The 72,089-nt window shown below is 26.3% G+C and overlaps 4 protein-coding genes across 4 annotated transcripts in view; 2 read left to right on the top strand and 2 right to left on the bottom strand.

The window, feature by feature from the left end:
* The first annotated feature begins 7,864 nt into the window (after positions 1-7,864).
* On the top strand, positions 7,865-16,119 carry LOC129961575 (dynein light chain Tctex-type 1-like). The gene is made up of 5 exons (XM_056075073.1): positions 7,865-8,037; positions 11,563-11,604; positions 13,599-13,722; positions 14,631-14,708; positions 15,934-16,119. Exons 1-5 carry the CDS (start codon positions 8,002-8,004, stop codon positions 16,002-16,004), a joined length of 351 nt encoding a protein of 116 aa, XP_055931048.1. The 5' UTR covers positions 7,865-8,001; the 3' UTR covers positions 16,005-16,119.
* A 1,243-nt stretch (positions 16,120-17,362) lies between these two features.
* Positions 17,363-29,322, bottom strand: LOC129962422 (TGF-beta-activated kinase 1 and MAP3K7-binding protein 1-like). The gene is made up of 9 exons (XM_056076183.1): positions 29,172-29,322; positions 23,955-24,032; positions 22,978-23,111; positions 21,995-22,232; positions 20,625-20,763; positions 20,285-20,513; positions 20,050-20,185; positions 18,651-18,818; positions 17,363-17,806 (listed from the first exon to the last, which is right to left on the bottom strand). The coding sequence occupies exons 2-9, from the start codon at positions 24,021-24,023 to the stop codon at positions 17,426-17,428; spliced, it is 1,494 nt and encodes a 497-aa protein (XP_055932158.1). The 5' UTR covers positions 24,024-24,032; positions 29,172-29,322; the 3' UTR covers positions 17,363-17,425.
* Positions 29,323-29,664: 342 nt separating this feature from the next.
* LOC129958933 (protein HID1-like) lies at positions 29,665-60,055 on the top strand. Its single transcript, XM_056071681.1, has 19 exons — positions 29,665-29,861; positions 32,074-32,287; positions 38,322-38,440; positions 39,103-39,147; positions 41,698-41,751; positions 42,798-42,966; positions 43,164-43,218; positions 44,811-45,000; positions 45,957-46,154; positions 46,387-46,477; positions 46,935-47,086; positions 47,182-47,260; positions 47,493-47,554; positions 49,632-49,734; positions 49,816-50,061; positions 54,402-54,634; positions 55,480-55,727; positions 57,831-57,989; positions 58,108-60,055. Exons 1-19 carry the CDS (start codon positions 29,796-29,798, stop codon positions 58,169-58,171), a joined length of 2,547 nt encoding a protein of 848 aa, XP_055927656.1. The 5' UTR covers positions 29,665-29,795; the 3' UTR covers positions 58,172-60,055.
* Positions 60,056-62,597: 2,542 nt separating this feature from the next.
* LOC129961888 (WW domain-binding protein 11-like) overlaps positions 62,598-72,089 on the bottom strand; it is an 18,582-nt gene continuing 9,090 nt past the window's right edge. Inside the window, exons 8-14 of the mRNA XM_056075509.1 lie at positions 69,408-69,502; positions 69,230-69,286; positions 68,565-68,650; positions 68,313-68,451; positions 66,903-67,094; positions 64,638-64,973; positions 62,598-62,874 (exon numbers count right to left, since the gene is read on the bottom strand). Of these exons, the coding sequence (XP_055931484.1) occupies positions 62,756-62,874; positions 64,638-64,973; positions 66,903-67,094; positions 68,313-68,451; positions 68,565-68,650; positions 69,230-69,286; positions 69,408-69,502 (1,024 nt within the window). The 3' untranslated portion in view covers positions 62,598-62,755. The remainder of the gene's footprint in view (positions 62,875-64,637; positions 64,974-66,902; positions 67,095-68,312; positions 68,452-68,564; positions 68,651-69,229; positions 69,287-69,407; positions 69,503-72,089) is intronic.

Raw genomic sequence — 72,089 nt, 5'->3', positions numbered from 1 at the left:
GAACTGTCATCAAGCTCTTTCAGTTTCAATAATTTGAAATAAAATTTTCTAAATTTCTCCAGTGCATTATACTATCAGTAAAATAATGGCAATTTCCTCTGAGGCGATATTTATGCACCAAAAGTTTAAAAGTATAAGGAATAATAACATGAGCCAAGGACTTATTTAATTTTAGCAGTCCTTTGTATCATGCCATGTTTTATTAAAGGACATCTTAATCTAAGTACAACAAAAAAAACTTTAGATATAAGTAACAGAAGTTTTGAAAATATACCTTTTTCCTATGAAAAATATTCAATCTGAACATTTTATAATCACATCTACTATTATGTAAAGTTTTTGCAAGCTTTGTCATTTTAAATTTTAAAGTTTAAAATACTTATTGCAACTATCAAATGCATTTTTCCATTTGTAAAGAAATTCACAATGGCGAACACTCAATGAAATTTGGGGAATTCCTGCACTCAAATCCTATATTTACATAATTTTCTTACAAGTTATTTCATCTGTGTTTACCTTTAAATTTTACAATTATTTTCACATGACTCTCTACCTGCATATAAAATGTTTATTTTTAAATATGTGCAAAATGGGTTTTTTTTTTCCGTTTATTTGTAGTGTTTGATCCTGAAGTTATCAGACTTAATTCATACTTTATGATCGAAACTTTCATTCCAAAGTTGTTTATCTTGTTTACATCAGAAAATGAATTAATGATGTCAGAAGTGGATAGCTTTGTTCCTAATGAAGGCGAAACAGTTTTGCGATAACAAAACTGCACTGATTGTTATTTTGTTCAAACTTTATTGATTGTTATTTTGCTTGTAAGATCTTGTTGCAAATAGTTTCCTATTTGCAAGTAATAAATAAGAGAATATTTTCCCTGAAAAACTGTTGGTTTGCATCAACCTAAGCTGTATATTGCGCATATTAAAGATCGTGAATATTTAAGGTAGTTGGTGTAGTAACCATTTAAACAATTTGTGATACAATTTCAATATGTATCAATTCAAAGATAATGTTTTTAATCGTAATTTTAAGTCTCCAAAAAATCTTTTTTATCGTCTATGTAATTTAAAATATATGGCCATTTTTTTGCATTCATCAGCAAATATATTCCAGAGAAAATTCTTGTTTATATAATTTTATTTATAAAATTCATCTTAATATTTTAAATCTTGAATGCAAAATTTTTAAACTGTATTTTTATGTCAATATTTTTGCCTTAAAAATTTAATTATATTAAATAAAGGGACTCCCTTATTTTGTAATAGTTTTCAAACAAACATCCGATTGGCTCGGCCGGACAGCCAATCGGATGTCAACTTAAATTTTTAAAAAAAATTGATCATCATGTCTGATTAACATGATGATCAATATACTTAAAGAAAACCGTGTAAGATAAAAGTATGTGAATAGCTTTTATAGAATAAATTATTGCTATATTTCTAAAAATTTTGAATGCGAAAAATGGCAGCGGTATAGGCCCTATTTTTAAATTTATAAATTTTTTTCGTATTCTTTTATTTATATTTTATCTTGATTAATCTAAGTGATCGATCTTTTCTACAACATGTAATTTTTTTTTTTTTTTTTTTTTTTTTGCTGAATTTCTAAGAATTCTAAATTTTCCATTGTAAAAAAAGAAATTATCATTATAGAACTTTTAAAATTACTTGAATAAATTCATTCTAAATTTACTACACTATTAGTCATTTGTAGGAATATAATCAATTTGCTCTTTATCTTTTATATATTCCATATGGACGTTTTACTTTGAAAAACTTCAATATTATTTAAGTAAAATAATAAAAACACATTTTCTACTTATTTGACCATGTATATATTGTCATTTTTACTAAACTTTTATTTAACTTGTTTCATACTTGTAAAGATCTAAAATTTTGCAATCGATTTTCTTTCTTACAATGCTTTAGAATATCGAAATTCTTGTTCATTTGTATTCTCGATAATATACTATTTTAATACTGATAAATTATTAGTTAATAATAAATTTTATTCTGCATCAATGTTGCCACTTTGTATTTAATTTTTTTTTGTAAATAATTATTCAAAGATTACGCATTTATTAGAATAAATCGCAAATTAAGAAGTTTTAAGAAACTGAATGATTACACACATCTTCATAATACATTAATAAATTTTTAAAACTATTTTATTAAATTAACTTTATTTCATGTTTGCAAAGATGAATTCTGTAATTTATTTTCACTTTTTAAATACTGCATATTTGTGTAGTAGTGCTGGCAATGCACTACTTTAATATTACCTTAATGAATCATAATTAAAATGTTAACTTACATTTTTATTGTATACTAGTGGCACTACTATAGATTATATTTGGATGATTTCAAAACTCTGTAATATTTTAATGCATTTATCAGATTATAAATGTACCATTTTTTAAACTTTACAAGAGTTTCTAAATTATTTTCATGAAATCTTATTCTAATAGAATTGTAGCGAAAGTTTGTATAATTTTGTAATTTGGCAAACATTGTATTGTTATCTCATATTGCAAATAAATTCTAATCTCGAGCCATCTGTTTTTAATTTTTACGAAATAATAAACTTCATAATTTATACAAACATCTGCTATTCAGTTGACACAGTTTGCTAGAATTTTAAAATGTTTGTTTTATAACGCGAAACTAATTATTTATATGACGAGGCTTTTTAAACGGCAATAAAGTAATACTGAGAAGTCCGAAAATTTTCACATCGAATTCCTGTCGGTTTCAAAATTTGTTTTTTAACTACATTAATTTGCTACCGATTCAATATATCAAATTAGATTCAATCCAAATGGATATATCAGAGATCAATTTAATATTTTTTCGTATACGAAATATATAAAGTATTATAATTGTCAAAAAGAAATTAAATCGATCGAGCTCTTGACGAATCTCCGAATTTCAGATCTCTCGGGGATCGAAAAATGCATTCTTGGAATTTATCACTAAAAAAAGTATAACATTTAAATTTGATTTCTTGAAAAGTAATTTTAACTAGCTGACTTTAAAGGTTCTGTGTTTGCCCACCATAACAATATCAATTTAGACATGTCAGGCAACTTTGATGTACATTTTATCGCAGTCAAAGAAAGTACTTAGTTCTTATGCTTAAACAATAAATATGAAGCAAGTAATTAATCTTAAAGTGTGCAATTAATCTTTAAATTTTTTTCTGATATGTTAATTTTGAAATTTTGTGCAATTGTCTCTTTGTGGTGACAAGGCATTAATATTTTCAGGAATAATCAGCTAATAGAACAATTTAATTAAACTTTAATTCTTTGTTTGTGGTATCACTTCCTGCTGAATTTATAAAAAACACTATTTCAAATTTTCATAATATTTATAATAATAAATCTATACTACTATTATAAATGTGAAAGTTTGAATGAATGGATGGATGTTTGTTAGTCAATCACGCCAGAACGGCTGAACAGAATTGGATGAAATTTAGCTGAGAGATTATAGTCTGGAATAGGACATAGGCTTCTATTTATTCCGTTTGAGTGGTTAATTGTTTATTAATTAAAAACTAACTTTCCCGCCAAAAATCGCCAAATGAGTAAAGCTTCAGAGTTTTTTTTTTTTTTTTTTTTTTTCCCACTCCATTGAGATTAAGCTTAACATGATTTTGACTATTCTTTCAAACGATTCTGTTTATTTTCTTAGTGTTCGATACATTTAAAATTAAACATTGTTAATTAATCGATCTTTCGGATTCCTTCTGAAGTATTTTTGAATTTAAATAAAACAGGAAAAAAAGGAAATTAAAAATTTATAATCTATATTGCGTTGCTCCAACTGGCGTAGAAACTTCATGCATTTGTGTTGCCCCAATTGGCGTTGAAAATTCACGCATGCGCAAGAGTAACAAAAGATAAAGCCATTGATGCTATAAATTCCAATCTATTTCTACGGGCACAAAGTCGCGGGTAAAAGCTAGTAAAAAATAAAAATTTATTTTTAGCTCGCTAATAAATGTAGGTTTAAAAACGTTGCAAGTTCATAAATGGAAACAAAAATTCTGATGCGATTATCTGTTTCATTAGCTTATAAATATTGCAATCTATTAAGTACGTTCATTTAATTATATAGTTATTTATGAAGAAAATAAAATCAACAATTTTAATACATTTTTTTTTTTGTCTGAGAGAAAATATGTACCTTTTTATTATTATAACAATATATATATTCTTATTAAAATTCTTAAGTGCTAACATTACAAGATCAAAGACAAATATAAAATGCTCATCGGCATCAAGAAAAGCAAAATATTGTTAATATAACAGTATTTTGTAATTTTAATTGATAATTTTACGAAATTTACCTTTCTTAATTTCAGTTCAAAATCTAATATTTATATTTTACAAAAAAGAATCAAATTTGAAGTGGTAAAGCTATTTGAACACTGAAAAAAATCAAAACCTTACAGAATCAAATATTGATATATTGTGAAAAGCCTATATTGCTTTATTATAGCTAAAAGCACATATTCCATAAACTCTTTTTTTGGATGAAGTTATGTTTTGTAGTTTATTTCAAGGATATTTATTTAAATTAATTTTTGACAATACATCTCTATTTTAACTTCAAGTTTGTGATTACCTTCGGATTTCGGAATTGTCAACTGGGGAAGTATTTCTAATCGGCGCATAGTTCATATCGATATCTATACAATTCAATTTTTATAATTCTCAAGGTATTTGGATAATTGTTTTATTGCAATTTTCTAACCTGTAAATCATTTTCGATTTTATTTTGTGATTGAAAATCAATTTGCATATCAAATTTTAGTTCAGGAACAAATAAATTGTTCCGCTATTTATTAACATATAATATGAAATTTAAAATTCTATCGATAAAAAGGCTATAAGTATCTAAAAATAATACCTCATTTCTTATATTCAACAGCTACTATTATAATTTTGAGAACATAAAGCTGGTACTTTTTCAGAATCTAAATTTTCTTGCAAATTCCAAATTTCATTTTTAATACTGAGTTTCTTTCCAATTTCTACATGTTTTGTTTTTAGAATTTATATAATTTTGTTTTCTATTCATTCCCCAAAAGCTACATTTCCTTTTATATTTCTACTCCTATAATTAATTTTACATGAATTTTTCACACTGTTGATTTACATACGATAAAAAGTAATAGTTTAATACTTTATAGACAAAAATTATTCAGCATTATTCTGAATTAGTCAATTTGCTTATTGTAATTAAATCTTTAAATTAATACTTTTTTAAAAATAAATGTAAATAATATTGATACTAATTTTTTAAAGCAAAATTTTAGAGTAATAATTTCATATGTTTATTTTTTAGTAAAAATACATATTATAAATAATCAAATTTCTATTAATATCTTAAATTAATAATTCATTTTAAATTTAAATTTTTAAACTTAAGTTATTAAATTTATTATTAAAAATAGTAATTAAAAATTCATTTTTTAATTATTTCAAATTACTGATTTACTTGAACTTGCTAATCAATGGAAGAGGTTTTCTTTTTCATTTATAACCATGATAACAAAAATATTTAATTTTAAACGAAATAGCAAAAATGTATCAAAACTTTTTAATGCATTCTAATTTTTTTTTATAATTAGAGAAAAGTACTTTTAAATGAAATTCCCATTTTACCTTTAAATTTGCATTTTATCAAGTGCAAAGCCATATTGTAACTTTATTCAAGTTTCTTTAACACATATTCTATTAAAATATTTTGCAGATCCATTTTTTTTAATACATCATGTTTTTTGGTCATAATAACCAGAGAGTTGAGTCTTCTTGTTTTGCTGGAGACCTATAACAGATTTACAATAACATCAGTTTCGAAAAACTTCACTCTCTACCTGCATTTGTGTCCATAAGGCATCTATAAATGTGCGGCGTTGCCGTTGCTCTCTGAAAAGTTCATAGTACCTTATTATCATCCATTAGCTTATAAGAATCCATTGTTGGCACTATTGTTCCTTTATTATTATTTTTTTTTGATAATTTGAAATAAGAAATATTTAAATATACCCTTTTCTCAATATCCTCGGATTACTATTCTCTTACTTATAAGCAGCTTTTTTAGTTTCAACATTGATTTTTTTTTAAAGAAAAATTTCCTAGATATCTATCATATTAATTTTACTTCAAGTTTCTAAATGCCATGAAATTTCTGAGCATAACAAATCCAATACAGACATACACATTTCATTTCTCAGCTTATCTTTCCTTCATAAATAAAATGTCTTCTGTGCTATTGTCATCGATTTTTTTTTTTTTTCGTTATCCCCCGTGGTTTTTGTATTGGGCAAAAATTATTTCATCCATTTTCATCTCGTAATTGTCAAATATTCTTCGAGGAGAGCGCACATTTTATTTAGTAAGAGGAACATTTAGAAAAATTAGAATTATATGTACTATTCTAGCGTCAATAGAAATTTAAAATGTTGCAACAGAAAGATGTAAAAATATACATAGTGCTTACAAAATGTTTGAAACTTCTTTTTTTTTTTTTGTATTTGTAGTATACACAGGGAAAGTATTGGAGTTATGAAAAAAAAAAAAAAAAGTGTTGAGAAAAATAAATAAAATCAAAAGAAATAAATAACGTTGAACTCCAAATTTTGATGAATCATCATGTTTCAGATATTCCCGATAGTCCGAAAAGCTCCTTTTCGGAATTATGTCTGTCTCTGAACACAACTCAAAACGCTTTGAACTTGGTGGATGAAATTTGGTATATGTATTTTACATCAAATCTGTGGGCTTCTATCAAATTTTGAATGAAATCTGTTAATAAAAAGTCAATACCTGGCTGTCTAAATGTATGTGAATACAATAACTTCCAAAGATTAAAAGCTAGATAAATATTTGATACACAAATGTAATAGGCTCCATAATGTAGTTCCGTAACACATTTGAAACAAAATCTACCAGGGAGTTGTCCGTCTGTTTGCCAGTATTTTTGTATGTAAACGCGATAATTAAAAAATTAAAAACTTAACTGAATTTTTTTTTATAGTTTTATCACCTGAAATGTATATTCTTATGAAATTTTAAACCAAATCTGTTAAAAAGAGTCAAATCTGTCAGAGTTTTCAGATGCATGCAAACCTAATAACTCAAAAACGCAGACACAAATAAATGAATTTGGGTATGTGATCTTCCGACTACAATTGTAGTTATGTGTTAAATTTTGGATTTAATTAGTAGGAGTAGTTTAGTTATATTAGCGTCCCTTTTTAAAGCCATTGTAGAACGGACGGAAGCCATTGTAGATCTATTGTAGAACGGACGGAAGCCATTGTAGATCTATTGTAGAACGGACGGAAGCCATTGTAGATCTATTGTAGAACGGACTTCGTAATTTTGAAACACAGTCAGATGATGAAGACGACGTCTGAGCTGAGCCTCTGATTTTTATGAACTATTCGATGCGTTTTCAAAATAGCTATTGCCGAAACTAATAAAAAAATATTTACAACAAAGAAAAAAGTTTTCATGAATAGTTCGTGTTATTATCATAAGATTTCAACGGTTCTAAAATTTCCAGAAACCATAAATGACATTATGAAATTATTTTAATATTACTTAAATGGCTCCCACTTTAAATTATATTTTGAACTCAAAAATGTAAGTAAAAGAGTCATTTTATTAAAAGGACAATCCGAAATTAGATTAAATGAGTGATACTTACTATTGAGTACATACTATTAAGAAAATCTACAGGAACAATACTTGATCTCGCTGATTTATATGCTTTCTGTTAGACCAAAGAACTGAAAAGACCAATAATTGACCCAACTACTTCGACTTTCAATTCGATTTCAGTTTTTGTTTTGTAATAAATACATCTCCATGGTTAAGTAGCAAATGAGTGTTACTGTTGCGATTTCTTAAAGGGAGGCTTTCCTATCGTTGATTGGCTATTATTATTTCGATATTACCAATCTATAATCCAAGAAATGGATGAAAATTTGAATTCTATTGTATCTGAAGAGGTAAATTGGTATTAATTTCTTGGTTTCATTTCGTTACTTTGACAGGTGGTAGAAATCTGCTAATGTGATCGATTGTTTTTGACAGCTATATTAAGCTTTTTAAACGAATGCTCATGATTTTTATCTGCTAAGTATTTTTATTTGTTGAAAGTTTGCATTTTTTGAAACGTTGATGAATAATTAATTTGCCACGCCTATAATCACGACATGTTTAGGTTTAAAAAAAAAAAGAAGAAATAGCTATTGATTTCTATGATGAAAATCCTTGATCAATGTGTATATAGCTTTATCGATTTTATGTATTACTACCTATACATGCATCGAATAATTTGCAGAGCATTTTTGAAACTGAAATTATTATGTTCGAAGACATTTAATTCCTGAGGAACAATACTTAGATTCAAATCCTCTTTATCCACTATTCGTATTTTATTCATCACAGAAGATTTCTTTGTTATTTGTGAATTAAGAAAGGTGAAAAAAGTGTGACATTCGAAGCAGAAACATTTTCATATCTTATTTCTATATAAAGTTGTTATTCATTTGTTTTGTAAATCCTGGAGAATGTTTTTCCAAGGTTGTTTAATGTATAAAAAGGTTTTAATATTTCATCTTATGTATAATTAACTTACAACGGATAGTTTCAAATTAAAAGAATATAAACAATTCTTATATAAACATTTAAAAAAAGTTAAGTTGGGAAAATCAGATACCAGATTCTCATCAAGTGCATAATATTTAAGTTGTACTAAAGATGAAATAAGTTTTTTTTCTTCTAAAATTTCCACAAGTTGGTATTTTAAATATTAAAATATCAAACTTTATCATGCTCAATAATATGATTATAATTAAAATGAAATATTATTGCAATTTGTATTTATTCTAAAAAATTAATTTTCTAAATCGAGGTTAGTTAAAAAGAAAATTGGTTTCCTAATTTAAACACTTGTCAGTTCCATTTTCAGCTTGTTTTATTTGTAAACTAGTCAGTTTTACATAAAACTTAAAGAAGATTTGCTCTTCTAAGTGGACAGTTATCCTTTTAGCAATATCACAAATTTAATTGCTATAATTTAACTAGCAAAAGTTGTAGAAAATCTCATATGCATTAATAGAAGGGTTAAGAAATTGATAAAAAGTTATATTTTATAGCATGCAGCATATGTAAATATAAATATATAGTAACATTAAAAGTAAACAATAAAGGTGTGGAATTATATGAACTAAAAAGTTCTAGAATGCTAAAGTCAGAATTAATCACTAAAAATGTATTGAGACAAATAGTGACACATTAACAGTAAAAAAATCAAATGCCAAATTAAAAAAAAATGTGAAAGGAAATATTAACGACTCATCCATCAGGGAACAATATAATAATCGGAATAAATTTAAAATAAAAATTGTGGGCTTCAGATCATTAACATTTGTTATAAACCAGCATAAAATAATGTAATTAAAATGTGAACTTCATGGTCCTATAACTAATTTTTCTTCATGTTTATCTTTATTTACATATTATAATAATAAATTATAACTAATCAGAAAAGAACCTCTCTTGAGTTGTCTCACGTCACAGCAGAATTTAAGGTATATGTATCTATGTAACATTTGTTGAAAATAAAAGGGAAGATGATATTTTTAAGTGTTACAGATGGCAGTGGATGTTTATTTATACTGATGGTCCAATAAATATTTTATCAATTTCAAATTTTAAAATACCAATTTGAAATAGTTACTAGTATCAATAGTGTTGCGAATATGTGTAAAAATAAATTGCATTGAATCACTGTTTTCTAATTTATATTCATATTTATATGTACATATACATGTGTATGTGTAAAACATAATTAGAAAAAACAAATTTTGAAAATTTTCTTGTTGTAATTCATAATATATAACTTTTATCTTGCCCATGTGAGTTATTCTGTGTACAACATTTTTTTTTAAAAAAAATTAATCATTTTTAATGCATTAATCACAGTTCTTGGGTCTTTTTTCCCCCCCTCAATTGTATATATATCTATAGTTTCAAATTCCTCTTGTTCATTCATAAATTATATTTGATTTTTCATCTCTTCAAAATTACCTCAGCAGTTATTGCTTCTTCAACCAGTAGTTTTTCAAAACTCATCATCATTTTAAATATCACATTGAGAGTTTTTCTCTGTGTATCTTTTACATAATTCTTAGTGCTATTCATCAGTACTTTTATCCTAAAGTTGTAATTTGTGACAAAAAAAACTTCTATGTTTCATAATTAAAGAGATAATAAAACCCATTTTTGTAAATTTTTCAAAAACATGTTTATTTCTACTTTCAAATGTTTTATCATTTATCTTCTGATAGGTGATCTTTGAATATCTTCTTATGTGTCATGAATACTAGACAGATTATAACTCAAAAATATAAGTAACTCAGTTTTACTTATACATAAACAAATGGAGCCAAACAAATATCATATAAACCATGTATTATTCTAAAACTAATGCTATCTAATCTTCTTAATTAGTGTATGTTAATTTTCTTAAAAATATGAAATATTTCAACTGCTGCATTTTCTTCAATTATACTTACACGCAAATGTGTAATATATATTTGTGTAATGCATTATATATATCCATTGTTGTAGTGTCTTTAGGATGACCTAATGATACAATTAGCTCTAAATATTTCATTGTTAAGGAATAAAAGACCAACTCAGCAATATTGATATTCAATGAATTTAAATGTTGTATTTGAGTAATAATACCATAATACTCAAATATAATATGTTTATTTGTATATGAATCTTTAATTCAAGTTGCATATATTTGATAAATTTTATAAATTACTTATGGTACAGATGTAAATTATTCTCTCAGTGGTTCAGTTAACTGATATTTGCATATTAGTTTGGTAACTTTTGGTATTTAATTACTTTTTTATAATCAAGTAAAATAAGAAATAACTGAAGAATTTTTGTCTTTTCCTCTTTCTAAAAATGTTTTATCTTTTATGTCTATTTCTGACATTAATATTTTGGATACAATACAGTATATCATAAATAAATTATAGATTTTCATCTACTTCTAGTTTCTTATATTTAAACAGTCATTTGAAATAATATTAAATATATATTGATTAATATTTATCTCTTTTCTTGCTGAAATATCAATTGATTTTTTTTTTTTTTTTTTTTTTTTTTTTTTGTTAAAGCAAAACAATAAAGTCATGGAATAAAAGTAATTGAAATACCATAAAATAAGGTTTGTCTAGTTATTTATGTTTGATACTTGATGAGATATATTTGTATCAGTCACTTTAAAATATGTTTGAAATAAATTCAGCATTACTTTAAAAAATGCAAATGTTTTTATGGTAATTTTTCTCTACTGTCACTAACTCTTTTGGGCATAGTGTATATGTTTATTAATTGATAAGCAAAATATTCTTTTATTTTACATGTTATATTATAAAATGTATATGCATATGAAAAGGAATTTGCATTTTCTAATAAGTAATAATTTATTATTATTATTATTATAGACTACTTTTCCTGTAGATGATGTTAGCAAGATTATAAAATCAGTAAGTACTTTACATGCTTTTTTGAAACATATTGATTTAATTGGTGTAAATCCTTTAAGTATATTCTGAGTTAGAAATTAATAATTTTTTTAAAATAATATATAGTCAAAAAATCATTAGTTTTATCTTCTGTAAAAGATGTTTCTTAATTATTCTTTTATTAACATTATGAATTATTTTTAATTCTAATAATTTGTAATACTGATAATTACACTTGCACATATAAACAGTAGTTTTTTTCTTTTTATAAATAAAAAAATCCTATTTTGTGATTTAACTTAGAATATTTCTTTATTTAAAAAAAAAAAATCCCCTTTCATTTTCTAGAATATGAAGTTTATAAAGTGGACATATAGTATTCATCAAAAAATTAGAAATTTAGATTTTGACACTTCTCCATAACGGATCTCTTTGAGTCCAAAAGAAACATTTTTGGTATTTATCTGTTTATGAACACAATAACCAAAAAATGTTTTGAGGTAGATAGGTGAAATTCAGTATATGGTCTTTGCACCTAATTTGTAGAATTCTATAAAATTTTGAATGAAATATATTCATAAGAAGTCTGGTTGGCTGGATATTTGAGTACATGTGAAAATAACAACTACTAACCATAAAAACGTGGACATGTAACATTTGGTGTAAATCTGTATCAAACTTTGAATTAAAACTGTCAAGGGGTTTTGACCATCTGTCAGTTTGCATTTTTGCTTATATTCAAATACAATAACTCATGTCTTACATGAATGAAATTTGGTACACAACTTTATAATCAAATGTCATATCTAAAGTATGAAATTTTGAACCAAATTCAACAAAAGATTTGGTGTCTATTAATATGTACTTGCATATATGTGAACACGATTACTTACAAATAAAACAACTTATATAAATAAAATTTTGTGTATGATTTTGTTACTTAAAATTGTAATTAACTGTCAAATTTTGTTTCTAATCAAATGAAACAAAAAAAAATATATCCAAAATGCATGCTTAATTTTCTTCACACATGCTTAATTTTCTTCACACATTTCTTTTCTAAACACAAAATTCTCATGCAGATCATATTAATATCAATCTCTCTCTCTCTCTCTCTCTCTTTTTTTTTTTTTTTTTTTTTTTTTTTGCTAAAAAGTATGTTTGTATCTCAGAAATTCATCTTCATTATTCTAGTTGCATTTAGTGATTGGCTGCTTTACTAGCGATATTGGTTATATTTTATTTCAATTAAATCTTTTAGATATAACTCCATGATTCTGCCAGATTGTCAAGCATTAATGTCATATTTTAATTATATATGTTATGTGCATGAACTTTTTTTTTATGAATAGCATTTCCATGACAATATAATTACAAAAATTTAAATATTCATTTCATTTATCTTCTAAATTTCATGGTATTGTATCTTCCCCTTTTTTTTATTTATTTTTTAATTATACAAATGTGCTTCTTCTTTAATTTTCAGCAATGAAAGAAAATAAGGCAATAAAATATTTGATGAAACAATGAAAATTGTTATAATTCCAGGGCAATAATATAATCTATTGTCGGAAATTATGAAAAACAAACAAATAAATTTTTTTTAAGAGCCAAACTTCAGGAAAAATTTGCAGAACTATTTGTAAAATTAAAAATACAATTTCTTAAATTTCAAATAGTGCTTCTTTTTTTTTGTGTGTGTGTGTGGAAATAATTGAAGAAAAAAGCCCACATTCTGCATAATTTTTTATTACTTAAAATAAAAATAATAATAATAATAATCTCACCACCTTTTAAAGAATATGCATTGTTTTATTACCTCTAAGTAAAAAAATCTGGCCTTTAGAGTGTCAGCACATACATTTTCATTTTTATTCATGAGTGAAAACATTTTTTCTTTCCTTTTTCCAATTGAACATTTTGATTGTTACTGCTCATTTTAATACATTTTATTTCTATATATAAATTATTAGTATTATAAGTATTATTTAATTACATCATTTTATTTTTTGCAGGCTGTAGAAGAAGTTATTGAAAGAAATACATATCAACATAGTAAAGTAAAACAATGGTCCGACAAGATTGTTGAACAAATTTTGAGTAATCTTAAAGAATTGAATAAACCTTTTAAATATATAGGTATGTAAATGCTTAGACATGGATTAATTCTTTTTTTTTATTCATGAATTGCATATAGAAAACTTCTACATTCTCAAATTTTTATAATTATGTGAAATAGTCTAATATTTAATGCTACCTCCCCATTGCTATACATTCTAGTTATATTTTTAATTCTTTTTATATTTAAAAATTACAGATTGAAATGAAATTGCTTTTAAATTATGAAAATCTGAGGCTGTACAAATTTCATTTTTATTATGGAATATAAAAATATAAATGCAAACAGCAGTATATTTAAAATAAAAAAATAACTAAAAAATTACTCCATAGCTTAAGGAATATTCAAGAAAAAGGAGATAAGAAAAAAGAAAATAGTTTTAATATCATGAAAGAGTTTATAAAACATTATAAATAATGCAGTTTGAAAGAAGGAAAAAAAAAAAAAATCTTATTTTTTTAACTGCATTATTTTCACTGTTATTCAGTTAGCTGCTTTTTTTATTTTGAGAATGTGGTGTTATTTTGATTCAATTAAAAAGAACTGGAACATGTGATATATTTGTATATTGCACATTCTAAATTAAAGCATCTATAGGTGACTAAATTTTAGTTTGTAAGATGAAATTTATAAGGTACTGATTATATGATGTACAGATAAATTGATTAAAATACTTATGAAATTATTAGTAGTATTCTAGGGCTTAAACTGATATTCTTTTTTTTTTAAGTGAATGATTTAACTGTAAATTGAAATATTTTTGTGTTGAATTTTAATTCTGTAAATATAAGTGTGTTTACCAAATATAAACATGAAAGCAATATAAATTATATGCAGACTAATTTTTTAAGTTTTTATCCAAATACATGACTGTTTATGAGTATTTCTAACAGTTATAAATATTTGAATTTTTAAATATATTTTTCAGCCACATGTGTAATTATGCAGAAAAATGGAGCTGGTTTTCATACAGCCAGTTCTTGTTACTGGGATAATACCACTGATGGTATGTTATTTTTATATAAATTATTTTATATTATTATAATTTAAGAAATCATTTTTAAAATTTATTAAATTCTAGTACTTCATTTCATTGTACAAATGCTTTGTCTCCTTTTTAAAAATCTGTATTATTTAATATTTTGGAAGGTATTATGAAATCATGAGAAGAAAATGGCCAAAATTAAATTGTGTATCACTTTTTTTAAGAAAATACTTAAAGCATTTTTCTTTTTTTAATTTTTTGAAACTGTACAGTTTCATTCAGAAAGTTCATGCAGAGTTCAGTATTAAGATTCATTTTGATATCCCAGTGCTTTTAACAATATTTCTGTATTTAATTGCTTAAGTGGTGAATTTGAAAAAATAAGTAGAAATATAATTATAAATAAGAAATAGAATAAGTAGAAATGAAGCAGTTCTTAAAAATTGCTTGGTTATTGACAATATATTTTTACACTTAATGGGGCTATTTTTTTTTCATGGTTTTTAATATAATGTATTTCAGTTTAATAATTTTATCTTTTATCAAACATTTATAAGATAAAGACAATTTTAATTAAATAAATATTGTAGGTTAAATCAGAAATTACTTGAAAAACAGAATTTTTTCTCCTCATTGAAATGTTATAATAATTAAATAACAAGCATTAGGTTCATTTAAATAGTAAAATCAAGATTTAATCATTATCTTTCAGCTTTAGCATGCATGTATATATATTCATAAAAAGCAAATATTTACTTGATATATTTAAAATATACTCTTAAATAATGTCAAATTTCATTACCAAAAATGAAAGTGAACATATTTTAGTATATATTAAATTGTTCATATTTGTGTAATAACTATGAATGAAGGCTTTAAATTCTAATAAAGTTATAAACTCTTAAATATTTGCATTATTTGTTACTAACAAGTTTAATTGTTCGTATTTGAGAAATTCAGTTTTTGGTAGTATTGTTTATAGCTAATAAATATGCAATTTGAATTCAATATAATAGTTTATAAAAATATTAAATTTATTACTAAAATTTAATCAATAAAATTTTTAAAACCTAAACTTATTTTTTAAAATTTATTTTTAAATTTTTACAAAAAACACACTAAAAAAATAAATAAACACACTAAAGTAATGTAAATTGAAAAGGTTAAAGAATTATTAGTGCATGCAATTTTTTAATATTTAGAGATTTAAATTAAAACATATTTAAGTTCACTTTCTCTTTTACAGGTAGCTGTACTGTCAGATGGGAAAATAAATCTATGTATTGCATTGTATCTGTATTTGGACTTGCAATATGAGGAACTATATGAAATGCTGTATATATTTTACTAATCGAAAAAAAAAATTTCTGCTACTTGAATTTGAACATTTAATAAATAGAATGAATGTTGTCCCTATATGAAATTTGGTTTTTGATCATTTTAATAATCATAGCAAATTACAGACTTAATTGAAGTCATTCATATTTTATACGAAACAATTTTTCTTAAAAATAAATTGCAGAAAAGATATCTGCATCAGTTGCAGTATTTCTTAATTTTGGTCTGCTATCAATTATTCACAGTCAAATTTTAAATTTCTTTTTAGATTTAAAGTTTATAATAAAATATTTTGTAAAAAAAATTTATTATTTGTATTGCATATTTTGAATATATATAATTGGAATGTGATTATTACTTCTATTATAATACTTAATTGCACGTTCCTTTTATTTTTTAAAAAAAGACAGACATTTTTCAAGATGTGTGGCAATTCAAATATATTTACTCTTAATGATAGTTATATTTTCTTAGCTTCACATCATAAATATAAACAAAAAAAAATTACATTTTATATAATACAGTATTTTTATTTGAGCCTATATAAATATTCTTTTTTATTCTGAATAAGTTTAAAAGCTAAGAACTCACTATAAAAATTTTCTTTAGATATCAGTAGGCTAAGATATGAACTAAAAACTGCCAAATTTTTAGCAATAAATTAGATATTTCATATGATTACACATTTAATTTATAATCATTTGTTTCAAAGAAATTCTTGAAGAGAAATAAAACAAGCCTGAATCAAACATATTACTGTAATTGTAATTATTACAGTGTCAAAGTTTCTTAGAGCATTCATTTTTAAAACAAAAGAATGAACCTGTATTGCATCCTCTATAAATAAAAAAAAAAAAACTACTTTAACAAAATTCAGAGCCAAATCAATTATGATCTGTAAGTAAAAGTAAATATTATGCAGAATGTTGAAAGGATTGTAATGTATAATGTTGAATAAAAATATATCAGTAAATTTCTTTTAAATTGGGTTTTAAAATCATGAGGTACCACAAATGTAACAGTCTCTTAATTTTGTAAAACATAAATTCATTTTTAAACTATTCTAAACATTTTATTCTGCAGCTGATCTAAACTAATTTTGATTCATACTTCCAACCATTTATTAAAAAAATGTTTAATAATATAAATCGAAATTAAGTAAGGGAATTTTTATTGCTGTAAGTTCATTTTTAGGAAATTAATAAAACACCATTTCCATAGCTTTCTGTTGAGTGGCAATTTATTTATTGTGTTAAATGTGTCTGTTCTTAAATGTTTGATGAAAAATACAACCTATTTATCTGTCCATATTGGTAAAAGAAAACAATTGCACCATGTTGTTTTAATGATTTACTTAAAAACTTAACAACATTTATAATATAATAAAAACAATTTAATAATCATGAACTAGATTTCAGCCACTCTTCAGGTACAAGTCCATTTTTATATGCTTCTTCAACAGCAACAAAGAACTCAGAAAAGTCAACATATGGCTTGATTCGCCCTTCATCATCCAAAGACATATTACCCGAAAATTGAAATAACATTTGTCGACTTGCCGAATCGGAACTGCTGGTCAAAGATATGGCATCATTTTCTGTCATGGGATTGACATCATCAGTATATTCAGTTTTCTCAAAGGAAGTGTCTAATGATTGAATGTCTGACAAAGTATTATGTTCAGACACATTTTGTTTACTTGTATCATTTGCTAGCAGTACAGGATTTGGCTCACTTGTAGTACTAACACTATTTCCGAGACAGCAATTAAAATTTCTTACCTATACAAAATTGAAACACAGTTAAGAATAAAAAGTTTGATATTACGTGCGATAAATCTTTAATATAAATTAAGATCATACATGTATTTACAGTTACTACCTTAAAAGGTAACTTTTAAAAAGCGAATATAAGTTGTCATTATAGGATATTGAATTTGTTAAATGCATTTATTTATATATTTTATGAAATGTATTTAGAATATGCAGAATAATATTTCATTTAAAATAGTTTTTGAAATTATTATTTTTAAAATATATGAAATCTTTTAAAAACAGAAAGTTTGGAAATTAATATTGAATTGGTTAATAAAAGATTTCAGTGCAGAACTATTAAATTTTCAGAATACAGAAAAATAATTTTGGTTAGTTTTCTGTTCAAGAACATAATTAAAAAGGCAAAAAAATCTTTACTTGAAAAGATAGGTTGTTTTAGCTATAAACTGATAAATATTTTTAACTACCTTTAAGTTAATTGCTGTCATTCTTAATGCTATTTCATACAAAAAGACGTAAAAAGTTGCCATGATTATTAAAATATACCAATAATGAAGGAAATAATTTTCATCCATACTCTTGTTTTTAAAGTGTCATTCTGCCTAAAGTTTGAACATAAAGGTATAAATCATTAACTTTACAGATGCAAAACATTTAAATGATTTTCATTCAATATATGAATATATTTCCTGAGTACTATGCTTTCATATTTTCTTAATGCAATTCTTGGTTTTTAAAAGGAATTAATGCTTTCAGCTTATTGAAAGTTAAAATTATTTATAAAATAAATGGAAAAGTTGGTCACCAGATGGATAATCATGAAAACATATGAAGGTATAAAAATACTTACTAGTAATGTTATGTCATCGTGTTTTTGGCATCTGGGAGTTTCAGTGTCTCTCATGTAAGCATCATGGTGAATACGGACAGCCTTATCCACAACAGCTTGAGCAACACCGTTCAGAGTTGATTGTTCAGAAAACTGCTCCAGTACCATGTTTACAAGCATAGCGTTTGTCTAAAAAAAAGAAATATTTATGATTTGATTACCGACTTTCTTTTTTTTTACACAACAGTTTTAAATAGTTCTGTGTAAGCAAAATATATAAAAAGCCTTACCACTTAAAATGCTAAATTATTTAAGTCTTCTTTCAATTTCAGGAACTAATGAGGATTTTACTAAATAAAATGAACTTTTGTCTGATCTCGCTTTGTATTCCTCAGCAAATTATATGCTTTTGGATTACATAACAAACTTTTGTTATAAAATGACTATTAATGCCATAGAATTCATTTAAATGTTATTTATGAAGTTTTTTTCTGTCATACAAAAACTCTACTGCACTGTATTAATTAAAATATATTGGAATAATTTGGCTATTGATAAAAACTGAATTTCTTAAGCAAATCCAATTTAATATCAAAGATATCTTCTCTTTTGATCTGCATCTGAAGAAACTAAGTTTTCAAAATTTGAAAGACACTGAAGCTTTGTAATAAAAATTGATAAATTTAAGAACAAGATTCATACAAATGATCAAGACCCCTCCTTAAGACAACAGAAAGGAATATTGTATTTTGAGAAAAAACTTAGCATGCATTAAAAAAAATCAACGAAATTCTGTCTTAATTGCAGATAATTAAGCAATAACATTATACAATATATATATATAAGCATATAATTCTTAAAAGCAGAAGACAGGGTCGAAGACATTGAAGAGACTTTCGCTTTCTTGTTGTTTTATTTTATCTTGGAGAAGCACGCATTATTTACTAGCAAGAGCGAAGAACACAGAACAACTCCAAGCGAAAGGAGAAGAATGACGGCCAACTGAACATTTTATACCTGGTCTTATATAAATGAGATTTCAGTGCACGTATTGACCTTGACAAGGGCAATGGAGGGATCATTTTCACTTGGCATGTGGAACTGATAGCGTATCATTTTTACGAAGCTTCAGTTGAATTAGTTAAACAGAAAAGGTGGAAAGGGGTCAGGAAACAAGATAACACTTTAGAATGATCCCGACATGGGCCGAATTAAGCAAAAATTTAAGAAATTAATTTGGATATTAAAATATCATTACACACACACACACACACATATATATATATATATATATATATATATATATATATATATATATACTGAGACTTGATTAATATTGTGTTTTTAAAACTATATATAAAAATAACATTTTGCAGAAATGCTATGGTATTTTTACAAAACAAATTCTTTAGTTTATTACATTTGATGTGCCAGTTGCTTCTTCTAAGCACTTATATAAGCCATCAGACATCAAGAGAAGAAATTTGCATTTGTCATCAATTTTTATGCCACCAACTATGTTTGGTTCTGCAATAACTGGCTCATCTTCGGCTTCACTAAAATACAGTTAAATTATAATTAAAATTAATTTTATGCATAAATAGAAAGTAACAAAGCATATTAAATCAATCTTAAAGGAACTGATTAAAAAATACCTCAAATTATCAAATTCTTTATATCCTCCTTTCACAGTGTAGTTTCCAATACATCGTGTACAATTCTGCAGCCCAGGTTTAGATTGTTGAGTTAACTTCTGAACATTTAATCCTAAATGAGAAAGTCTTAATAATTCATCTTCATTAGAAAATGTGTGGTCAAAACTCAACTGACTGAAAGAAATTTTTCCATTTTTATCTTCAGTGCAAAGGACAGCTCTGCTATCACCTAAAAAAAGATTTTGTGAAAAAAAAAAAAAAAGTGTCTTAATGTGTAAATTTAATATATTAGTCAATATGGAAATATGAAATAATTACATTTATTATACATAAAACTTACCTACATTGGCTACATATAATTTATTTTTCAAAATTAATGCAACCACTGCAGTACTTCCACTTTGAATTTCTTCCGTAACTGCATTAAGTCTCTGTACAATATCTGGATATTGCTTTATTGCTTCAAAAGTACGTAGTCCCTTAAAAATTTATTAAAATAAATCTTGAAAATATTGGAAGTTTATAAAATCTGTATCAATAATAATTTCAAGAAATTGTAAATTATATCTACAAGATCCAAATTTTAATAAACATGTTATAGTAGAAGGAAGAAAAATGAACTATTTTTAAACCATTTAGATGGAATTTTTCTAGCATAAAAATTAAATTATCTGAGCAATAATATTAATTACATTAATTTATGAATTTTAACTAATAGTTTTGAAACTAATAAATCTTGGGATTCCTGAATTCTGAACTGACTATTCATAAACAAGCATAAAAGTAATTTGAAAAATAAATCAAATTGATAAGTTCTGTATTATTTCTCTAAAACTTTATCTTTGCCATCTTTATCTAGGGAAGTCAGGATACAATAGTTAGTGATCACTAAACCATTCTGTTAATGCACTTACTTACTACAAATATGCTAGGAATTCAGAAAAAAAAAATGATATTTATATTCTGTAACTAAGGCCATCATTACAATTTTATACAGCCTATAGCATTTTAAAATCTTTCATGTTTTTTTTTTTTTTTTTTTTTTTTTTAACTTAGTATCATGTACAAAATTTTAAGCAAAAAGTTTTCTTTTCTTATTCAGTATTCCAGTATTTCTATGAGATATCTTAAATATTCAAATTTCAATTTGTATCTTTATAAAGCTGAAGCTGCAATTTCAACTAACCAAAGTGGAATACAGTAAATATGTTTGCATATTACAAATAAATGTTCCTTACTAAATTTGTGATTAGACCTTCTAAATTTAAAAATAAGTATATAACTGCTGATTTTGAAGATAGAAACATGAAACTGTGTGTTCAGAGGAGAATGCAAAAGAAACATCTGCTAATTGGTATTTTTACATTTAATTTCTTAAACCATTTATTTTCAAGCTCCATAGAAACCAGTCTTTTTATATAATTATCTACTTTATTTAATAAAATTTTGTAATTGGAAGTGTAACCAAGATCAATATTTTGGAAATAAAGGGTTGTTCTACTTTTTTGGAACACCCTGTATATAAGTATTTAATGAAAAATATATATTAGGTTCCAGAATTTTACAAATTTTTTAAAGGACAAAAATTAAATGATTTATACATGTTATAAATTCATTGCCTTTTAATTTCTTTCACAGAAAATTACACATGTATGAAAAAATAAGCATAATTTGAATGCATCATCTATTATGAAAACATCTAAATCATACCTGTAACTGTAGGCGAAGATTTTCTTTCTCTGCTAGTAAGTCATCAATTGATTCAAAGAAACTTCTTTCAACAGCTAGAAAAGCTTGATGTAAGACTTCCCTCACTTCTTCATCCGATTCTTTTCCTTTCAACTGTCCCAAAAGAATTTCAGCTGGCATTCGCTGGGATGAAAAATCTGATGCTTTTGAACCAGCATGCCCATCAAAGACTCCATAAAAATAAGTATTCTCATCATACCTGTTTTAAAAAATTGCCATTTAAGAAAACCAAAATAAAACAGAATATATTTCATAAATTTTAGGAAGGAAATGACAGTGCTAATCAAATGAAGGCATGAAATTAATTTTCCTCCTGCTGTGAGATTGTTTTGAAAGTATTATCAGTTTTAAGAATATTTATAATGATGATGTATAGCACTAATTATCAGGTGTATATAGCATTTTATACTTTATGGAAAACATTTCCCAAAAGTCATTTATGCACAACACATCGCAAACTTAATTCTTCAATGATTTGTAGATATACTTTAGAATTGGGGTCCATGATGTATGAAAACCCTTTTAATGGGCATTATGCCATAATAATGACATTAAAAAAAAAAGGTAACTCAAAGACAATTATTGTTCATAACAGCATATGTGAAAAAACTCATAATTCTTTTCAGTTTAAAAAATACTAACTTCATTTGAGATTAAGGGAATATTCATTTGTGTGCATTTTAATCAAATGAGTTATCTTATCATTGACAAAAAAAAAAAGTCAAGGTGAGTTGATAATGCAGCTAGTAGGGAGTTAGCAATTTTATTGCAGCAGCCAGCATGATGTCAATGTTGCCATAATTCCACGTTCCCATTCTTAGAGAAAACATTTCATAATTTTTAAAAATAATTCATCAGTTCTGAAAAGATTTTAAAGGAAATAACAGATGATAAAAATTATTACATATTAAATAAAGAATTAATATGCAAATTTAATTACAAACCGGAAATGAAAACTCCTATCTTCGAAAGGGTGCTCTTCACTTCGAAATCCATTTGGTTTGTATTTTTGATTTGTTGAAAATCCCACACCAGATAGCATGCAAACAGGCAAATCGTCTGTCCAGCTATGACTTGGCTACAAATTAAATTATGTAAAAAAATTTTAATAAAATGTTAAATAAGAAAATTTATAGGATTTAAATTAAATTAAGAATTAAAAGTGAGAAGTAAGAATAAATTAAAGTCTTTTAAATAAAAAAGGAGCATGAAGTCAGGAATTTACAATCAATCCCCTTCCCTTCCCAAATTGAGTGGTAGCACTCCAAGAAATTCAATTTTCTAGCCTATCTATTTATGCCATTAATTCCATATAGGCAATATTTCCAGCAATACAAAATATGCCTTGCTGGAGTATATAGGAAGTCTTCCCTGCCTGCCATATAACACCAAAACCAAACCTCTGCCTTTCTACTTGCATTCATTGAAAGTTCAATTAAAAAGGTTCAATAAAAACTGATGGAGATAATAAGGACAAATGATATCCAATGCCTTGTAAAAGACATTTTTTTTTTTTTTTTGTTTCATGGATGAAAGATTTTGGAATGATACTAACTCATTAGCGTGACAGGGAATAATTCTGAATGCCTGGCTTTATGGGAATAGTTTAGAAAAGGTATAACATATTTATGATGCATGCTTAATAAAATGATTTAAAAATTTTAAAATAAACAGAAATACTTCATTCTTAATTTTTTTTAAAAATTTGCATTAAAAGCAAAAATTAATTTGAAGTTTTCATTATTAAATATCCTTTTTTAAAAATTTTGCAATTTTTCTATGTTTAAGACAGTTTGTAATGTCTTATAATTCATATTGATAATTCAGATAATAAATTTCAGATACAATTCCATAACTGATGTATTAAAGATAAAAAATAAAAAGTTATTGATTCAGGAATTCACATAACAAAATTATATACCTCTTGATAATTCAGACGCAAAGCTTCCATATCACTAGAAATGCTACTGAATTCTGCTTTTGTGGGCATGCTAAAAATCTGAAGTAAATAAAAAAATGAATCACAAATGTGTTATTTTAAGACAATATTAAAAAAAAATTTCGAAAAAGAAATATATAATAAAGCGACATTTTTAATATTATTTACTTACAACATAAATTTGAGCATCAACATCTCTGATACTTTTAAAAACATAGCGATTCCGAAAAAACCTTAGAAATAAAATTTTCCAGCAAGTTCATACACATCATATCGCATGTGATAAATGTTTTAATACTACTTGCAAGTTTTTTAAAAATATAATAATGAATTAAGTAACAATATTGTTAAAAACTGAGTTCCCTTATATGTTTCCTGAATCCTTCATTATTATGAAAACTTGCCTTTGAGAGTAGGGACATAAAATAATAATATCAGGACAAAATTAGGTTGCTGAAGTTTATTTGCATAAAAGGGATCTTTGGTAATACTGAAGCAAGCTTAAGATGGGAACTAAGCATGGCAATAAGCAAATTCCAAAACTTTCAGGATATATATATATATGTAAGATAATGGCAATTAGTAATAAAAAATTATTAAAAATAGGGAAATGCTAAATGCAATGTCAATTTAATAATTTAAAGCAAAATTTAAACAATTTAACAAAAATTTGATTAGAATTCTAAATTTCATAAAGTACTTTGTGGAGATTAAATATGACAAGAATCTGAAAACAAATGAAAATCTTAAACAAAACAATTGGATTTTATAACAGTAAGTTGAAAAATAAAATCATTACAGGTTCTTTGAATCCAGTGTTTTATCAAATAACTGTTGAATATAAGGTTATTTTAATATATTATAAAATCATTTTAAAATCCATCCATCTAAACTGGCTTCATTAGATCTCTGACAAAGGTTTTTTTTTTTTTTTTTTTTTTTCCCCAAGTAAGATTTTTGGTATTCAAACTGGAGTATCTATAATATATTTCAGATAATATTATCCTGTCTTTTTTAGTTTTAATTCTAGAACTAGAATTTGATTTATGATTTGTTGGCACAACATCAAAATTATTTATAAAAAGTTCAGAGTCTATTAGAAACAATATTGGATAGTTCTAATATACTTAACAGATTTAATAAATAAGTACGATGAATAAAGAATACGAAATTTTAATGGCTAAAGCAATAATATTAATAAAAATTTGTAATAATTTAAAAATAATAATTACTTACTGTAAAAACTTGATTTCAAAAAAAATTTCAGCTTTTTTGATTTTATATAATATATGGTAAATAAGCTTTTGATTAAATTAAGGGCATTAAGAAGTTATGGTTTCATGATCATTGAGGGCACAAAGCACAGATACATTTAACTATTGATGTATTTCTACATGATGAAAGCACAGATACATTTAAAATAGGTTAAATGTATAATAAAAACTGTAATTTTTTTCTTTTGGGATTATTGAAAATAATCCCAAAGAAAAAGAAAAAAATGACCATCAACATTTGTTGATTTTAACTAAACAAAATAAATTCAAACTACAGGCTATATTTTAGTATTATGTCAACAGGAAGAATAAAAGTTTTTTTGTTTTTTTTTAAATTATCGATGAATTTGTAGTAAAATGAGTTAGACAAGTCAATTGTAATAATAATGACTTGACTAACTTCTTTTCTCCCCTCAAAACTGGATTAGTATAGAATGCCTTATATTCCTTATGTAATACCCCTTTTGTGCCTTATGCTGGATTGAAAAAGGTATGAGGAATGTTGTCTTTCCCTAAATCTTGGTTGCAATCCCAAGACATTTGTCCAAATAAGATTTATAAACTTCTGTTTTTTTTTGTTTTTTTTTAAAGTGCCATTTGCTAGCTTTAAATCTATTTAGATCAACATACTAATTCTTTTTTTTTTAATGTAAAATAAAGGCAAAATTGGGCTATCTCCCTGATATAGAGTCACAGGCAAATGTCAATGTCACACCTTTTTTCTCTATATGTAAAAGTAGCAAACTTTGTCAAGCCTTTTAAAGCTTGGTTGCAATCCCAAGACATTTGTCCTAATAGAATTTATAAACTTCTGTTTTTTTAAAGCATCATTTGCTAGCTACAAATCTATTTATATCAATATACTATTTCTTTTTTACAACTGCTCATAAATGTAAAATAAATTCAAAACCGAGCTAACTCTCTGATATAGGGTCACAGTCAATGCTACACCTTTTTTCTCTCTATATAAAAGTAGCAAACTTCGTCAGACCTTTTAAAGCTGTTTATACAGTTTTATATTCATTTACTTTATAACAAAGAGAAATTTTGCCAAAGCTGTATACTTCTGAGACAGTCAGCTGGAAAAAAAATCAGCAATACTGGTTTGCAAGTAAGTTTCAAAGTTTGGGAGGGAAAAAAAGAAGAAGAAAGAAAGAAAGAAAAAAATCTTTTCAATGTTCTAAACTAAAAACAATATAGGGGGGGGGCAATGCATGATTTTAATTTGAATAAATTAGAATTATTTTCTTTGTAGCACACAAGTGAGAGGTCTCTTTCACATAGGGCCCTGTAAAGAGTAACTAGTTCAAAAGGTTAAAAGCCAACCTTAGCATAGAACCAGTTTCAGAGTTTGCCGGTAGGGAAAAAATTGAATTTTAACATTAACTGTGAAGCTATACAGTTTTTGTTGAATTAGGAGAGATCTATCTTCTACTAAAGCAGTAGGCAAATAAGGTTCTACAAAACCAGGAAATTTTTTATTTGAATTTAGATTCATAATTTGTTTCAGGGTACAATAAGGTTTTTTTTTATTAAGTCTTAAAATCCATAAAATATTGGGCATCAGAAATTACATTGCAAATAAATTAAAAGGCAGAAGTAGATGGAGCAAAAATGTTACAATTTCAAATTGGAAGAGAATCAGAATCATAGTTTATAGTTTTTTCAGAACAGAAATATTAAGTATACAGTTGTTATTAATTCAGAAAAAATAGGCTGTTTTTACTAGCATAATTTTGATAATATCCTATGGTATAATTCATTTCAATTTCGCTGTCTGCAGTGAATTTATGATCTGATAAATTCTTCAATTCATTTATGTTAAGATAACTAAATATTAACAATAACTAAGGAGTAATTTTTCATTTTTTACTGAATAAGGACAGATTTTTCCTTGTACAGAAGCAGAATGACATTCCACATAATATGAATTTTTTCTTCTTCTGAATCTGACTTTCATTATCTACTTTTAGATAATGGATAATTTAGGTGTTATATAGATTTTAAGGCTAATTTATTTTTTCTTTTTAACAAAATTTTAAAAGCAAAAAAAAAAAAAAAAAAATGCTGGGCAACAGATGTTATTTTATGAACTGGAACTGAATTATGTTACTGCAAAAAGTAAAGGAGATAGAGCAACTGTTATAATTTCATAGAACAGAATCAAAATTACAACCTATCATCTTCTATACTTAAATAAAGCTCAATGTGTGTGTGTTGGCACTCTACAGGTCAGATCGTTCACCCTACAGCTACCAAATTTGGCACATGCATACCTTGGAGGTTGGAAATGCGCACCTGGGGTCCTTTTTTTTTGAATTTTTAATTAGAATTTTAGTTATTAATTAAATACTAACTTTCCCGCCCGAGAAATCTTTTCATTTCCCCACTGCCAAATGAGTAAGGCTTCAGTTTTTTCCCCCACACTAACGAGGATAGGTTTAATATATTTTTGGCCGATTATTTCAAACGATTCTGTTTATTTTCTGAGTGCTTGATGCATTTAAAACTAAACATTGTTAATTAATTGATCTGTTCATGCTGAATCTGAGAAAATTTTGTAGAAACCTTTTGTGCCCATAAGGTTTAAATACTCAGCGACTCTGTTTTCAGTACTCATATTTTAAAAAAATGTTTCGTCTCAGTAAAAAATGTTCTTACATTAATTGCAATTTAACCATTTCCACTTTAATTTAAAGCATAAATTCTACGGGAGCTAACAGAAAATTAGGGATATACATATTACGTTATGGCTGAAGGCCTTTATAATATTATGAATGAATTATATGACTATCAAAATTTCAAGCTTTAAAATATTTTGATGAAGAAGCTATTAAAATAGGAGTTACATAAAATATTTAACTATACAAATTTTAACGAGCATTAAGATTGGCGAAAAGATTAAGGTTTTAGCGAGCATTAAGATTCCTGGTTGCCAAAGGCGGCTAGTTTATAATAAATAGTCAATACTTTGTATATTATGATGTCAATGAGAAACTAAAAGAAAGATTCCAACAGAAATCTCTTGTTAGGGTGGGGGAGAAAGTAAAAGGTGGATGTTAGTAAATTAAATAACTTTAGTATATCAGGATTATAATGGCTGCCACCTAAAGAAGACATGCCTTTAAGAGCCAAAAAAGTTAAGGATTAAAGTATATAATTTAGGTAGTTGGAAAGAATGCTGTGGAATACACATATGTACATTTTAAAAACAATAAATAATCTACTTGTTCACACACAAAATACAATCAGTTAATGGGAAAACACAACACACACAAATATTTCATAAGAGAAAATAGCTTTGAAATTCATTATCACTGTGTATTTTACAGCTGTTTAAGGCAGATATGACCATTGTAGATATCTAAAAAAGTATAGCCATCTAGTAATTTTAATTATTTATACAATCTTCTATAATTATTGATTTCATTTTTTTTACCTACGCCATTTCTTTTATACAAAATTCTACTTTATTTAATTTGAAAGCTGAAATATTGTGACAAAAAAATAGTTTCATAATATATAAATTTTTATTATGGGAGTCTATTTTTCGTGAGAAGAAGTATTTCAAATATAAAATTTAAGATGATAAGTTTTTATTTTTAATTAATAAATAAATAAATTTTAATAATATTTAAATGCACAACACAAAAAAAGGAATTTTAAAAACACTATTTATCTTAAATTGGGTATAAAGTCACTGAAAAAAGTCAAAATCAAGATTTCTTTTTAACCACAATATTATATAAATATATAAATGTTTTTTTTTATAATCCTTGGCCTTTTTAAATAAAAAATATTTTGATATTTTTGCTAAATAAATAAAAAGGTAAATCTGATCAAAGAGACTTTGGTAATATATATTTTAAAAAAATGAATACATTTTAAAGAAACAATCGGGGTAGATAAGAATATAATATTATACCTCTTATAAAATATCAAAACAAATCAATTTTTGATACAGCCTTAGAAATACTAAGGCATGTTAATTGATTTAATACTTCATTTCTTTCATCGTCTCAGGTAAAACATCTGAGCAGACAATCAGGAAAATCAACAAACCCAACGTTACCTTATCTTCTCTTCATTTCTTTTCATAAGATATGAATAAAATTTTTGTCTAATTGATTTATTTTTTTACCAAAAGCAGAATTCCTACTTGCAGTTAAGTAAAAATTTTCTTAAAAAATATTGGACTAAATAAAAACTCAGCTATTATACGAAAAAATTTATGTGAATGGAAAGTCGTCCATAAAAGAATAAAATTATTTTTATAAAGGAGATCAAGAAATAAAATTATAATCGTTTCAAGTTTTTACTTGCTTCCATTTAATATTTTTTTATTTTCATAGAATGCTTTTATGTTTCATAAATATTAAAACTTCTGTTTGCTACCATATGGCGAAGTTCGCAAAAAGAAACCAGTTGCAGTAGATTTTGGAATATGGCGAGGCGAGTGACAGCTGTGTGATGTGGTCAATATGAAACGTGAATAATCTAACATATTGCATAGGTTATATTAAAATACAATTACTTGCGGTAAACAACAATGGGGAACACAGATACGAAATTGAATTTTCGTAAAGCAGTTATTCAATTAACTACAAAGACTCAGGTATATTAATTAGTTGTTAGACAAATATTTTTAATTGTTTTTAAATTATGTATAGTAAAGACAGAATTAAATTATTTGATTTCTTGATAACAAGAAAAAAACAAATGAATCGGTTGATGAGTTGTTAATACCGGTTTACTCGCATTAGATAATGATACGCATTTGTTATTTATTTCCATAAATAACTTTCATTTCATCTTCCATTTACAACATTTTATTTCAAAAAAAGAGAAAAAGATCTGATTTTATTTTCGGAATGAGGAAATGTGTACATTCGAGATTCACAGTTTTTTCTTACGTATCTGATTTCTGTTCATTTCTCTCTCTCTCTCATTTTTTAAGAAATATATTGGTTTTTAGCAGTCTTGCATTTCAAAGAGTTTTTAACTAAAATTTGTAGAATTACTAAAATAGTAGCTTTTTAAACTTTATGAATTTTCTGAGAATTGTTTATTTCTACTGCCAAGCATGATTAATTATATCATTAATTTTTAAAAATCTCTGAAACGTAATAATATTATTTAATAAAAATTTTACTATTATATACATATTATTTGATATGTAGAACAACTTTTTAAACCTATTAAAATCTAATGAATAATTAATTCTTAAATACTCTTTAATAATAATTTATGATCTTAAAGAAATAATTCTCTATTTTTTTTATTGCAAAGGAGAACAGTTTCATTGTAATAGAAATTAATTTTCTAGTTTATTGGAATTATTTTTCCAACACAGGCTTTAAAAAAAAAAAAAAAAAAAAAAAAAAAAAAAAAAAAACTTTTAAAACAGTTTTCCTCTCTTTTTGTTACTGACTGTTTTATCATTACTTTGAATAGCATTGGGAAATTACAATGTGGTAGAGTTTTAATCATTGGAAAAATTGTAAATATATTGCAACAAGTTTAACAATCAGTTTTAATTATATTTATAATCTCCATTTCAACAGTATTGCAATAATTTTATCATGTATTTGGATTAAACCACTCTTTATGCAAATCATAACTCTACTTCTAAATATGTGATTTACATCAAGGTCTAAAACTGAATAAAGGCATATATGATATTCTTCATTTATATCTTAGAAAACAATAATCTAGGTTATTCTTTTAACTCTAAAACTTAATTTGTAAAAATTATAGAGACTTGTGTTTCCATGGTGAAAGTTGGTTGTTAAAATTCAGTTATTTAATGACAAAAGTAAAAATCTGTTATAATGACTAACAATTTAATACAGATAGAACTTTGATGCTTTTGTTTGTGTTGTAATATATCTTAATATAAAATCATGTGTGTTAAATTTCATTTTTAATTTCTATGGAAATAAAAATTATTATTATGCAATAATTATTATTATACAAAAATTAAGTTCCTCAGTTCATGTATTATTATTGTAAAATTTAACTTCCTCGATTTCTTTGGTTAGCTTTAATTTAGTGTTTTATTTTATTTATCATCCTTAAATAAAAAAAAGAAAATAGAATTGTCTGATATTAATGCTTGTGAATAAACTATACAATTTTAAAAGAAGAATGAATGATTTTTTTTCTTCTATTTTAACTACTATATACTCTCTTGTTTCTTATGTTTATTAATATTAGCAAAGAAATTTGTGGGTTATTTTTTTAAGAGTTAAAACACCATATGAGATTTTTGTTAAAAGTAAATATTCTCTGTTGTGTTGCAACTTATGGCACTTTACAAGTCCTTTGACAGTCATCTGTCAGCGATTTAAGTTGAGTGAGCGGCTCTTGTTTTTTTCAGTAGTACCAACTAGGGCCAAGAGCACGACTTAGCTATTTCATGTGTCACATTTGCTTGCACAACCCCTTTTTACATGGGGCACATTCACACACCTGACAGATAGAACACGGAACAACCGTGTCAGAACTGCGACTCGAACCCGGGATGCCCAGATCATGAAGAAGACTCGCTATCCCTACTCCAGGATGCAGGCTAAAGCATTCTCTTTTTTTTTTTAAATGCATTTTTGAAAGTTTTTTAAAAATTATTATTATTTTAGTGCCCAAATATCCAAAGATGTTGTTTCATACTTTTTCAAACTCTTTTTTGAAAGAAATTAAATATGTCGTCTTTAGAAATAAATATATAAAATCAATCTTCATTTTGGATCTTCTTATGCATAATATGAAGTTTTTCCTATGTGTCAAATACATATATTTCAAAGTTTCACTTCATTTGATTGTTTTAGCCTATTGAAGCAAAGGATGATGTTTTTTGGGATCAGTTCTGGTCAGAAAGTGTCCAGAGTGCACAAGATGTGTTTACACTCATCCCAGCAGCTGAAATACGAGCTCTACGTGAAGAGTCCCCTTCAAACTTGGCGACATTATGTTATAAAGCTGTTGAAAAACTTGTAGCTGCAGCTGACAGTCTATGCAATACTCACGTACAGCAACAAACAGGTAACTGATTCTTATTTATATAGCAGTAAGAATGTTTTATCTACTCAGCAATTATTATTTCACAGCAGTTGCGTTTACTAATTTTACCATTTCTCCACTTACTGTACTAAAAAAAGAATCTAATTCAGATATTAAATTAAACACTGTTATTTGATGCTGTTCATGGAGGTGTTTAAACTAAATATTAAAATTTGTTTTTTTTATTCGAAGTATATCTTGAAACAGAAATCAAAAGAATTAGTAAATAAATTAAAAAGATTATGATAAAATGAATAATTTTACTAAAAGTAGTTAATGTTCTACACAGGGTGTGTAGCATCATGAAAAGTTCTTAAATTTGGAAACCATTTTTAAGCAGCTTAAAAATGGTTAATTTTCACAAAAGGTCCTTAAAAAGTTCTTAATTTCCACGTGAAGACGAAGAAAGTTTTTGTTTTGTTTTGTTTCCCGCAAATTGAATATGAAAATTCGTGATCATGGTCGTAATGGTTTGTTTACCAGATGTATCAAAAAAGAAAACCAACAAAAGGGAAGAATTCTAAAAAGTATTCCAGAGGTTCCAGTACATATTAAGATAACACTTAATGATTCTTTTTTCCCCCTTACTTTCTTTTCTCCCCTCCTTTGTTCGTTTTTTTTTTCTCCCATTTTCTTCAACAACATGCATTGCCATTTATTAAAATATTGGAACAGTTATCTGGAAGGTGCAGTGAGAAAGGAGTAATATGCCATACTTCACTTGAACGACCAACTACAGGTATTGTAATTGTACTATTTTGAATTGTACTAGATGCCGCTATATCGAATTGTGGTATGTAATTACGTTAGTCAATCCCGTGAAATCTAGTAATTTCTCGTGATGAAATTTTAACTTGAAGCCTTAAATTTTCAATGATTGTGATATCTTTCGCGGTATTTTTTTAATGTTCCCATCCATTTGGAACACTTTCATTTATTGGACTAATCTTGCTAAATTTGTTTTGACTAAGAAAAAAAGGAACTGTTGGATATGGTTCTTAAATATTTTTAAAGAAATAAATAAAATAATTTTAGAATTTTTTTTTTTCAGGATTTAGGTTTTATCATTTTATAATGATTTTTTTTCTTTTTATAGCCCTTATAAAAATTTTTTCCCAATATAATCTCTCTTTATACATAAAGTCTTGTCCTGAGCAACGCCCAGCATTAAGCCATTGAAATTAGGAGCATGAAATTTGGGAAGTTGTTTTTTGGGTGTTAGAGGCACACTAAGAACGGAATTCTTAAACTTTTAATTCAAAATTTAATTAAAAAATAGAATTTTAATGTGTTGTCATCATAACATCAAAGTATATTATCACATAAACATTATTTTAATGCTATTTTATAGGTTAAAAAAGGAATAGCTTTTGAGTAAACAAAAATTTTGTTCAAAATTCAAAATGATAGAGCTTCTTCAAATCATTGACTCACATTATTCTGCAGTTGTTAAAACAGTAGTAAAAGAAGGGGAAACAAATGCTTTCTTTTGCTTTTATTTAAATTTTTAAAAAATTTCAAAGCTTGTTTATTGAATAAAATTTTTCATTTCATTAGTTTTGTTAAATTTTGAAACAATGCAATATATTGTCTTGCTCTGGCTTCAAGAATGACATTTAAAAAAAAATTTCTTCAGTTAGCATTTTTATTTTCTGTATACAAAATTTAGAAAAAATATTGCAATTGTCAAAAAATTCGAACTTGCAATTTTAGTGAATCTCCACATTTTATACCTCTTTGAATTAGAAAACACATTTTTGGAAAATGTCTTTCTGTAATAAAGATAACACAAAAATGTGTTGAGCTAGATTTATGAAATTTGGTATAAGGTTTTCACACCAAGCTTATAGATTTCAATCAAATTTTCAGCAACATGCGTTTAGAGGAAATCTGTTTGTCTGACTGTTCGAATATAATTTGGCATGATAACTACAAAATGAAGAGAGCTAGGCAGTTAAAATATGATGCACAGATTTAGTATCTATTATATAAACATCTGTTAAATTTTGAGCCAAATCCAGCAAGGAGTTCGCCACATGTCCATCTGTACTCTCAGAAATATGTAAATGCGATTACTAAAAAATATAGCGACTTAAATATAACAAATTTTATATGTAATTTTGTGATTATAAGTGTAGTTTTGAGTCAAATTTTTGGTTTAATCAGTTGGGAAAAATGTGTCTAAAATCCAAATTTGCTTTTCTGATACTTTCAACCTTATGCCAGAGATTAATCCCAAAATACTTGCCAATGATCACACAATAGAAACAGTAAAAATATTTAATTCACGTCTAGTGTTAATATTCCATAAGGTACGGTAATGCCACGCAACGCATTTCCCAGCAATATGCGAGAAAGTTTTGGTGAGGCGCTCTGGCTGATTTATTTCCTTTTTACTTTTAACTACAGAGCTGTTTTGACTTGTTTTTGTTATTTATGAAAAGTAGGACTTGTCAAAGCATTTTTATTTCTTCAGAAAATATATGTATATTGTTTCAATTTTTTTTAAAGTAAGAATTTTTGCTTATTGATTAAAAAGCAGATTTCCATTAAATTTTAGGAACGTTAAACATTCAAAAAAGACTTTTATTGCACTTTATGAATAAGAAGCGATAAGTCAATTTCTTTTTAGTCTGATCATTTGTGAGCACCGCTATTATTTTCTATTAAAATATTCTTTTAAAAACTTGAATATGGCATTGTTCTATATTCAATTTCATTTCATTTTACCCAGTTGTATGATGATAGCCATTGGAATGCTTTAGTTTTTAGCTTTATAAGATTGCAAATAAAATTACTTAATAGATTGAGTACTACTTAAAATGATTACTTAATACTCTTTCCACCCCAGCCATGTTGGATCTTAATTGTTGTTGCTTCTATAAAAATCAAATACAAAATTTGTGGTCATGCTCAGCTTCTGCATCTTTATTGCCATTTTCAGAAATGATGTATCTATCTGATATTTTATTTTTATTTTAAGAAATGTTGGAAAAGTTCACAGACCTTTATTATTAATCTTATAAAATTGACATAATTTTTTTTTTTTTGGTATTAATAGTTTTTTTTTTTTTTTTTTTTTCATTTTTATGATTATTTCTATGCTTTTGACAAATCCAAAAAGGTATAATTTTACTATAGATGTTGTGCAAATACAGAAATAAATATTAAAATTCTAAAAATAAGCATTTAAATTTAATTTTTAAGAATTTTTTTCAATAAAAATTATGCATTATTATAAAACAGAAAAAAAAAAATACTATGCTTAGAAAATACACAGTATACATATGCATATTTATACAAAGGTGCTTAATTTTGGGGGCTAAGGTGCTTAAAAGTACTTAATTTTGTCAGCAGTTTATCACTACGCTCCCTGTCTACAATAATATTATGCATTTCTTATCTATTGATGACAACCTTTATAATATGCTAATATAGATATAAAATTATAGAAGAAAATTGTATAAAATTGGGTTAACTCTTGGTTTTGCTGCACCAGATGCAACTGGATTCTGATTCTCAGTTGTTCCTGATACAGCCTGTAACCAATTCTTTTTTAGTTAGAATGAAACCATTTCCGGGTATAAATAGTAATCATTTCTTGCACTTATGCAAAGATTGATAGCTGATACCGATACGAATATGACTCCAAATTTGCTTCTTCAGAAGTGGTTCAGTGTTGGTTGACAATACACCGATGGCTTTAATTTTGACAATGATTGATGCTCTGGTGAAAAGAGGAAAGGAAGAGGTTTGTTGTTATAGTTAGTTCAGGAGAAAGAATGTCTTCAGTGATATATACACCATTATTTGAGACTTAAAGAGGTTGGTTGAAGATGAAATATACATAATAGAGGAAAACCATGCATGTTAAAAGTGTTTACAAGGCAGAATGGTGAATTTGACTATATAAATCTAATATTTCATATTAGATTTATGTAAGATCACGTGATCAAAAATGAATAAAGTCAAGGAGATAATGTTTCAAGTCCAGAACTGATACTCTTAGTCATATGAGATTTTTGCTGATACCTGATACAAAATATCGGATTGATACAGTATCACTCAACCCTAGAAATATAGAAATTGTTATCTTTTTATTATTTGCCAATTTTAGTTTGTGATTTTAAAACACAAAATTATGAAATTCCTATAAAATTACATAAATGTTTGTTAAATTTTGTCACATTGTAGGATTTAAAATATCCTAAGTATAACATATTTTACATTTATAACTATGGGCTGTCTCTTTATTCAGTCAAAATAGACTAATCAACAAAGTCAGCTTATAAACACTTAAATTTAAAAATTTATTTTATTCTTTGTATCTTCTATAGTCCTACAGTATTCATAACCAAATGCTATTATTGTGCTCAGGCTGTTTATCTATTTAAAGCATTAAAAAATTTTAGATTTGGTTACTGGCAGCCATAATAATTATCCAAATATAACAACTGGTATCTTAAAATCTATATTATTTCACTAATTTTGCTATATATAATAATCCTACTTATCAGATTTGCATGTCTTAGTTGCTGCTCCTAACTGAATGGTGACATTTTATATGTATATTTATTGTTGGAAAAACTGCTATCAAATTAATGAAAAAGTAGCTTATATTTTGTTAATATTTTTTATTGTGAAGTTTATGACTATTTAAACAAGCAAGTTGTAAGCTAGGAATTTTATTTTTCTTATATAACATTATAATGGTATTCTTTAAAAAAATATTTAAAAAATGTTTCTTTAATTGTAAAGATTTTATTGCATATGTAAATTGGATTATATGCAAAAATATGAGTTATTTATTTTGACATTTGACTGCTCAAAATTAAATGTATTGAAATAAAACATATACTTGAACTTAGAAATTTTTTTTCTGTTATTAATTTAGACAGCAGTTTGTAGAAGAATTAATTTTTTTGTCATTCATTTATCATTTGAAAGCATTTTCTGCTTATTTTGCTTGTTTCAAAGAGAGAGAAAGAATTTTTTTTTTTTCCAAAAAAGGTTTGTCTGCATAGATATCTTAATTTTGCAATCTCTCGAAACAATCATCATGAGCACTTGCTAATGTTGATACTTCTGGGGGAGGTTAGTTTCTTAAGTACCTTCTCATGTTGCTAATGGTAAAATCCAATATAACACAATTAGTGCTGCTCTGCTTATTAATTACATCAGAAAACTCGTTAAAATATTTCTTTATACTAAAAATAGGTTCAACAGGATTTTGAAACAAAAAATAAACGTCATATGATCAACCCTAACTTGCAACTCTTACCTTTTTATAAAATCAAAAAAGTATATATTTTTCCATCCCATTTGCCTCTAAAGTTCACTTTGATTGTTCTGAGAGCATTTGATTTCTTCATATCTTTTTAGAATGACCAAACTGCAACAATCAGCATTTACAGTTTTTCCGAACAACAACAACTTTATATTTATATTACCTTTCAAAATTTCATTGCCCAGTGAATTCTTAAAATCCATAAAATAACTTTTCTTTGTACTTTCTTTCAACTTATGACAATCCATAGTTATGATTAAAAAAAATATGTTTCAAAATAAAACAATTTTTACGCTCTATTTTTTTACAGCATTGATGATAGTATACTAATTATGCATTTTTCACAATATGGATAATAATAATGAATATATAGATTGAATTTTTGTGTTTTATGTACAATTTTGATAACCTGTATGAATAAAAATGGTGTTGAAAAATATGAATCTGAATTTAAGACCTGTCGGTCAGAATGGAGCTTGACTATAATTTGAAGAGGATTCACTTTTAAACTTTTTCAGATTTAAAAAAAGATTTTAAACTTGAAAACTTATAATTTTAAATATTTGTTTTGTGCAGTTGAATTTATCTAATTGCTTTTATATCATAAGATCCAAAATCAAATTAAAATTTCTGTTTGAGTCTTTATTGTTTTTCAGTTGCCATCTGTTGTTGGTAATAATGGAATATGATTGAAACAAATATGTTTATTCTGTTTTTCTTTTTTTAAAGCACTGAATTGTGTTAGACTATTGACAAGAATTCTGCCCTACATATTTGAAGAATCTGATTGGAGAGGTTTTTTCTGGTCAAGTCTTCCTGGCAAATCTTGTGATGAAACAGATAGTGAGGTTTGTATTTTTAATGTGATGTATAGCTATTAAACACTGAAAAATTACTAAATCATTAAAGGATATATTTTTAATTTTCATTTGTGAGAAACAACTACCACTTGAAGGAAAAACAAAAAAATGACACACTGAAAAAATCAGTTTATTATTTGTAAATGTTTTTAAATATATTTCTGTTAAAAAGTTTATTCTTATATAATTAAAAAAAAATGCCGAAATGATTTTAGACAGAATATTGCCTTAAAAAAATCAGAATGATGTATATGATAGTATGAAATATAATACAAAAAAAAAAAAAAAAAAATCAAAATTAAATGAAATCCAAAATGTTACATTGAACTTTTTTAAAACTACATTATACTTTTAATGTATTAATTTTTTAAAAAAACTATGTTGGATATTTTTAAAAATTTAATTCATTTCTATCAGTTCTTTTTTTTTAATTAAAATAAATAATATTGAGCAAATAAAATAAAGTTGATTTAGTTTTCCTTTTTAAAATTATTTCTTTAATTTTACCAGTGCAAACTTGATGTTTTAAATTGAAATTTTGTCGATTGAATTGTTTTTTAATTCTTCGAATTTTAAAAATATATTTCAACTTCAATGTCAAAATAATTTAAAGCATATTTATTAATGGAATTTCTGTTTATCCATTATAGGGAGAAAATATGCCTCTTTCACAATCTTTAATCAGTGCACTTTGTGTAAGTATTTTTAACTATTGAGATTCACATTTATCTTTCCTATCATCTACCAAACAAATATTCTTTTTTTAATATTATATAGGCTATTTATATTTCTATATTGTACTATAAAGTTCTATATATAGGTATAGTTTTTAAATAATAATTTACTCATAAGACATTACTAATTATATACCTTTGGTAACTAGCTATTAAAATTATCGTGTAAGAAGAATTTAAATAAAATATCTTATTTGTGACTTGGTCTTAATGGTTCCTCTTGCAAAATAGTTTAAAATGTTGATAAACTTATACTATTTTTAAAATCTTAGACCTGTTTCATTCATTGTGCTATGCAATTTACAAGTTCACTTTGCCATCTCAACTAAAAGTTGAGCTTTAAATCCAAAATAGGAGATAATTAATTATCAGTTTACTCAATAATAAAATATGTATAATTAATTGATTTGATTAATTATCATTTAAGATTTTTTTTTTTTTTTGCTTGATATTAAAAATGCTTCATAACTTTTATAATACTTTAAGAGAACATCTGTTTGATTCCACAAAAATTTTGGTGCACTGCTATAAAGAAAGTAAAACCATAAATTTTTTATACATGTAATGCTTAGAAGTATACAAATAATAAATAGTCATTATTGCATACTTTTCAGATTAATTCTTGTATCTGATTATTATGAATATAAAAAAAAAATAATTAAGCCATGCTTTAAAAAGAAACTTTTTACTATTATTATTTGCAAAATTGTTATTGGGGAGAAAAGACAAATCTGCATACTGTGTTTATCAGCAATTGAAAAAAAAAAAAAAAAAAAAAAAAAAATAGTATTTTTAGTGAAAATGAAAGTAATATGAATATCATTAACATTTAAAAGAAGACTGACTCCCTCTAATCTGATATATTTGAGAACCAAACTCCTGTCAGATTATAGAAAATATTCATATAGGTCATCATTGAATTATGCAATTATACGTTTTTCTACATATATGGAAAACAAGCCAATTATATGTTAGGGGAAAAATTAATAATTAAGGCATTGAATAGGAGCACATTAAACATACAAATCATATACTGAAAGAGTGAAGGTTTCAACAGAAAGATGGAATCATCACCAAATAACTTGCGCCAACAACTGCATCGAATTAGTGGGAGTGTCAGATTAAAGATCTGTGCTGTAAAATAAATGTAAAAATTGATTTAAATAAATGGTATAGTAACTTAATTGATTTCATAGAAAAGCTTTCTATCTTAAAAAATTTTTTCAGATCGTTTTAAGATTATTTTTGTGCTTTAATAATTTTGATGTTGTCAAGAAAAAAATGCCAACATTTAGCTTAATTTTTAATGAATTATAATTGGTATTTACTCATTAGCATGGCATCTATCAAACATGAGCTTAAGCACACCAAATTAATTCAATCTTGCCAATGGCATCTATTGTGGTATTGATCATTAAATAAATTATCTCTATGATTTGGAAGGTTTTTGTCTCATGCCTTACTGATAGAAACATATCTGAATATTATATAATAATATAGAGTGCAGATTCTCATTCGCAAAAGAGTATTTGCGGCAAATTCGTTAATTTAAGATCCAGTGGTTTGCAGTATAGAATATCAACACATATTCAGGCTAATATTAACCTTTCTCTTCTAAGTCACATGTACCATTAGCTTATAACTTGGCACCTTTGAACACAAGCTTGTTTTCTCTGTACATTGTTGTGCTCAATTTTATTTAAATCTTTTAGGTTTCACTTTATGTTCATTATCTCCTCAGCAAAATGTTCATAACCATAATTATCGTAGACATTAAAATTATATTTTTAATATCCTCATGCTTGTTGTCTTTATTATGTAAATGAATTTTCCTATTATATATTGCTATTAAAAACATAGCTGTCCAATTCATCCATCTTCCAACTCTCACGATACTATAATTTCACTTTCTTATACTTTTTGAACAGTTATCAACAAAGTCTTTCTTCTTTTGTTTTTAATGATTTAAATGTTTGATGAAATAATAAAAGCAATTTGAACTTCATTTCAGTTATAAAATATATTTTTAAAATTAGCCCAAAATATTATTTTTTAAAATTGTTAAAAGTTTAGAGGGGGGATATTGCATAATGACTAAATTGATATTATTAAAAGGACAATTTTTTGAATTCCAAAATAATATAAAATTTATCTTTGTGCTATAATGTTTTCACATAAATCATAGAAAAACACCAAAATGTTTCAATTTATTAAATTTTTTTCAAAAAAAGAAGTGTTTGCATGTACACATTTTCAACTTCTAAAACATACTTTTGCTAAATCAAAGAGTCTGGCATATTTGAGTTAATCTTGATTTGGTGTTCATAGTATGAAAGTATATTTATATTTCTGTGCATTTCAATAGTTGAATTGCATTATGCTTTGCTAAAAGCTATTTTATTTTAAAAGTTGCATTTTTAAATACAAGCATTTATATTAGAAACATATTTAAGAGGGTATTGTATATATTCTGTTATTTGTGTATTATATATATTTATACGTATATTTTAGGACTTATTATTTTGCCCAGATTTCACTGTATCAGCTGGTAAAAAATCTGGACCTGTAAGTACCTTTTTAAATAATTTTCATCTGTTTTCTTTTGGATATTTGATATATTTATTTTAATTTCTAAACTGCTTTTTTTTTTTTTTTTGTAAAAAAATTTAGTAATTTCTTATATCATGTCATTGTATTAGAGGCAGTTTGGGGAAAAAAATTATTTTTTTAAACATACGTATATAGTATATTAGTATGTACATAATACAATAATATATTTTTTAAAATATTTTTGTTTTATATATAGACATGCCTTTCTAAGATTAATTTAAAACTACTGGTAATGTTGTGTTTCTTGAAAAGTGTGAGATCATTAGTTTATAATGTTCATATTATTTCATAATATTGAAAGCATTTATTAGATTTTAAAGTTGAATGTTTATATCATATCTTTATTGGATATAAGTACTAATCACACATTTCTTACTTTGTACAGTTAATTTGCATGCAGGTAGGCATTTAATTGTTGTTTGGTATATGAATATTGTGTAGTATTAAGTACAACATTTTAAATCCAATTAAATTCACTGAATTTTTTCAACAAACGTTTTAATAAATAAAATATGTTCAAAAAATTTGTATGAATCTGTTGCTTTTTTTATATAGTAAGTAACTGTAGAAGTAACTGTTTCACATGCTTTATCCTCATCAGCAGTTACAAGTTAGCAGTACACTCACATAGTTTAGTTTCTGTTAATTCATTAATTGTGAATAATTCTGAAGTCATGATATCAATATCACAATGCACATATCTCTTAAAGGTAATCTTGAGAAAAAAAAACAGATAATATAAAATATAAAAAAATGGCTTGCATCCTCTTAATGAAGTGCTTTATCATTACAAATGTATCCAGTAAATCAGGACCTGTTGAAACAATGCATAAATGTGAACAATGTATGAATAAAAAAAAAAAAAAAATTGCTTAAACTTTTGCATTACTATATATTTATTTTATCTTTCTAAATCATTTTAGCTTCAGTAATTTTTTTTAAATTTATAGCATAGTTTTCTATATTTATATATAAAAAGTGTAATTCGTAATTGTTTACAGGATAATCCAGAAGACTTACAGTCTATTGACAGTTGTGAATATATATGGGAGGCTGGGGTTGGTTTTGCTCATACCCCAAGTCATGTACCTCAACATGATTACAATAGGACAGAAATATTAAAGCTTTTATTGACTTGTTTCAGTCAGACAATGTATATGCCGGCTTCTGGTAATGTCACCGATATTTTAAGCATGATTATTTTTTTATTGATAATTTAATTTCCTAATAATTATTAGGTGGCTAAAATAAATTTTAATTTTAATTATTTAAATTTTAAAAAACAATTTTATTATTGTTTAAATTAAAATTTATTACTTTCCCCTTCTACAATTTTTTTTATTTTTTACTTGTTTTCAATCTTACAGAAGTCCATCTTAATCCTAATAAATGGATTCAGTATTTCACATCAGCTGATAATAGGTAAGAATACTAAATTTCAAAATTGTTTATTTATTTACATTATATTTTAGATTACATTATAATGTAGAATTTTAATAAATTCCTATACTAGTGTATTTTAAGAAGCTGTAATTAAATTTTTGTTTTCATTTTTTGTTTCCATTGTTTTGTATCACCACAATGGTTATCAAACTTATAAATAAAATAAGTCATAACAAACTTTTAATGTAGGTCTCTATTGTAATATTTTTTGTTAAATATATTTTCACTTATTAATTTTACCAATGCATTAATTTTATTGTTTGCTTTAACTTTGATAATATTATTGCACATATTAATGTTATAAAGACATTAGTATAAATTAAATTGGAAAAAGAGTGCTAAGCAGTTTTATTATTAATATTTTCAAACTATAATTGAGCAATATGTGTGAAAGTTCATTAATTAAGAAGATGTTTAATATTCTAAGAAGCTGAATTATCTGTTTTAATTTTTTATTATATTAAGCAAGTAATCTATAATTATTTATATTTTCTTAAAATAAGAACAAAAAAAAGTTCTTTGATTGCATATTGAAAGTTTGGTATACTCTAAAAACTGAAAATATTAAATGTTTGGAATTAGTATAATCTGTATTGTAATACTGAAATGTGATTGGTCCATTGTATTTCGTATTTGTAGAAAGTCAGTTGTTTCTTAATTTTTACTTAGTGTATATGGCAAAAGAGTAGTTATATTTATTTAAATTTTTTGATAGGTGATATGAATAAATTTATTTGTAACAGAAATAATACATTTGTAAATATATTTCTATTTCAATGCTGTGTCCATAGCAATAACAAATAATTATAATTGTGTATAAAAATAAGAGACACAGTTATTACTGCCAATAATAAATATTAATAAACTTCACAATTTGTTGTTCAGTTCACATTTGTCGAAAATTACTATTGAATTTCAGTATTGGAAATCAAAAAATATTTTTTCTATTGCATATAAATTATGTAATTTCTTTGAGAACTTATACAGCATTACTGATTTGTGTTATCTATCTCTGACTTTATAAATCTTTATTTTGCCATTAGATTTATTAAGGATTCATTAACGTCATTACCAGAATTAAATCGCCTTTATTTGTCATCACATCTTTATTCATTGAACATAGTTAACAATGACATTATAACATTTCATTAATGATTTATAATAGAACATTTTACTATAAATTTAAAACAACATAATTTAAAATTGATTTTTTTTTTTCAAATTAATTTTATTCAATAGTTCCATTATATAGAAGAGTGCCAAAAATCTATCATATCTGATAATTTTTAAATTTTTATCAACTGATATAGTTAATCATAACAAATGTTATTTATTAATTTTTATTCTTGGATTGTTCTATTGTTCTGTGATGATTAATATATTGCTTTTATTGCATAAAAGGTTAAATACTCTGAATTTGTATAAATCTTATTATCTGCATATATATGCTAATGACAGTGTTCTATATTTTAATATTACAAAAAATGGTAAAGCTCCCCCTTTTTTTTTTTTTTTTGTTTCATTTGACTTTTCGATTTATCTGAATGTTACTGTTTCATCATTCTTTTCAGACATGCTTTGCCCCTTTTTACCTCATTGTTAAATGTTGTTTGTGCTTATGACCCTGTTGGATATGGTGTTCCTTTTAATCATCTGTTATTCACCGACTCCAGAGAACCTTTAGTCGAAGTTGCACTGCAGTTACTCATTGTATCACTTGATCATGATTTCAGGGAACCAACAAATGATGATAGTTCAGAAGTAATTTCCACTTAATATTTTATGTATTTTAGTGATGAATAATGAAGTTAACAATATCATATTTTTCATGCTAATATGTATTTGTATCTAATTAAAGTTTGAGCAGGATGTTAGAATAAAAGTTATTTGTTTATACAAACTTAACTTAGTAATATTAAAAGAAAAATATAATAATAAATGTGTTTGAGGATGAGTAAAAAAATGTTTAGTCCTTTTTTTAACATTCACCAGGAAAACAAAATTATATTAAAAGGGAGAAAACCAAAATAATTTGTAGAAGTTTCTCCTTTCCAAAATAAGCTTTATCTCCTTCAATTACAGTTTTTATTGAAAAAAGAAAATAACTGTTGTTGCTTTTTTTTTCAATGATTTTCCAGAAGTAAGGAATTATAGTTGATATTTCTTTAATAAATAAGTCTTATATAATATATATCTATATTTTTTTAATTTTCTGTCAAATCTTTTTTTTTCACTGAAAATTGAATAATAGTTTTAATATTAAGCATCCTGCTCATAATATATCTGTTTTTATTTGTAGAATTGTTTAAACTTAATATTGTCCTGAAATCTCATTTTTAATTTTGTATAGAAAGAGTAAAATATATTTTAAACTTTGCTCTGCTTTGAAGCTTTGCTTTATTAAACAAAATTTTTCCATTTAAAATGTGCTATTAATTGTTCAACATTTAAATAGCTGATACTCTAGAAAAATAAGCCACATAATTTTTTATAAGCACTTTGCTAATGAGATGAGTTTCAATATTTATCTTTTCTCCATAGCACTTTTTTTTTTTTATTTTATGAATTTGCTGATAATTCAGACTAAAATGCTTTTCTTTTATATTTCTTTTTTTTTTTGTATTTTAAAAATGTGGGGGGAAAATTATGTTATTTTATATTATTTTAAGGATTATAATTGCTACGATCTATATTTATGATCTCTAATTATATTTCAGAAGGGATTGCCAAGTAATTTATTCATCAACTACCTGTCACGTGTTCATAGAGAAGAAGATTTTAGTTTCATTTTAAAAGGCTTCACAAGACTACTGAATAATCCTCTTATACAAACCTACATTCCTAATTCTACAAAAAAAGTTCAGTTTCATCAGGAGCTTCTTATATTTTTTTGGAAAATTTGTGATTATAATAAGGTAGGTTTTCTTTTTTCTTTTGATATTGATCATTTCTAGTTCGTTTAAACTTTGTTGGTAAGTCCATAAAATATGATCTAAATAATGTTTAAATAAAATGTTTGCTATTTGTCTTACTCTATTTTATATAAGCTTACTTGCATAAATTTCCATTTAATATAATTATAAATCTTTGTGAAAGCAAATATAAATTCATTAGAATTTTATCATTTTTCTCTCTCTTTTTTCATAGAAATTTATGTTTTATGTATTAAAGAGCAGTGAAGTTCTTGAAGTATTAGTTCCTATACTGTATCATTTGAACGATGCTCGAGCAGATCAGTGTAAGTTCTTTTGTATTGTTATCAATGACTCGACTTTTCATACTTTTTTTTTCTTATATTATTTTTAATTTTGAGATTCTTCTAAAATCTTATTGCTTTGCAGTATCTGTTTTTAGAGCAATAATATTCAATGAGCATTTTATAAAGCTATGAAGAATTTATATAAAAGGAATGTTTGTAGGGAAGTCTATTATTTTTTTTAATGTAATATCATATTAATAAATTTCATAATTATGAAAGATAATGCTATTGATAAATCTCCTTTCATTTGGTTATTTTTGTTTGGCTTTGATACATGAATTTTAAAATATTGTTATATATATAGAAATTTTTAAAAAAAATCGGAATTGAAAGAACATTTATACCTAGTAATGTATACTGTTAATACTGGAATAAAAATTTTGTTATCCATTTTCAATAATTAGTATCATTTTCCTGATTTTAAATTTTGTTTTAGCAAGAGTCGGACTTGTTCATATTGGAGTCTTTATCCTCCTTTTATTAAGTGGAGAAAGAAATTTTGGTGTGCGGTTAAATAAACCATACACAGCAAGTGTGCCTATGGATATTCCAGTATTTACTGGAACACATGCTGATCTTTTGATAATTGTGAGTTCTGAATTTTTAAATGAATTAACTAATCTCATTTCTGTGTAATTTTAAGTGGATTAGCTGTATAAAATGCATTTATTTTATGTTCTTAGGTATTTCACAAAATTATTACTACTGGACATCAACGTCTTCAACCTCTGTTTGACTGCCTTCTAACTATTATTGTAAATGGTAATTGTTACATTTTTCTTTTCTCCTTTTTTTATTAAATGATCTTATGAATTTATGAGAAACTTGATAATCTTCAGTTACTTATTTTATTACTTTAGATTATTTTCTTGTAATGATTCTTTTTAACAAATAATTCTGATATGCACAGGAGTTTAATTTAAAAAAAAGTAAAAGTGTGGAAATTTATTTTCCTACTTTTTGTAGTGATTTTTTATTTCATTGATGGTTTCAGTTTCTCCGTATTTGAAGACCCTGTCTATGGTTGCTAGCACCAAGCTTTTACATCTCTTAGAAGTAAGAATCATTGAGTAGAATATCTACACATAGTAGTTATGGTTTCTATTATTTTTTATGTTAACTTAAGTAAATGTTCCCTATTGCATTCAAAATCATTTGTGTATTTCTAGTATTTGTAACTCAATCCAAATCAAACATATGAACAAAATTAAACTTTCATTAATGTTTTTATGGTTTTTGCTTAGTTATTAGAAAAATAACATCTACATTATAATAGCATTAAATAATTAAAATACTCCAAACAAAAATAACAATTAATATTCTGCTTAGCATATAACATTAAGTCAAGGTATTGGAACTATGTCTATAAATCTTTTATAGACAATTATGGCTTTAAAAAATTTATAGATATAGTTGTTCTTCCATAGATATCAAGTGTCGTTTGGTCATTTCTTAAAAAAAAGAATAAAGATTTTTACTGAGAGATCATATAAAATTTTCAAAAATGCATTTTCGTTCTATGGTAAAATATTATAGTTATGTTTGTAAATATATTACATGCAAATAGGATTGAAATTGAAAGAAATAAAGTCAATATTTTCATATTATTGATAGTGTTTAATTTAGGTATGAGGTTCAATGCCATATAGTGCACATACATTTGATAATTTCTAAATTCCACATAAGATGAAATTTATTATTAAGTGGTTACCATGGAATAAATTTTGTTCTCTACAAATTATCTTCTATCTTTTAGTTTTTTTTTTTTTAATGCAATTCTTTTTTATATATATATAATTCTGCATTTCTTGTTTGAGAATTATGACTGAATTTACCTGAACATTTAGTCAAAATGTATTTCTAATTTCCATTATTTCTTTTAACTGTATTTTGTTATACTATTTTGTTCAAATGTTACTGTTTTTATTTTTTAATGTATAGTAAATATTTTTTTTTTTTTAAGTTGACCTTTTTCATTTTTTTTGCCATCCTCACCATACTCTAACATGCTCTTAGCTTAAAAATTTTATAATCCTTAACATACTGAACTACAATTTATTTTTAGCTAACACAGCTCAGCCAATTAATTTTCTTAGTTTTAAGAGGAGAAATTAGTTTAAAGAAACTTTTTATAAAAAACATCAACTCTCACTTATTTCTGATAAATACAGCTCATCATTGTCAGTTTGAGGAACTAGACTCTTCATTTCAGTTCAAGAGATTAATTTGTTACATATCTATTTTTGCTGGCAATATGAACAAAAACAGCATTATTTTATAATCATATGAAATATTATCTCTATATTCTGATAATAATTTTTTTTAAATTTATCTTAACAAAAATTATCATAGATTTGAGTCTGTATCAATCTAGAGATATGAATGCTTATTTATTTTGCAGAATTAAATTTAAGCTCTTGGAAATAAGAATTTTAAGCAAATGAATTATAGATTTTGATATGCAATTAAAATTTTGAAATCTTAAGAATATTTGAAACATGGAATTTTAAGAAAAGGCACAAATAAAATGTGTTTTATATCCTTTTGAGCTGAATGGTATGAGTGTAATGGCAAAGAGTTTTGCTTATTTCTTCTACTGCTTTAATGAAGAATTGATTATTTTAACTTTTCATTGTTGTAAGACATTCTAATTATATATATATGTAATATATTTTGATTGAAGTAGAATGCAGGTTCGAAACAGTGAAGAGACTTGGTATTTTTAATTTCGTTTTATTCTATTCCGAGTGACAGGCATGATTATATACAAAAAAAACGCAGTGTGGCACACACAGAAGTAAGAAAAGGGGAAAAAAGGGATGAACAGATGATGACTAGCCTTATATCATATAGGATTTCTGGCCAGGTGCCAATTCAATACACGTGTGACCTTTGACACCTTTTGAAGGGTAAAAGTATCACTTTCATTTAATACGTAGTACTGATGGTGCATTATTTTTACAAAGGGATTAATTAAAGTGGAATTGGATCACAAAATAAGAGAATATTTTAGAATGAAGTTACTATGGGCTAAATTAAGATAAAATCTTGGAAATTAATTAAATTGAAATTAGAATTAAAATATCATTACACACACACACACATATATATATATAATACTTTTTTTTTATAGGCTTTCAGCACACCCTGGTATCTGTATTCAAGTCCTTCAAACCACCATCTTGTCTTTTTCCTTCTTGAAATATTCAACAACATAATTCAATATCAGTTTGATGGTTTGTAAAAAAAATGCTTTTTTCAAGTTAATGTTGTTAATATAAGCATTATTTTTTAGCTAATTAGATATTTTTTTACAGGTAATTCAAATTTAGTCTACACTATAATAAGGAAACGTAATGTCTTCCATTCTTTGGCTAATTTGCCAACAGATCACAGTACTATTCAGAAATCTCTAAGCAAGCGTAACAAACTTGTACCTTCGACTAGCACTATAAGTCTGAATAGCTGTGTTTCAGGAATGAACAATCAAAGCATGGAAGGATCGACACCAGCTAAGCCAGCTGAAAAAGGAACATTGAATGCATCTTTAGCAGCTACACCTTGTAAGTTTACATTTTTAATTTGTTTAAAGGGAGTTGAATGAACAAGTATGATTTACAAGAGAAATATATTAAATTTATATACTTAAAATAATTTTAAAATGTGCATTTGATTTAACATACAAACAACAAGCAAGCAAAATGTATGTTTGTTAATGAATTTTAAAGTGTTAGCAGGAATTTTGCAACTCCTCTAGGCATCTTAAATGTACTTTTACTTATGAATATTTATTATTAGTTAAATGCTTTGGTCACTAGCAAGTTCATAAGAATTATTGATTATGTAAAATTATAATGGGCTTACTAACTAACTGAATAGGATAATTTAATCTTAATCACTTCCTCAGCACAGCATATTATTTCAAATGATTATTCAATAAAAATTTATCTTATTCAATGAAAAAAATTCAGCATATTACATAAAGAAAGCTAAACATCAAGCTAAACAATTGATATTATAAAACTGTTTGAAAATAATGGAAATTTTAAAAAAAATTCACCATTGCTTAAACATTAACTTGTAATTATCACATAATCAAAAATGTTATTAAAATTATAATTTAAATAAAAATCTATTCAATATTGAAAAATAAACTGGACCTGTAATCCTTGATCATAAAACTGGGAAATTGAGAAGGAAGAATGAGTAGTAACAATGATGAAGATGTGGGTTTCATTTATTGTTCGAAAACCAAAAACTAAACATAGAATCTTTCAGAAATCAAATAGGTCTGCATCTACCAGATGCAAGGTACTCAAGTCAAAATAAGTTAAAAGATTTTTCAGACACATAACATTTATTGATAAATGGACGACACAAACACAGATACACTTATAATAATCACACGACTATGCCGAGATCACAATCTGTACTGAATATATCACACAGCTCGCAGACTGATGTCGCAACATTATCGCCTAGTGGCGGTTACATTTAGCTTTGCTTCACAACATCCTCCCCCGCCACACACACACACACACACTTGAGACTCTAAGGGTCTCAAGTACATAACAAACATTATTCAAGTTTTTTACGTGCTTTCACACATCTGCCAGAGGAGGTGTATTTTCTCATAATTACATCATCAGCAGGTGCTGATTTGTTTTGATTATGACGCGCATCATGAGAATTAGATTCCTCCCCAGCAGGTTCCTTATGATTAGATTGATTTGAATAAATTTCTAAAGGATAAATGTGCTGTATAGGGCATAAAACTGTCCCATGTTGCATTTTAAGTTTAACTATCCAAATTTTCCCATCACGCCCTGGAATTAATTCAATAATTTTCGCCAAAACAAACACTTTTTATTATCATCACTTACTAAAACTATTTCTCCAACCTGAGGATTACACGATTGCTTTTCATTATGTTTTTGCATAAGTTGGCCAAAGTATTCCTTTCTAAAGCGCTGACGTAGGTCTTTCAACAAGTTGTTGCAATATTGTTTTCTTTTGTTGAGACATTTCGAATTTTACTCTTCAATATCTTCAGTGTTTGAGCTTTTGTTTTTGATAAGAAATATACTAGGTGTAAGAAGAATCAATTCTTCTGTATTTTCTGAAACATAGGTTCAAACAAACGGTCCACAATTGATGATGGATTCACAGTCACAAATTATGGTATACAGTTCATCATAAGCTAAAACTGATTTTCCTAAGGTATGTTTTAACAGATCTTTTAGAGTGTGAACCAACCTTTCCCACTAGCCTCCCCACCAAGCTGCGGTAGGAGGAATAAATTTCCAGAATATTTTAGGAAATCTTGTTTCTATTAGAATTTTACTCCAATTCGATTTTAAGAGATCATTGGAAGTGCCGCAAAAGTTGATTCCATTATTGCAATAAATTGTATATGACTGGCCATGTCTTGCGATAAACCGTTTAAGGGACAAAAGGAAAGAGTCAGAAGATAGAGAATTTACAAGTTCAAGGTGAATGGCGTGATAGACCCCACAAGTAAAAAGAACTATCCACAGCTTTTCTTTATCTTTCAAAAACAGTGGCCTTGTCAAATCTATTCCCACAATTTCATAGATTTTATAGACATAGATTTTTTTTCATAGACATAGATTTTATTTTTAAATGTTTACAAATTACTTAATCATGCAGGACATTTTTAATAGTTTTCCTAGACCTTATGCTCCAATATCTTTCTCACAATAGGTTTTGCATCATTTGAATTCCTGCATGACAATTTTTTATATTTACAAATGTAATGAAAAGTTTAGTAAGTGCACTTTTTTTCAGGTTGGGTACAGAAAAGATTTCTCATTATTCTTGTTAATTATTTTTGTGTTTACTCTTAATATACCTTCATTGTCAAGGAAAGTTTAAATGAAATTGGAAGATTTTGCATCAGAAAGATAACAACTCTGCACTAAAAGAATTAACTTCTTCTGGGAATATTCAATTTTAGATTGTGAAAGTTCAGAGACTTTACATATGTCATTAACCTTACAGTTATTCACAACCTCAATATCCATGCAAATAGTCTAATCATTTTATTGTAATCTTATTTTCTTTCTGCACACCAAGGGGTTGTCTTCGTTTAGATTCATGTTTACAGATTTAGACTTTTTCCTTTCAATATCCACTTCATTAGGCTGACAAACAATGGAACTGAAAGGCCAAAACTCATGGTTCTCTTTTAACCACGATTGATGTTCCCACCATCTCGATTTTAGCATTTGTTTCGGGGAACATGCACATGATAAGATGTCAGCAGTATTCATCTCTCCTAGCACATAATGCCACGAATACCCCTCAGTTAGTTCTCTGATCTCTTTAATGCGATTGGCAACAAAAACAGACCAGTCACCACATTCTTCAATCCACCACAAAGCAACAGTAGAATCTGACCAGAGTGTGATTTTAATGCCTAATGCATCGAAAGCTTTGAGTGAATTGGAGTGACTGGCTCCAATACAGCAAGCCATCAATTCCAACCTTTTAATGCTCAAAGATTTTAAAGGAGCCACTCTGTTCTTAGCACGAATGAGCCTAACCTTAATTTCACCTTCTTCTTATTCTGATAACAAAGACACAAGCAACATATGCCCCCTTGCATGCATCTACAAGCACATGTAATTCTGATGTTTCGTTAATAAAACAAGGTAAGGATGTCTCTTTCAATGAATACATTTCATTTAACTATTTAGAAAACATTTCAGTAACATTAAAAAGTAATTCATCTTCCCAAGAAAAATGAGATTTCCACAGATCTTGTAATATAAGTTTAGGGAGCAATGTAGAAGGTGTCAACATACCAAGAGGATCGTAAAATTTTTGTACAGTAGACAAAATAAATCTGTTCGTTATTCTAGTTTCACAAGATAAAATTTCAAAATCAATTTTACATTTCAAAGTATCCTCATCTAAATTCCAAATTATTCCTAAAACAGAAGTATTTCCAAAATGTTTACATTCCACATTGCTCTACCAACCTATCAAATTGAAACAACCTCTAGACAGCTGTGTTCAGCTGTGTCAAATCCATTGTCATGAAACTCAGAAAAATTCAAATCAAAAGTAACCCGATCCTGTCGTGAATGCTACTATGTTTGAAAACCAAAAACTAAACATAGAATCTTTCAGAAATCAGATAGGTCTGCATCTGCCAGATGCGAGATACTAAAGTCAAAATAAGTTCAAAGGTTTTTCAGACAAATTTTTTGTAATAATTTTTATGTAGTAATATTTTTAGAACTCTTTTGGAATAAAGCAAAATCTTGTTGAAAATTTCAAAAAGAGAGAGAAAGATGAAAATGTAAATCTTTGAGATTTACATTTCCATCCTCCAAGTTTGGTAGTTTTAGATCAAACAGTCTAGTCTATAGAATGTCAACATATACATATTCTTCTTTACTATGGTAAAGATGTTTCATATCTTTCTTTCATGGCATTGTTTCTTTATTATCTGTAATACATATTTTCTTGAATAACAGAATTGAGATAAAAATTTGTATTAATTTTTTGCACTGATTTTTGAAATTTTCATTTATATTTGAAATGATTTCAGAATCATTGGAAGAGGTTTTAGAATGGCTAATTTTTCTAATAACAAATATTTCTTTCTAATTTATGTAATTGCTTTCAGTCTTGTGTTCTCTTTGTATATTTATTACTATTAATTTTATTTGCTTTCTTAAAATTAAAGGCATATTTTCAGAAATTTTTGTTTGTGTTATTTTATATTTCTGTAATTTTTCTCTTCATTGTAAAAAAGTGTGAATAAGGCTGATTTTGATAGATATTGTTATAATACTCATTTGTTTTAATAAAATAAATACATGTTAATTAAAAGTTAACAATATCTTCTGTAAATTATTCCTTTCTTTAATAGGCATAGATAAAATGACCGAAAGAGAGCGAGCACATCCTCCAAGTGCTCCTACTAGTCCAACAGAAACTTCTGCCCCTTCACTTGACTCTGCACTTGAAATGAATACCAAAGAGAAAACTAGTGATGATATGCCACAAACGTCAGGCTTGGATCCTGAAGGTCAGGAAATGATTGGAAATGCAAGTGCCTCCAAACCTGAAATTTCACCGAAAGAAACAAATAAGATTAATAAGGTTATACAGGCATTTGAGTATAATATTTTATTATTTGCATCATTTTTTATAATAATTTTTGTATTTTTCTAATTTCTATTATATTTGTAACATTTTGTGATAGTGTTGCTTTGCAAAATATGAGATTAGCAGTGGATAAGGATTAATTGACGTAAGGATCAAAGCATTCCAAACAAGTGGAAAGCAAAAGCAGTTCTTCTCTTTCTTTAAAGGATGCTAAGCAATCAAAACTAAATAAAAGTTTTTAAAAGAAAATATGATCAGACTCCCAGAAATATTCACATTCTTTTCTAATAATGAATTTGTAATGTTCTGGTTACAGTATCAGAGATATCTGTCTATTGAAGTAACAATCTTATTGAAACCGAAGTAAATATAGGTTTCGAAAATAATTCTAAATGAAAATTATTCATGATTTTTTTAAAAAAAATTCTCTATCAGGGTTATTAGTTCTAATAACTACCATATTGAATCTTTTCTCCATCAAAAGCTTAGAATTTCTGTCGAATAGAAGCTTAGAATTAGAATTAATTGCATGTTGTCACCAGCAGGTGACAACATGGTGTTTAGGGCATTTCATCAATAACTTTCTCATTGTCTAAAGATGTAAATTGTGTTTTTATTGCAATTTTTTAAGGGGTTAAATAGCAGTTTGCAGATCATGGTATGAGGCATATTTTTAATATTCAATTAACATTTAGTGGTACTATTTCTGTGAAATGTACATCATTTCACAGTACCAGTACATCATTCTAATTTAGCTCTCTTTTAAAAGTAATAGAAAATTTACTTTGGGCATAATTTTTTGTATTAAATGGTATTTGATATATATATATTTAAATTAGATAACACCTCCTCTCAGTCCTACATTGTCTATTGATTCATCAAGCTCAGAAGCTGCATCATCTGTATCAAATGCTTTCCACAGAACTCGTGCAAGTTCTGCTGCTAGTTCTATAGCAAGTGTTCCTCCTAGCCAGTGGGTACCTACATCTGATTGGGTAATATCATGGAAACAGAAATTGCCTCTTCAAACTATCATGAGATTACTACAAGTTCTTGTTCCACAAGTGGAAAAAATATGCATTGATAAGTAAGTTATCTTCTTTTTAATTTCATTATAAAAGCTCCACCAGAAATGCTGGATATCTCAAGAATGTTAATCCAGCTTCAAAGATTTTAGTTTACTAATATACAGAAATATATCAAATTTTGAAATTGTGGTGTATCAAATTTTGAAATTGTAATGTGATTTCCCCTCAAAAAAAAAAAAAAAAAATTATTATTCTGATTTTTTTTTTTTTTTTTTTTTTTCTGTACTAGTCTGATGTCATTTAAATTATTGTTGGCTTTGATTCCAGTTTTGAGCACAGTTAGATCTGCAGATACCAGTTAGAGCATCATCCTAAACAAAGCTCCTAAAAATATACCATGAGAAATCATATTGGGAGAATTAGCTCTGCAGGAGTAAAAGATTAACTTTTTCAGAATAAAACTGCAGAACGAGCAAATTTTGCAGTATTTCAAAGTACATATACACATTGATGTGATTTCTGAAGTAGAATGGCCCTTAAATAATCCCTTTGGACACACAAGAAAAAAAATGACCAAAACAGGGAGCTTCTTGTGATAGTGAGTAGGAGGGGGGGGGGACCCTTGATCTTTTCATTCCATTGAAGGAAACGAGCATTTTTCTATAATGCAATATGTATGGAATTGTAACAATATGATATTGGATGCATACTTTTGACACCACACCCTGTATTCAATTTGATTTACAGTAGCAATTAAATTTTTACATATTATTTTGGCTTGGTAAAAAATTCCAAAGATAGAAATGAACCATTTATGTTATAATTAAAAGATTTCATGGCTTTGAATCTTTTCTGCTTTAATCATTTTTAATGATTTTGTAACTGTAAAGTACTACCTAGTTTTGATATGAACTTAATTTTTGCATTGAAGTCATCTGCTTAAAGATGTGTGATCTGAAGGCATCAGTTTACTCGAACTTGCTTAAGAGTAAACCTGAAAAAAAATTTTTAGTAATGTTTTTTTATAAATGCTCCAGTTAATATTTAACTAATAAGTTTTTTTTTTTTTTTTTTTTTTCATTTTGTGGTGTTTTTTTAAATTTTTTGTTGTTGTTGTTGTTGAATGAATTCAAATATCAAGCTTTTGGTTTAATTTATTTAAAATTAAAAAATTATTTAGAATTCTTATTTTGATTCATTTTTGTAATTGTTGAAACATTTTTTTAAATTTCTGATGTGGAGAGTTCATTTTGTTGTTTACTTTGATTTCCTATTTATTATTTTTAAAACCTGTATTTTCAAAAATTTCTGTAGTTTTGTAAAAATGGAATATTTTCATCTTTATCCAAAAACAAAGAGGAAGATTCTATTGCAATTTTATGTTGTAATTTACAGCATACAAATTTTTCTTTTCTGTGGAGCAAATTATTTGTCTCTGCATGAAATGGCTAGGTTGATGATAGAAAAGATTTTTTTTTTTTTTTACTATTATTATTTACTTCAAACTATTTAAGTAGTACTCTTCACTGTAATTTATTCATGTTTATGTGTTGTATTGACTCATGTTTTTATAATATAATGGAATATTATTTTTATCAGCTGATGAAGAACTGTTTCTATAGAATGTATTAAAAGGCAAATTTGATCATGGACATTTTTCTGAAACGTATGAAATGCAATATGAAAAATATTGCATTCTGATTATATAATAAATAATGCATTTCTGAAATATATGAACATGCAATAATTACATTGAAATTGTTAAGCTGTTTAATTCTTAGAAAGTAATACTGAAGATACATTTCATTGCCAAATTTATGATGCAAAATGCCAACTTTTTGCATCATACTTATACAGAAGTTTTAGTGTAACTCTAATAGAATAAGGGTGAAAGTAAAATAATTATTTAAATATTTGAAACACCCTCTTTGAAATTTCTGGGATGCAAAATATTTCTGGAATACAAAATCATTTATTTTTATAATTTGGGAGACAGACCAATTGTAATATGTAATTTTTCAGATTTAGCATACAGTTTACTTTTTGATGCTAAACTAGCCTTCTTAAAAATCTCTTTATTTATTTATTTATTTATTTTACTTGTTTTAAAGGTAACTATCATTTCAGAATAAAAAAGTTTTTTGAATAATTTCTTTTTACAGAGGACTAACTGACGAAAGTGAAATTTTGAAATTTTTGCAACATGGCACATTGGTTGGTTTGTTGCCCGTTCCACATCCCATTTTAATTAGAAAATATCAAGCTAACAGTGGAACCACAATGTGGTTTAGAACATACATGTGGGGTGTAATCTATTTAAGGTAAATCATTTCGTTTGTTTAAAAAATATAAGTTTCCTCCTTATGTGATCTCTTACATTTTTTTTTTTTTTTTTTTTTTTTTTTTGCAATTTTTAATTCCTATTCTTTTATTATGCAGGAATGTTGATCCTCCCATATGGTATGATACTGATGTGAAATTATTTGAAATTCAAAGAATTTAAAAGTGTAGTTTTCTTCATTGGATATGAACAACAAATCATACCTCGTCTTTTATGAGAAAAAAATCCAGCAGAAGAGATAACACATGCAGTGCAAAATGAAATAAATCCAAAGACTTTTTCTTTTATTATTATTTAAAGATAATTATGTTGTTGTTTTTTTCGTTCAGATTTTTATATTTAAAATGGAAGGTTAAATAAATTAGTTAGAATTTTATTTTTATACTAAAAAGAGTGATATATATGAGATTTTATATTATGAAGGGGGAGAAATACGTTATTTAATAACTTTATCAACAATTAAATTATTTGTTTTCATATATTCTATAATATTTATATTGTTGGCTGTGGAATTTGAAGATGTATATGTTGTGGAAGAATTTTTTTACTTTAATTAATGATTTGAAATGATATTTAATATTAGATGAATAAAGTATAAAAAAGGACAATTTTTTAAATTTTAATTAAGCTTGATTTAGAAAGATTGAAATTTATTTTTAATACATTCTTTATGCTACTTCAATATTAACAGACAACTGTATTAAATATTTAATAAATATGCATACATAAATAAAATAGATAATATAAATGCATAAATTAAGCTAAAATATATAAATATTGTCTATTTTTCAAATATTTTTCGTACATTCTCTATTTTTATTCACAGTGATTAGATTACAAATTATTTATTTCTTTAAAAAGAAATTACAATTTTCATGGAATGGGATGCAGATATAAACACTATTCAAAGTATTTAGATAATTGAAGCATTTCTGTAGATTTATTTAAAAGATTTTTCCTTACCTTATGGATGATTTTGCCAACTTTATCAGAAAAGGAATTACTGAAAAGTTTGGCTATACAAAAATACAATTCTTGGAATGCTTATTCACTAGCTTACTTATATAATTACCATTTATGTTCTTATTATCAAAATATAAATATTTTATTACTAAGTAACTATTAATATGTATATCTGGAACTAAAAATTTTAATATTTTTTCTTATATCTGAAAAAATTCACTTAGAAAAGAATTTTATAAATTTGTTTTTAAAGATTAATATTTAATGATAAAAACTACAAACATAAATTTAGGTCACTTAGTTCATTTTAATTTTTTTCTTCTTGAATTTGTTTCAAGTTTTACTTTGAGTCTTAAAAAAACAGAATGAAGATATTAAAATATCTTGCATATTAAGTTTTAATAAATCATTTTAGTTACAAGTGGAGTTTATAGCTGTTCCCTGAAGTTGATATATATAACAGCCTATATTAAAAGGAAAAAGTCCTTTTATATATTCTTATTCTACTAATTTATTTTAGTGTTATTTATTGCTTTGATCCCCTTCTCTCTAGTCTACTTTTTTTTTTAATATCTGTGCATCCCTGTGATTTTTGGATTTCATATTTGCAAATGTATATTTACTTTTGGACATCAAACATGGCTATTCATTATTAATGTTATTGTTAGCATCTTCATCACTAATAAAAATGTGTATGTATACTTAGCTTATTTTTTAATAATAATGGAGAATAATTTAAAAAAACAATGTGTCAAATTAAATAGTCTTCTTTTAAAGAATACTGCTTTCTGAAAAAAAAAATCTTAAATTTTAAATCTTACAATTCAGTAATTATAATACATGTAAATTGCATTTTAAATTGGTGTTATAAATGAAACTTAAAATTTTAATGTAGAATAGATTGAAACTAAAATCTTTAATGTTACTTTCAATTAGAATTTCAAACGTTATTTTATTAAGATGTTGCTTTTTTACATATAAATATTTTCATATAAGTAATAATACCTTGTGTATAAGTATTTCACTATTATGTAATTTCTTTTGCCCAGTAAATAAACTTCAATAAATATAAGTTTTATGGCTTGTGATCTGCATTTCATTTTATGCCTATGCATCTTACTTTCTATCATTCAGCTAATGAATTATTATTTTAAGACTACATTATTATTATCAAATCATAGGTCATGAGATTTGAATTGCTGCATAAATCATTTCAAACTGATTTTGAATAGAAAAGACTTTCTTTAGCACCAATTATTTTATTGTTTTAGGCACCATAACTACTTGACATTTTAATTATCTTGAGATTTATGTCAAGATTTTATTCCCTCCCCCAAGAAATCAACGCATTTAAATAATTTTACATAAACTGTGAATGGATTTATTTTGTTTCATTTTCCTTTCTTTTACATTAAAAAGAAACTATATGAGCAATATAAAACATATTATTTAATAATATGCTTTATATGTACAGGTTTGCCACTCAAATATTGAAAAGAATAATTGTTTCCCCTATACATATATGCAGTATAAGAGGAAATGTGCAAACACTCATGTGCTAGTTTACAGCAACACTCCAGAATTTTAATGAGTGGAAAAAGCAAAGTTCTTCTATAAATATGGATTTACACAAGATATAGTTTTTAAAACAGTAAAAGTTTTGTATCTGTGTTCAAATATTTTTATAGTATTCTTCACAAATATAAAACATTCTACTAAAAAGCCTCATTTTTCCAGCTCCATTAGTAATCAAATAACTTGTAGTTATTATTCCAATGTAGGAATTTTTTTTATCAGCCTTAGGTTTTTAGGTTCATCAAACTTTAAGAGAAATAAGTGCCTAATGTTTTTGATTCTTCAATTATGCTTTTTTGACAGTATTTTTTATTAATTAATCAAAAATGAAAATATTTTCATATAAAAAAGGTGTCATAAATTCAGATGTCTGAAAAATATTAACAATATAAGATAAGGTAATTTTAGAATCCTGACAAGCATTTATAATATTATCACTTGTGGCAGATCCAGAAAAAGGATTTATTTTTTATTTTTATTATTAAAATCTATGTATTTCTTTATGTTGTCAAAAACCTTTAGAGTACTTTCACAAACACTGATATTTTCTATCCAATAAAAATAATAAAACTTCAATGAAAATTCAGAACCAGTAACTTCCAGGGAATCAGCTTGCCTAGCTGGACTGTCTTTAAATATTCTATACATTGCTCATTGAATAACATCTGCTTTCCATTCAGTAGATTTATGTTCATATTGAAATGCTAAGTTGATTATATGTAGCCCACAAGTATCTAGATCTAAAATAAATTTCTCAGTCCTCATTGAGAGGAAGATCTTTGACACATTTTTAAATTTACATTTGGTCCATCCATGCTAATTTGTTAAAGTTACTGCATGTCCAAACTTGATAAAACTTAAAGGGTTCTCAAACATAAAGCAATGGCATGGCTTAAAAATACTGAATTCAAATATTTTGAGGAGACTCTATTGTTTAATTCATACCAATATCTTAAAATAAGATCTATTTGATATTTTTGTGAAATGCGGTTCAAAGTTTCATCAAAACATATAACAAATTTCTAATTGGTTAAAGATTTCTTAAGAGATTGATAAAAAACGGAGCTAATCTATAATAAATAATGCGCTTCATTTTTGGCTATGTGAAAATATTTCCAATGTATAGGTGAATACATGAAAGAACGAATGTGACACAACCAGTTTTAATGCTCATAAAATTTCAGCTTTAAATTATCGTTCTTGAACAAATAATTCAAAATTGGTTTATTTTCGGATATCAAATTTGACGTTTTTGACAAATTTGATCTTCTCCCATATTCCTTTTTGATACTAATGACTTTTTTGAACAGACACACAGTTTTGTATGTTTTCTTTTTGCATGTTACTTGAGCTTATTATCTTCTTACAAAGAGATTTTGTGAAACCTTTCTAACTTTATTTAGCAAAATTAGTTCATATTTTTATCTGTCCAATCTTTATTAAATAGAGATATTGAGCAGCTCATTGTTTTTAAAAATTCTCTAATCTACTATGAATAAGCGTTCAACTTATCAAATAATAAACAAAGTACTCAACAAACTCGCATGTGACTAACCACCGCCGCAATGCTTCCACAGATTGAGTGTTGGTATTGCCGCCAGTGAAATTTATTCTATTCTGTCATGCAGTTATAGCATCCTCGTGTATAGTTATAGCATTAACTGCAATTCAGGAATATCATAGATAGAGAACAGCTGTCTCTGAAATCGAAATTAGATCGATCTATACAGAAAAAAAAAGGGATGTAAAAATGGAGTGAGTGTTCGCAATTACACAGTTGTTACATTTGTGATGCTGTGGCTGATCTTTTATTATAGTTTCAAAGGATTGGCTAATAAAAAGAACTAAGGAACTTAAAATTCCCTGTATTTTCCCCAGTTTTTATGGAAATCAAATTTCCATGCATTTTTCTTGCTTTTAGATGATTTTTAAATCCCCTCTGTTTTTTTCAGTGACATGGTAATCCCATTTTAATATAGGTTTAACTACCAATTTGGTACTTATAGAATTGTTTGATGGATATAATCATGAAAAGTACCAAACTTCAGTATAAAATTTCAACATTTTCTTTATTTTTTTTAAAGAACAAAATATTTCCAGCATGGCAACAATAAATGAATTGTGTTACATTTTCTGAAATGAAGATGAATATGAAGACATGCTAGATGACCTTACAAAATAGTATATACAAAAACAAACTAAACAAAACTATAATAATTCTTCCATCTCTCTTAAAAACTGCATATATGCATCATCTTTTGTTGGAGCTGATACATTAGCATTTGATACTGGTGTAGTCGTAGGATAATTATCTTTGACATGATCATCTGCAAGATAAAAAATATAGTTAGATGTACATTAAAACAATAAGTATTTCTGTATACAAAATTTAAATTATTTTGTTTAGCAGATAACACAGGAGATTCCTGGAGAAATCTATTTAAAACACATTAGAATAATTTTTAATAAACATATGCAACTCTGAAATGAAAGAAATCAAGCTCAATTTTTTTTATATATATATTTAAAATTATCAGTTGGTTTAATTATTCCTTCTACAATTTCGCAACTGCTGATCAGATATTAAGCATAGTAGTATGAATAGAAATGTGCAAGTTCCTATTATTATAAAAGACAGTTTAATTATATTTGGTATTAATACAGAACAAAAATCATTTCATACAACATGTGTAATTTGTTCCATATTCTTAGTAATTAGTTATTTCATTATGTATTTTCACCAAAAAGAGATTTCAATGAAATTTAGCATATATTAGTTTCTAAACTTTAAGGAAAATCATGAAACCAGGAATAACATTATTGGAAATAAGTAAATTTTCATGGAAATTGCACAGTATGAAAAAAAAGCAATGTTGCATTAGAGTATGAAAATTTAAATTAGTGGAATTAACTATTAATGTTATTTAATGCCTTTGAACATGTGGTCAAAAATATACAAAAAGTTTCTATATATGGAAACAGCTGTGGAATTTCAAAACAGCCATTCTTAAGATATGAAAAATTGCAATGCTGTACAATTTTTTATTCATATATAAACACAATGGATGATTCTTTCTGCAATAGAATCCTAACAAGTAGAACTAGTTTGGTGAAGGATCCCCTTTATGAGCAGACAAGTATGGATTGACCAGCATATTACTTGGATTTAATGTGATCTAAGGTGATAATATTACTGCATTTAATCTGTCTTTGAAATGCCTTGTAACCGCAAAGTGCTTTGCTCCTAATCTGCTTGATAATTACAAACATTATACAGCTATACTCTCCATTCATAGTTGTTAAAAGAGTTTCGCTACACTAGTATCCTAAGTTTTTTACTTTATACTTTTTCATGTATTTTCAAAACAGAAAATAAAGCTGGTGTATTTATGCCTAATTTGTGAAACTGTTTGATTAATATTTTTAACCAATTTCATTATATTTCAATAAATTGAAAATTCGGAAATAGTTTTTTCCCTTTATTTTTTCTCTCAATTTTTAAAACATGTGTATTAAAAGATATGTATCATTACTACTATATAAAAAAGAAATCATTCTAAAAATTTTAGCATTGAAGTTAAAAGTAAACAAAAAAAATTATCTAACTATATGTGTTTTAAAAATATAATAATTTTCCATGTGAATTATTTTCATGTCCATCTCTCCACATTTCGACATTCACATGTAGAAGCAAAAATTACTAAATATTATGCAATATAATGTTGATATTTGTAAATTAGATAGAAACAGGAAATAACACTTCAAAGAGTTTCTTGGTATTAAATTCATATCTATCACTGATTAATCCCCCCCTTACAATAACATACGTTAGAAAAAATTAAAAAAAAAACAAAAAAAACTGCAACTTTTTAATAATTTTCCAGCTAAAAAGAATGGACAATTTCTATGTATATTATAAAACATATACATTCATGATAACATTAGATTTAGATGCTTATTTCATCTTTATTTCCTTATCTTTTAGCATCTTAATGTCTAACTTTGATTATCAAAAAAAAAAAAAAAACTCACAAATCATGTATATTTAATATTATTTATATTAACATCATATAAAAGCATGAAGACTTACATGTTGTTCCAGTTTTCGTCCCACCTTTCTTCTGCCGATCTTCACGCTTGATACGTAATGTTGTTGGCATAAACCTCATAACATCAGCACTTAAATTTCTAATTTGTGGTTTAGCCTCTATGGTTGCTGATCTTTGTGTATCATCCTCGCCACCCTTTGGACGCTGCATTAAACTAGGTGGTGCACTTAGCACAGTCACATTGGCAGCAGCAGTAGCAGAAGTTGATGTAGTTGTACTTGTTGTACCAGGTGGTGGCACATTTGCTGAAGGCAGAGCAGTCGAAATTCTTGGGGGAGGAGCTGTTGGAGGTCTAAGAAGTCTTGGTGGTGGCATACCTATAGAAAAAAAGTTTAAAAATAAAGATATTATATATATATAAAAATTCGCGTTTTTAATAGCATTAAAAAAAATTCAATGTTATTATTTTTTAAGGAATATAAAAATAGTTAAATTGAGCAATGATTAACAATTACACATCATGCTAAAGAATATTTTGAAGCTATAATTAAATGTTTTATACATTGTTTATAGAAAAACAAATATAGTTAAATTGTGACTACTAAAAATACTAGATAATTACAAAAATTTATTAAATCTAGAGAAAAAATTTTATAACCAAATTGATATAATTTATTTTTTTTAATATTATTTTCTGAATTTAGAACAGGAAAAAGCCAAAATCAAGCCAAATTATATATATATATATATATATGAAGCAACAAGACAAACATACATATTTTCATTTATTAATAGCAAAATTTACAGTAAATGATATAAAATACATAAATAACAGTGTTTTTTGGAGGATCCACAATTAATTTTCACTAAAATTAATTATTTTTAATCATTTATCTAGATGACAAACTCATTATTGAACACTTTACAGCATTTTATATAAAATAAATAAGCATTAGAAGCTAGCAATTCAAAATTAACTAAAAGATCTATTTTACACAAAAAAATAAAATTTTCAGTGTTTCAGAATATTACTTATATGGATGAACGTGAGATTTATAAAAAATTGTTAACATAACAATTAATATCTTAGTCATACTTTAAAAATCTCTTCAAACAAGTACATATGTTCTGGATTGAATTTCATAAAAGATGCCAGAGAATACTTTATAGAGAGATGTTGATACTGATTAGACTGTGTTGCTTGCTCTTGAAAGATGAAAGTGTTTTTTGTTTCTACAACATAGAACATTGATAAAATAAAGCTATTTTTTGAGCAGGGAAAATTTTTTTAAAAAAGAAAAGGGACATTGAAAAGATTTATTTTCAGTATATAAACATTTGTGAAACTCAGAAAAGCACCAGTGTTGGAATTGCATTATAAAAAAAAATTTTGGCTGTTGATTTATTTCCATGTTCCTGTTCTGTGGACCATAGTTTAAAAGTCAAAAAATAGTTTGGTGATTAGTAGTTTAAAAGTCAAAAAAATAGTTTGGTTATTAGTAGTTTAAAAGTCAAAAAATATTTAAAATTATGATTTTATACTGGACATTAATAACTCAATTTTGTTTCACTACCTTAAAAAAAATGATTAAAGATCCATATGGTATCTTCTGATTGAGATGAAAAAGTTGAATTGCATGAAAGAAGCCATTTCTTTCTATGCACATTATAATATAAAGCTTATTTTGAATTATGTGAAAACAGTAGATGAGAAGTGAATTTTATATAAAACTGTTCAGAGCAAAAATATAAAAAAAGCATGTAAAAGTGCAGAATTTGTTGCAAATGTTGTGCTAACATGATGAAACAATCATATTAAACAAGTACTGTGAACGAATCACTCAACATGATGCAGCAATATGAGAAAAATATCTGGTCTTGGCAAACTGAAGAGAAGCAATCTTCCCCCATGACAAATCCAAACCACATGTTACACAACAAATACTGGGAAAATTGCAAGAATTGAAATGGGAAATTCTTCAAAACCCACCATATTCTCCCAGTCATTTGTTTTAGCCTCTGCAGAATAGTATAAATGGTAAAAATTTAAAAACTGAGGAAGATATACAAAAAGCACTTTGTGACTTTTTTTCTACTACAACCAAGAACATTTTTTTTCAAAAGTGAAATCGGTAAACTTGTAAATCGATGGAAATCTATTATATAAAGTAATGGAGATTAAATACTTGATTTATAAGATTAATTGTTTTGTTTGTTTGAAGATTATCAATAGATCAATGATGCCATGCATCAAAATTAGACTTATCTACAATATAAAAAAATTAAATAAGCACAATTTTTTTAACCTGGTGGTGGTCCTGGTGGTAACCTTATTGGAGGTGCTCCAAGTCTGATTGGTAAACCTGGAGGTGGCAAAGCTGGCCTTCCTGGAGGTGGTGGAGGTACTCCTGGTGGTAACATACGAGGAGGTGGAGGTATATGAGCCCTTATTGGGGGAGGTGGAGGTCGATACATAACCTGAACATTAGGAGGAGGTCCTGCAAAATAAGAAATAAAATTAAGATCATATTCTTGGATAAATTTATAAATGTTTAAATGCAATACACACGAACACAAAAAAAAGATCAATTTTGAAATTGGAATAAATAATTAATATATATAAGCACATTAATATTATGAAAAGAAAAATTTGTTACTTCATGATAAAAAGTACCATCAACAAAAACTATTCTTGATGATGAATAATGTATAATTTATATATTAAAAATGAAGGATTCTATAATATCAAAGGATTGAAACTTTACTCCTGTAATTAAAACAGAATCTAATAATTCATAAAAGTAGAATTACAACAATATATTAAAGAACAATTTGTTTTTCAAATCACGCAACATTGCATAAAAAACAATTTTTGTGGATAGCATTATCTGACAATAAAATGACAAATTCTACTCATGAAATTACTTAATTTATAATGCATGAAAGTTATAAAATCACAGTATATTATAAAAATCAAGATTAATATTCTACAGAGATTTTGTTTTATAGTCATAGATTTTATTCTTTTAAGATACTGTTTACATACAACATGATTGCCTAGTTTAAATTTAAGCAACTTTTTTAAAATCTGGACAACTTGATACTACTCAGAGTATAATAAATATTTAAATGATTATTTATATAAAACATTCCTTTATCTCATAAAATTTATAATTATAAATTTGCAAATTAAATTTTAACAGACTACTTATCAGTAGTATTACTTACTGATTGGATGATATACACCAATTTTTCATAAGTTAAAAACAGAAAATAATAAATAAAACTATATTATATGTATTTTAAATAAAAGAGAGATATTATAACCAAGAAGCAATCACATACAATATGGCAGAGAGTAAAAAACATATAAGGTGTCACATATAAATATTTTTTTATTTTAATTTAGCAGAACCAAGGGCACTGATTTCTCTTTTTGCTATATTATTCTAAGACAGGAAAAAAATAGAGGTGGGGGGTTAAATATAATTTGCCACATATTGAAAACATATTCATTTTCTGAACCTTAAAAAATAAGCTGTTTTACAGAAATAACAAAAGGTTCATAGCAAGTGAAAAATAATAAGATGTTATTATTTATTTTATGCTGTTCTTAGCTAACATTACACTAATATGAAAAATGTAACTGACAAGAAATTCTTTATAATTATACATTATAGGCAGAACACGTATTTCAATTATTAATACAATAATACCTTGAGGCAATCTTGGAGGAGGACCTGGCGGTAGAGATGTGGATGGGGGCATAGGAGGAATAGGTATGTCCTCCACTCTATGTTTCTCAAGAAGTGTCTCAGCATCATTTGAAGTATCCATAACTTCATTATCTGCATCCTACGTACACCACAAATTAAAAATTAAGAAAAATAAATTAAACTATATTTATATAATATATTTTTAAAACAATCAAAAAGAATAAATTAAACAATGTGTTTAAGCTGTTTTACCTTTTTCTCGTCATTTTTGTCATCACCAGTTTCATCATCACTTTCATCTTCCTTTTCATCAGCAAATCGTATTTTTCTATTCTTACCTGGAAAATATTTTTTTAAAATCAATAAATGAAAATGTTATTTACTGTAATGATAAACATTATTCAAGACACTGGTGCTCAAGGTTGTCAGAAAATAAGCACAGGTATAAATTATCTTCTTAAAGAAGAATTAACTTCCTAATTTACTTCCACATAATTTTCAACAATTTAAGACCATATATATCATTTGTGTGTGTGTGTGTGTGTGTGTGTGTGTGTGTGTGTGAGAGAGAGAGAGAAAGCAATATAGATATATTAACAAATTCTTTTCTTTCAGCATGGGACTGAGAAAGCTATTATGCTAATAACTTATTGGAAACATCTCTTTGCAAACTTGATTTGTGAGAAAAGAAGAAATGCAATTTTTAAGAGGTATAAAGAGGAATTGGAGTAATTTTTCTTACCCATAATCAAAAAGTTAAACTAGCATGGATATAATTAATTATAATATGATTTAGTCACACAAAATAATAATGTTTTAATAGCCTTCCTTTCAGTTCAGCACAAATGATACAAGAACTTGCAAACAAGTCGCGTCCTCATAAACGAGAAACACTGCATTATATAGTTGAAAGTTACCTGACTTTGTGTCTTGTTTTATAGCTTCTTCTTCCTTTTTACTCTGATTAGTTAAAGCTGGAAAAAAAATTTAGTATCAAAGAAAATTCTTCTATAATAATAAAATCAAACAATGACATTAACTTTATTTGTTACATTAAATAGAAAAATTTAAACAAGGAAAATACAAATTTCATACTTTCATCTTCAGTCTCCTCATCACTTGAGAGATCCGGAATGGGTCCAGGAGGAACACCAGGAGCATGTAAATTGGTTGGAGTTGGTTCTTTTTCACTGCAATCAATAAGTTACTATATTTATTCAATTAGATAACTTTATTTTCCAGTAGCATTGAAAAATTCTAGAAAAACAATTGTATTAATAATAATATTGCTTGTATTATTAATACATGCAAAATAAATGAGTTCAAATCATTTGAAATTTAAGGAGAAGCCATTAAAAATGCTATTTCAACATAACTGTTATTTCATTTCAATTATTTCTAAACAAATTATGATATGCTTCCAATGTGTGAATATATCTGGGGGCACGGCAGTGTCCCCGCCAAGTCGAGCAAAAACAAGCGGCACGGCCGTACTATCCATTTCTCGAAGCAGTTCAGGCCATTTTAGACCCCATATAACTTCGTTTTGGATAAAACTAGAAGCCTGAATTTTCAGTAACCAAGCAGGCATTATATAAACGCGGTATATTTCAAATTTCATAACCAGTAGTTTAAAAATTATAACTAGTCAAAGTTTGTGAATTTTGTCACTGACTGACTGACTGACCGATCATCAAAACTCTAAGGCACTTCTAGCAGACATAGAAGCTTCCAATTTAGAATACAATTAGTGTTTAGAGTATATAAATCAAGGAAAAACTAAAATATGCGTGTAATAATGGACGGATCGATAAATTTCTCGAAGTTTCGAGCATTATCCATTTTGTCGGCAAATTCGTCGCCAAGTTTGTCACCAAGCACTAGGATCACTGGCTCGGCATCCGACAGCACCCAATACAGATTACTGTAAAACGGTCTTTCTTATGATGACACTATTCGCGCTGGGAAGAAAAATTACAGGTTTGTAACAATATCTAATTTGAAATAATTCAATTTGAAGCTGTGGAAGCTGCAAACGCAATGGGTGACTTTCAGAGAATCAATCTGGTAGAAGAAGAGCAAACTGATCTTCAAAGTATGATCGCAAAACTTAATGCCGATCAAAAAAGAGTCTCCGATATGATCACAAATAAGATGGTCAAAACTGATAATAACGTTGACGTTTTACGCTGTTTTGTGAGTGGAACTGGTGGCACCAGAAAGAGCTTTCAGAGTTTTTAATAAAAACTCTGAAAGTTTGGGTTAAGACGTATTTAAACAAAAAAGTGGCAGTTTGTGCTCCAACAGGAATAGCTGCATTCAATGTGAATGGATTGACTATACATTGAACACAAGCAAACACCGAAGTACAAGCCACTTTCTGATGAAGTTCTCCAAGTTCTGAGATCAGATTTGATTGATGTAGTGTTGTTTATCATAGACGAAGTGTCGATGATATCCAATGTTACTTTAACATATATTCATTTACGCTTACACAAGCGACGATCAGAATGGGTGGTTTGGAAAAAAAAAATCTTGTATTTTTCGGAGATCTCTTACAGCTTCCGCCGGTAAGAGAAAAGTCACCTTTTGAAAAACTATCAACTGCTGAAACTAACAAGTTGTTAGGTTCCCTCAGTATATCGAATCTGTGCATTGAACTGTTCATATACGATGAACTTACAATTAACATGCGACAGCTCAATGAGTCCGACTTTGTTGAAATGCTAAATAGAATAAGATTAGGTGTGACTACACAAAAAGACCTCGAATTACTCTCGACTAGATTAATAACTCAAATCCAATTCAAGTGAAAACAGATTAATTGAAATAATTGAACACCTCTCGAAACTTCCTGATGATACAGTTTGCTTATCACCAACAAAAAACATGTGTCAACAATTAAATACTGCAATGCTTAAATCTCTTCCACATCCCGAAATAACACTTACAGCTGTAGATAGTATAGATTGCCCCAGATACCTAACAAAAAGAGCTCGTGAATGCATAAAAAAATATGAAGACGATGTTTTTATCACTGCAGGCCTGGAAGAGAACATAATTATAAAAATAGGAGCAAAAGTCATGTTAAGGCGAAATATTGACGTGAGTCTTGGTTTAGTTAATGGTCCTATTGGTATAGTGCAAAGAGTAAAGTTTGATCCGGAAAATACAAAAATAATTAAGAAAATTTACATTACATTTAATAAAGAACATGTTTACGAGCTTAGTCCGGTCAAAACTAAATTTGAAATTATTAATAGAGCTTATGTTCACCGTGAACAGTTTCCCATATGTACAGCCTATGCTAGAATTATACACAAAAGTCAGGGCCTAAGTCTAAATAATGCACTGATGGATATCGGTTCAGCAGTATTCACATCCGGTCAAGATTACGTGTCACTTTCGCGAGTTACAAGTATGGATGGCTTACATCTAATAAATGTCAACTTTGGAAGTATTAAAGCATAGGAATCCTCAATTTGTGAATACAACAGACTAAGAAGCATTTACCGTCCAGACTTGTCAAAAATTGTAACATCAAAGCTTACAAGAAAAACCCACAGAGACAGGGAGTGGGTTATGAGAAAAACTGTAGCTGAAGCTCAAGAGGTAGTACCGGAAAAGAAAAAGAGGAAGACTACATACAAAAATAAGAAAAGGACTATCTACAAAGAGAAATGAGATGCCATCAAAAACATAACTTGTAAAAAAACCAAGTCTCGCAACTCAGTTCTGCTATCATAAAAAGTTGTGAGATCCATGTAATACCAAGTT

The sequence above is a fragment of the Argiope bruennichi genome, chromosome 2 (genome assembly GCF_947563725.1).
Source record: "Argiope bruennichi chromosome 2, qqArgBrue1.1, whole genome shotgun sequence".
NCBI classification, from domain to species: domain Eukaryota; kingdom Metazoa; phylum Arthropoda; class Arachnida; order Araneae; family Araneidae; genus Argiope; species Argiope bruennichi.
Note: the sequence above shows the minus strand (reverse complement) of the source record. Positions and strands in the feature narration are given on the sequence as shown.

Bases quoted from the DNA above. Each gene is read 5' to 3' on its own strand.
- LOC129958933 (XM_056071681.1), top strand. From the start codon at position 29,796: ATGGGGAACACAGATACGAAATTGAATTTTCGTAAAGCAGTTATTCAA. The intron at 39,148-41,697 runs GTAAGTATTTTT...CGTATATTTTAG, and splicing joins CTTTAATCAGTGCACTTTGT to GACTTATTATTTTGCCCAGA. The intron at 43,219-44,810 runs GTAAGAATACTA...CATTCTTTTCAG, and splicing joins TTCACATCAGCTGATAATAG to ACATGCTTTGCCCCTTTTTA.
- LOC129962422 (XM_056076183.1), bottom strand. From the start codon at position 24,023: ATGCCCACAAAAGCAGAATTCAGTAGCATTTCTAGTGATATGGAAGCT. The intron at 22,233-22,977 runs GTTTGTAATTAA...TTTTTAAAACAG, and splicing joins GATAGGAGTTTTCATTTCCG to GTATGATGAGAATACTTATT. The intron at 20,514-20,624 runs GTAAGTTTTATG...ATCTTTTTTTAG, and splicing joins ATTATATGTAGCCAATGTAG to GTGATAGCAGAGCTGTCCTT.
- LOC129961575 (XM_056075073.1), top strand. From the start codon at position 8,002: ATGGATGAAAATTTGAATTCTATTGTATCTGAAGAG. The intron at 13,723-14,630 runs GTATGTAAATGC...TATATTTTTCAG, and splicing joins TAAACCTTTTAAATATATAG to CCACATGTGTAATTATGCAG. The intron at 14,709-15,933 runs GTATGTTATTTT...TCTCTTTTACAG, and splicing joins CTGGGATAATACCACTGATG to GTAGCTGTACTGTCAGATGG.